This window comes from Triticum dicoccoides, chromosome 6B, assembly GCF_002162155.2.
Source record: "Triticum dicoccoides isolate Atlit2015 ecotype Zavitan chromosome 6B, WEW_v2.0, whole genome shotgun sequence".
NCBI lineage: Eukaryota > Viridiplantae > Streptophyta > Magnoliopsida > Poales > Poaceae > Triticum > Triticum dicoccoides.
This window is the reverse complement of record NC_041391.1, coordinates 241,512,531-241,584,619: the sequence shown is the minus strand read 5'-3', so window position 1 is coordinate 241,584,619 and position 72,089 is coordinate 241,512,531. Positions and strand designations below refer to the sequence as shown.

The window sequence follows — 72,089 nt, the reverse complement described above, 5'->3', positions numbered from 1 at the left end:
TGGTCAACCAAGAGTGGTAGGAGGGGTTTATATCCCTGAAAACTTTGTTGTTTCTTTCTTTCCAAATGCTCCAGGATGCTTGTAGGATGATCTCCATGAACAGAGGCCTGCCCCAATTAATTTTAGCTTGTTCTAGCCAGGACAGCCCAGTGGCTTGATCTCCAGGGTCTAACCCAAAGGTTGGCCAACAATTTCTACTAAAGGGGCATGCGAGGATCATGTGATCAATGTCTTCTTCTTTTTGGCCACACAGCAGGCAGTTGAGGTTAGTACCAATGTTATAGTGCCTTCTCTTCAACATGTTTCTAGTGTTCAATCTATGAGACAGCATGAGCCAACCAAAGACCTTGAGTTTGGCAGTGACCTTTGATTTCCATAGCCACTGGTAAGTTTTATGCGATTTCATATCCCTAAAGCAGAATTTGTAATATTTGCTGGCAGAAAATTCTCTTCCTCTCCAAGGGTAAGTCCAGACATCTTTTGTGTTTTGGCTGTTGTCCAATGTAATGTGTGTCACCAAATTTTGCATATCTTGCACTTCCTCCAGAGCTTGTGTAGAGAGTGGTAGAAAGAATGCTTCATCCAGTGAGTTGATGGTCAGGAAATCTTTGACTGAGCAGTCTTCATTTCTCACATAAGAAAATGCTCTAGGATGTGTGGCAGATAGAATTTCTTCCAACCATAGGTCTTTCCACATTAGTACATTGTCTCCACATCTCATTTCAACTTTTGAGATTCCTCTAAAAATGGGCGTTAGCTTGAGAATGTCCCTCCACCAGAATTGTCAGGACCCCGACTCAATGCCACATCGATCTAGCATGTAACACCTCATATCACTTTGCGGCCTCACGCACGGTATTCCCACGGGTGTCGCCTTACCTTTGCCCGGGACCGTTTGCGCCTTTTGGCACACGTATATGACAGTGTCGCTAGCATCCATATGATAAGGAGCCCGGGCTGACATGGCTAGTCGTAAACCCAAAGTGGCACAGACTTACAGGGACAGGCATCCATGACCCAGCATCGAACGTGTCGGTCATCAGCGAGTGAATCCAGGCTGTAGCACTGGGCTAGCAGGACTCCGGTGAACCAGGCTGTAGCGGGCTAACAGGACTCCGGTATTCATCGCGTGACATTTCCCCGAAGGGACAGACACAGGAACGAAGAAGGACACATGCCGGCCAGCCTAAGTGTTCCGGAGCAGTAGCAAGCTACCATGGCTCGGTGGAAACACTAGGAGACATTTCCCCGTAAGAGAGGCTACTAAAGATAAACAACTAGATGGTCAGATCCCACACATACCAAGCATTTCAATAACATACACACAATATGCTCGATATGTGCAAATACAACATGGCATCACAACATGACTCTACGACTCAAGTAATTTATTCAATAGGCTCCGAGGAGCGAGATATTACAAACAGGGGTCTCATGACCCAACATTCAGAGCATACAAATCAAAGCACAAGCGGAAGCTATCATGTCTGGGTACAGACATCTATAACTGAAAAAGGCTGAGAAGCCTGACTATCTACCAGATCCTGCCGGGGCACAAGATCGTAGCTGAGGTAACAAGCTAAACGTCGAAGTCCACGCAAAACTACTAGTGAGACCGAAGTCTCTCTGCAAAACATAAAATAGGCAAATGTGAGTACAAATGTACCCAGCAAGAGTTACATCAGAACTAACTACATATGCATCATTATCAACAAAGGGGATGGTGGGGTTTAACTGCAGCAAGCCAGCTTTGACTCGGTGGCTATCCTGAACTACGACTGCAAGTAACACTTTTGAGGTGGCGCACACGAGTCCACATATTCACCATATCAATACACCACTATGGATCCGCTCCCGTCTCCCTACGAGAACGCCATCCATAGCACTCACGCTTATCTTGCGTATTTTACAGTATCCACTTTCACTTGTCTATGAACTGACATAAGCAACCCAGAAGTCCTTTTCCACGGACACGGCTATTCGAATAGATGATGTTAACCCTGCAGGGGTGTACTTCTTCACACACGCTCTCACCGCTTACCGCCGTTTACACGACATGTACTCGGCAACCTTCAAGCGGAAGCCCAACGTGGGTGTCGGCCACGGCCTACCTAAACACTCGAGTCTCTAGTCCAGGTTTATCGCCTATTCGGGTTCCATCCATGAGGAGATCCGGCCGGAGTTTCGCTCACAGCCCCAAACGATGTGAACAGGGTTCCCGAGACACCAAACGGGCGCCCGGTACACCGTGCCACGTGCCTACCGCATCACAGCCCACCCCTCCGGTCAGCGCTGCCCACGGCCTCCAGCATACTACAAACACCAGAAACTACTTGCAACTCCTGGACAGAGGACAAGGGTGATCAAGAAGCCGAGAGGGTCCATTGGTTTCGGGCCCAATGCGTGGTAGTAGCTGAATCATGGATCACAAACACAGAACTCAGTTCCTGAGGATGGCTGCAATGAGACAACCCACCATGTACTCCTACATGGCCTCTCACCGCTACCTTTACCAAATCGTATTCACACACTTAGCTCACACACAGTAGGACAGGTTCACACGCCTCTAATTCATCCCCGATGAATCAGACCTGACTCAACTCTAAGCAGTAGCAGGCATGACAAACAAACATGAATGAGTAGGCACAACAGGGCTCAAACAACTCCTACTCATGCTAGTGGGTTTCATCTATTTACTGTGGCAATGACAGGTCATGCAGAGGATAAAGGGGTTCAGCTACCGCAGCAAGTAACAGATGAATCGGTGTTGTCCTAATGCATTAAAAGAGAGCAGGAGCGAGAGGGTAGGATTGTATCGGAATGAACAAGGGGGTTTTGCTTGCCTGGCACTTCTGAAGATAACATTGAGTCTTCATCAGTGTCAACGATCACATCATCGGTATCACGTCTATCGAGAGGGGACAAATACCGGCAACACAGAAAGGAACACAATCAATGCAATGCACAATATGATGCATGCTCATGACATGGCAATATGAATGTGTTTTGAGCTAATGCAACTAGCAACAGATTAAATGAAGTTGGTTTGAATATAAGATTCAAATTCAAACTCCATATGTGATTATTTAAATGCCCTTTATATGATTTGTGCTAAACAGCATCTATAAGTTGTTCTAACATGCATGAAAATGGTACAGATGGATTCCTTGAATTTTTCTGATAATTTTTCATATATAAATTATTTAATTTGGAGTTACGGTTGAATTTCTATGATTTTTAGAAGTTTTTACAATTTTCTGGAATTATAAATCATTTCCTAATTTATTTTAATTCCAGAAAGGAATTATTGCGTCAGCATGACCTCATGCTGACCTCAGCAGGTCAACGGGCGCCGTCCAGGTCAAACTGACCTGTGGGACCCATATGTCAGCGTCACAGTTAGTTAACAGGGGGTTATCTGCTTAATTAAAGGATTAGGGGGGTCGGGGCCCACTGGTCAGTGTTAGTGGCTAATTAGGTTTAGTTAATGGCCTGGGGCCCACACGTCAGTGAGAGAGAGGGGAGGGTCAAACCGGGCAGTGTGTCAACCCACGCCGGTCAAGGGTCAACGGTCGCCGGCGTTTAGCCGCCGGCGAGTCCCGACGCGGTGGTGCGCTGCGGAAATGGCCTACAGAGCGCCGTTTGGCGCGCGGAGCACGACTACGGGATGCGGACGCTCGTCCGCACCCAACCAGGGTGGAGGCGCGGCCGGGGAGTGGCCGGAGAGTGGTCGGCGACGAGCTTTAGCGGCGGCCGGAGTTCGGCGTCAGTGAGGACGGCGCTGCGGGGCACGGGGAAAGGAGCAGGTGTGTGTGTTCGGCTCCTGAGAGCACGGTTAGCAGGCGGGTGCTACTAGGGCGAGCGGAGGAGCTCGGGAGCACGGGGCTCACTGGCCATGGTGATGGGCGGAGCTCGGTTTCGTGGGGCGGCGGCTAACGGCCGAGAACAGAGGGGGTGAGCAAGGGGGAAGGCGCAGGAGCTCACAGCGAGTTCGAGGGGGCAGTCAGCAGGCTCGGGGACGTCCTGTGTGCGGCAAATCGACGACGGCGATCATCGGACAGAGACGAGGAAGATGGCAACGATGGCGGCTCCATAGGGCCTCTGCGTTGGCTTTCCTCAATGGAGAGGCGTGGTGCAAGGTGGCGGAGGTGCTGGACTGATCGGGGAGGCAAGGCATCGGCGGTGGGCACGGCAGCAACGAGCAGCGGCGACGGTGGCGCTCGTGTTCGGGCAAGATAGAGGGAGCAGAGGGGAGGAGGGCCTCGGGGAAGAGTGAGGGAGTGGCCCTGGGCGTCTTCGTGGCGCCGCGAGGAAGTCAGGGAGGCTGCCACGGCGAAGCAGGAGGTGGAGGCCTCCGCGTGCGCGCGTGCGTGCATGCTACTTCGCCTCTGCCTACTGGCAGAGGTTGAAGACAGTCGCTCTGCCCCGGTGGGCTGGACTGGTGCAGCTGGGCCGGCTACAGGTAAGTGGCCCAGGTAGGCTTCTGTTCTATTTATTTTTTTCTTCTGTTTTGTTTTATTTAATTTATTTTGCCACTGTTTTGAATTTAAAATAATTCAAACAATGCCAAAAACTCCTCTGAATATTTTATATTGCTAGATGGACTTTTCCAAAAGCTTATAAAATATATCAGGGGTATTTGAAATTATATTCTAATTATATGAATATAATTCAAATTCAAATAGCTAATGAATTAAATCCAAAGTCCCAAAAATAATTCCTTAAAAATGTTCAATATTTTGGTTGGGACCAGAACCCTTACCAAAAATTATCAAGCATTTAAGAAGAGCATTTTGGAGCAATGAATGAGATTTCTAGGGTTTTTGCCCTTCTTTTATTTAGGGTTTTGAGGCTTCCAATTTCCCTCAGTTCAAATTTCAGAATTTAAACATGATGCACACATGAAGCTAGCCTAGAGCATTACCAGAAGCTAGGGATGTGACAACTCACCCCAACTAAACAAGAATCTCGTCTCGAGATTCAAGCGTAGGGTAGGATGAAGGGGGAACGCAAACTAGCACAATCTTCACGATCCAGGTTGCACTTCATAGGAACGTTGATTCGATCACCATCATTGTCTTGAAGTCCTGCTCTGAGAAATCCTGTCAACATAACATGGAGGGAAGAAGGAGACTCTAGAAGGGTCGATCTTCTCGAAGATCGAACAACTCACGGAATGAGACATAGGGCCATTTCTCGGGTTGAGACACGAGATACACATCGAGAGGGGTGGAAGGAAACGGATGACGAAGGTTCACTAGGTGGACAACAATTCCACACTTAAGTAGGTGGTAAACGATTGCCCACGTAGCGAGGAGTTGAGTTGCCATGATACCGCGACGAAACATCCTGGAGGAGGGTGATTCGTAGATCATTTCCTTAAGTGGCAAAAAGAATTACTTTTGATTCAGAGATCATTGAAACTCTTCATACCAGCCTAAGGCAGTTCACAACGATCGTTTGGAGGGGGTCGGTAGAATGGCATACTCGGACTTGGATGATGTGGATTACCTTGTTGAAGACAATGCAATGTATGATTTTTGCTTATCACCGGAAATGGAAGAGACCCATGGTAGAATGGCACATTGGCGGTACAAGCTGGGAACAAAATGCAAATGCTGGGAATGATTTTGGTAACTGGGGAAGAACCCAACAATAGAGAGTTATTCCACTATTGGAATGGTTATAGCATTGCCGAGGAAACTGAGAGCACACCAGTTAGTGTCGATGATAACACGTAGCGCTTGTGCGTGCTCTCAAGAACTTGAGCATTTCCACAATCGTCAAGATTCTACCAATATCCGTGTCAAGGATCCTGGCGACACAACTTGCTACCATGATGAATGATGATGGATGATGCAGACGCAAAGGAAGATAACACCTTCTCAGATTACACCTTAGCGAAGCCAAGGAACAAAATCTGGATGATCGACCGAGAGACATTTAGCACTCCGCTTCTAATGTTCTCCTTGATGTGCTAGTGTAACCCATTCATAGAAATGGTCTGGTATCTAGAACATCAAGTAAAGGTCGGACTTCGGAAAGACAAAAAAATCATAAGGCACAACTAGGGAGTAAATCCTACGAAGTCCTTATGGGAAGGTGGCCAACTTCCTCAATTAAGATACTATAATAATAGGTCTACCGGATTGGTGTGTTGGCCACGACATCCACCTTACCGGTTATCGAGAGACCAATATATAGTTCTTGGGAAATGTTTCAACCATCACATCTGCTTGAGATTCAGATCTGGTTGGTGTCAGGATATTCCAGACTCATCGAGTCTAGGAAGAAAAACGAAAGTTTGCAACACAAATCGACGAGATGACGTTGCGAGATTCTCGGGAAATGAACTACGATAGTAAGCTCCAAACATGAGCTGGTTCTGCTACAAACATGTGAACACGTTGTCCCAGACAAGCATGACCACAAAGTAGTCTTATAATAAAACACTACCGAGTTTAGGAGGGGGAACCATCAACGAGGGTATCGAAGTCCTTACATAAGTCCGGATTAGCTCTTATGAAGAAACTCCTTCTCCTTGAACAAATCAATCAGTGGCTTGGTGTGCTAGGATACACATATGGAATGAAGGTTGCAAGTCTCCAGACCACAGAATACTTCGCACGTGTGCATGACTGACTTGCGATGATTCCATAGGAAGCAACATTGACTTTCTCGAGTCCACGGCGGCAACTTGCATCAAATGCACATGAACTAGAGGAAGTCACTTCTTACATCCGAACATATGCTTCATGAGCTAGCATGAGCAAATGCTTACACAAGTTTCCAACACTAGCTTGATGTTCAACATGACTCATGGGAGAGACAAAATGCTGTTGATGGGCTCAACAACAACTCATCGGAATTTCCATATCACTGGACTCCCACCATCATGTGAACACGGTGATAGTATTGGTCAGACCCAAAAGATGTAATGGTATATGCTCGAGGGATCAACCACGAGTAAGACAACATTACGAGCATCGTTGGTACTGATTTGATTTGACGATAGCCCACACTCAAATCAAAGGATTAATAAGACAATAGGTCCAGCAACTGATCACAGGGACCAATCGATGAAGATATCTTCTTTCTTCAACACACACTACACAAGAATATCCCTTTGAAACGAACTAAGTCAGGCAAGCTTTTATCTTCCAACTCTCCAAGTTGTTGTCTAGCTTAACCAACTAGCTCAGGGATATCTAACACCGATTCTTGGAGAGAAGGTGGTTCACAAGAAACCAACTTGATCACGAGCTCAACATAACGGTCAGGTGACGACCTGGTGATACTTCCGAGAAGATATTCAGAAAATCATGAACCACCGGTATGTTACTAAGCTCGAGAACAATCTTGCTTTTCAGGGCAAGACGATATGATCAATAGGGCAAGGATTTGAAATAATCCTAACTCATCGATCGAGGAGTGAACCAGGAGAATGGACTAGGTAGCACGATCAATCTTAGAATGATGATTCAATAACCAACACACTAAGAATGAAATTATTATCCTTTAACTACCAAGCAACAAGGTTGCTAGGAGTATTGATTTCACACGCCATGATTCATTTGTCGGCATTCCGGTTACAATAACACAGGAACCGAGGAATGAACAATGATGGCAAGAAGTATCACTGTACCAAGAGTTCATAGGATGGTGTGCAATTCCTATAACAATCTCGATATAAAATATGTAATACTCCAAGGTAGAGCAGAACAAAAGCTGGATTAGCAATTTGATCTGCGGAGCACAACTTCTTTGACCCAATCCTGGATAGGGAAGAGGTACTGGAGTTTGTTTCTCCTAGTCATTCCGCGATAGAATGGCTTGACGGACCACAAGAGTAATAGGCATCGATAAACGAACGCACGCATACTCTTGACTATCAATTGATAGACGAAGGTCAGTAGACAACTAAAGAGGGACAACTCAAAGGAACATATAACTTTCTGAGTTGTGGATACATGGGTTGGTATGCCGAACAAAGTTCAACATAATTCTTTCGGATAACCCATGCAGAAAGGTTGAGCTGGCAGAGTCACAATATAGCATGGAGAACTCATAGAGGGCCTGTTGTGATCTTTTGATCCAACAAACTTCTGCCATAATGGTTCATGGTATTTGGAAGAACGATATACCATGGACCTCGAGGACTATCGCAAAGGTTACTAATATACTAAAGGAACTAGCAACACTATCAACATGATGTAAGTAGGGTGAATATCGGGTTTAAGAACCCAGGAATAGAATACCTACTAACTAAATGGCATCACAGGATGCTTTCGAGAATGATGGCCAGAATCATCACACTGGGAACACAAATCATGGCTAAATTACTAGATGATCCCCTAAGACACCTAGGGTCATAATAATATCTCCAACATATATGTCAAGGTAACGGAGTACCTCAACTCACTGATTAGTGTGGTTAATCTGGCCCATGGGAACATTGAAACGGGAAGAAAGGATTTGCAATTGCATCAGACTACTTAGAAACCTGGGATGACTCGGACAGCATAACGGCTGTAAATGCTCAAAAAGATTTGAGACAAACACAAAATGGTGGCATAACCACTCAACATCACAGTATCAAGGTTCCGAGATCAACAGTAATCATACAGAAGTAGTAGGAACTGAACTGAGACTTAAATCCAACAATCTTATAAGTCCACTGATTAGTAACACGTGATCCTAATAGAAAGAAGGGATAGCCTAGTTCTTAATCCCCGTAGAGGAGAAGATGATGACTCAGATCAGAAGGCCATGAGGTATAAGGAGTAAAAAGAGCCTTACGTTCCATCCCACAATCAATTCCCCTACATATAACTAAAGAATTTCTAGACTCAACATCGACCAGTTTGGCTTGGTAATCCTACAGGCAGTCAAGCTCTGATACCAACGCTGTCAGGACCCCGACTCAATGCCACATCGATCTAGCATGTAACACCTCATATCACTTTGCGGCCTCACGCACGGTATTCCCACGGGTGTCGCCTTACCTTTGCCCGGGACCGTTTGCGCCTTTTGGCACATGTATATGACAGTGTCGCTAGCATCCATATGATAAGGAGCCCGGGCTGACATGGCTAGTCGTAAACCCAAAGTGGCACAGACTTACAGGGACAGGCATCCATGACCCAGCATCGAACGTGTCGGTCATCAGCGAGTGAATCCAGGCTGTAGCACTGGGCTAGCAGGACTCCGGTGAACCGGGCTGTAGCGGGCTAACAGGACTCCGGTATTCATCGTGTGACATTTCCCCGAAGGGACAGACACAGGAACGAAGAAGGACACATGCCGGCCAGCCTAAGTGTTCCGGAGCAGTAGCAAGCTACCATGGCTCGGTGGAAACACTAGGAGACATTTCCCCGTAAGAGAGGCTACTAAAGATAAACAACTAGATGGTCAGATCCCACACATACCAAGCATTTCAATAACATACACACAATATGCTCGATATGTGCAAATACAACATGGCATCACAACATGACTCTACGACTCAAGTAATTTATTCAATAGGCTCCGAGGAGCGAGATATTACAAACAGGGGTCTCATGACCCAACATTCAGAGCATACAAATCAAAGCACAAGCGGAAGCTATCATGTCTGGGTACAGACATCTATAACTGAAAAAGGCTGAGAAGCCTGACTATCTACCAGATCCTGCCGGGGCACAAGATCATAGCTGAGGTAACAAGCTAAACATCGAAGTCCACGCGAAACTACTAGTGAGACCGAAGTCTCTCTGCAAAACATAAAATAGGCAAACGTGAGTACAAATGTACCCAGCAAGACTTACATCAGAACTAACTACATATGCATCATTATCAACAAAGGGGATGGTGGGGTTTAACTGCAGCAAGCCAGCTTTGACTCGGTGGCTATCCTGAACTACAACTGCAAGTAACACTTTTGAGGTGGCGCACACGAGTCCACATATTCACCATATCAATACACCACTATGGATCCGCTCCCGTCTCCCTACGAGAACGCCATCCATAGCACCCACGCTTATCTTGCGTATTTTACAGTATCCACTTTCACTTGTCTATGAACTGACATAAGCAACCCAGAAGTCCTTTTCTGCGGACACGGCTATTCGAATAGATGATGTTAACCCTGCAGGGGTGTACTTCTTCACACACGCTCTCACCGCTTACCGCCGTTTACACGACATGTACTCGGCAACCTTCAAGCGGAAGCCCAACGTGGGTGTCGGCCACGGCCTACCTAAACACTCGAGTCTCTAGTCCAGGTTTATCGCCTATTCGGGTTCCATCCATGAGGAGATCCGGCCGGAGTTTCGCTCACAGCCCCAAACGATGTGAACAGGGTTCCCGAGACACCAAACGGGCGCCCGGTACACCGTGCCACGTGCCTACCGCATCACAGCCCACCCCTCCGGTCAGCGCTGCCCACGGCCTCCAGCATACTACAAACACCAGAAACTACTTGCAACTCCTGGACAGAGGACAAGGGTGATCAAGAAGCCGAGAGGGTCCATTGGTTTCGGGCCCAATGCGTGGTAGTAGCTGAATCATGGATCACAAACACAGAACTCAGTTCCTGAGGACGGCTGCAATGAGACAACCCACCATGTACTCCTACATGGCCTCTCACCGCTACCTTTACCAAATCGTATTCACACACTTAGCTCACACACAGTAGGACAAGTTCACACGCCTCTGATTCATCCCCGATGAATCAGACCTGACTCAACTCTAAGCAGTAGCAGGCATGACAAACAAACATGAATGAGTAGGCACAACAGGGCTCAAACAACTCCTACTCATGCTAGTGGGTTTCATCTATTTACTGTGGCAATGACAGGTCATGCAGAGGATAAAGGGGTTCAGCTACCGCAGCAAGTAACAGATGAATCGGTGTTGTCCTAATGCATTAAAAGAGAGCAGGAGCGAGAGGGTAGGATTGTATCGGAATGAACAAGGGGGTTTTGCTTGCCTGGCACTTCTGAAGATAACATTGAGTCTTCATCAGTGTCAACGATCACATCATCGGTATCACGTCTATCGAGAGGGGACAAATACCGGCAACACAGAAAGGAACACAATCAATGCAATGCACAATATGATGCATGCTCATGACATGGCAATATGAATGTGTTTTGAGCTAATGCAACTAGCAACAGATTAAATGAAGTTGGTTTGAATATAAGATTCAAATTCAAACTCCATATGTGATTATTTAAATGCCCTTTATATGATTTGTGCTAAACAGCATCTATAAGTTGTTCTAACATGCATGAAAATGGTACAGATGGATTCCTTGAATTTTTCTGATAATTTTTCATATATAAATTATTTAATTTGGAGTTACGGTTGAATTTCTATGATTTTTAGAAGTTTTTACAATTTTCTGGAATTATAAATCATTTCCTAATTTATTTTAATTCCAGAAAGGAATTATTGCGTCAGCATGACCTCATGCTGACCTCAGCAGGTCAACGGGCGCCGTCCAGGTCAAACTGACCTGTGGGACCCATATGTCAGCGTCACAGTTAGTTAACAGGGGGTTATCTGCTTAATTAAAGGATTAGGGGGGTCGGGGCCCACTGGTCAGTGTTAGTGGCTAATTAGGTTTAGTTAATGGCCTGGGGCCCACACGTCAGTGAGAGAGAGGGGAGGGTCAAACCGGGCAGTGTGTCAACCCACGCCGGTCAAGGGTCAACGGTCGCCGGCGTTTAGCCGCCGGCGAGTCCCGACGCGGTGGTGCGCTGCGGAAATGGCCTACAGAGCGCCGTTTGGCGCGCGGAGCACGACTACGGGATGCGGACGCTCGTCCGCACCCAACCAGGGTGGAGGCGCGGCCGGGGAGTGGCCGGAGAGTGGTCGGCGACGAGCTTTAGCGGCGGCCGGAGTTCGGCGTCAGTGAGGACGGCGCTGCGGGGCACGGGGAAAGGAGCAGGTGTGTGCGTTCGGCTCCTGAGAGCACGGTTAGCAGGCGGGTGCTACTAGGGCGAGCGGAGGAGCTCGGGAGCACGGGGCTCACTGGCCATGGCGATGGGCGGAGCTCGGTTTCGTGGGGCGGCGGCTAACGGCCGAGAACAGAGGGGGTGAGCAAGGGGGAAGGCGCAGGAGCTCACAGCGAGTTCGAGGGGGCAGTCAGCAGGCTCGGGGACGTCCTGTGTGCGGCAAATCGACGACGGCGATCATCGGACAGAGACGAGGAAGATGGCGACGATGGCGGCTCCATAGGGCCTCTGCGTTGGCTTTCATCAATGGAGAGGCGTGGTGCAAGGTGGCGGAGGTGCTGGACTGATCAGGGAGGCAAGGCATCGGCGGTGGGCACGGCAGCAACGAGCAGCGGCGACGGTGGCGCTCGGGTTCGGGCAAGATAGAGGGAGCAGAGGGGAGGAGGGCCTCGGGGAAGAGTGAGGGAGTGGCCCTGGGCGTCTTCGTGGCGCCACGAGGAAGTCGGGGAGGCTGCCACGGCGAAGCAGGAGGTGGAGGCCTCCGCGTGCGCGCGTGCGTGCGTGCTACTTCGCCTCTGCCTACTGGCAGAGGTTGAAGACAGCCGCTCTGCCCCGGTGGGCTGGACTGGTGCAGCTGGGCCGGCTACAGGTAAGTGGCCCAGGTAGGCTTCTGTTCTATTTATTTTTTTCTTCTGTTTTGTTTTATTTAATTTATTTTGCCACTGTTTTGAATTTAAAATAATTCAAACAATGCCAAAAACTCCTCTGAATATTTTATATTGCTAGATGGACTTTTCCAAAAGCTTATAAAATATATCAGGGGTATTTGAAATTATATTCTAATTATATGAATATAATTCAAATTCAAATAGCTAATGAATTAAATCCAAAGTCCCAAAAATAATTCCTTAAAAATGTTCAATATTTTGGTTGGGACCAGAACCCTTACCAAAAATTATCAAGCATTTAAGAAGAGCATTTTGGAGCAATGAATGAGATTTCTAGGGTTTTTGCCCTTCTTTTATTTAGGGTTTTGAGGCTTCCAATTTCCCTCAGTTCAAATTTCAGAATTTAAACATGATGCACACATGAAGCTAGCCTAGAGCATTACCAGAAGCTAGGGATGTGACAAGAATGATCCACATGGGTCAGAGGCATGTGAGATTTTACTGGTATAGTAGGTGGACCATAACAAGTCAACCCAAGGTAGATCATGACGGTTGTAAAACTTGTGTAAGTATTTTAGAAGGAGAGCATCACTTTGTAGCTTAAGATTTATGATTCCAAGCCCCGCACTCTGCTTTGGCCTACAAACTCTGTCCCAAGCATCTAGGCAGTTGCATTTTCACCTTGTTCTTTCTTCTTTGTCCAGAGGCACTTCCTTCTTAGTTTGTCCAGCAGCTCAAGGATTTTTGGTGGGAATCTCAGAGTGCAAAGTGCAAAAATTGTAAGTGGGGTGATGACCGTGTTTAGTAAGGAAAGTTTGGAGCCATAGGACATCAAGGATAAGGTAGATGTGAGCCTTCTTTCCATATTACATACTATAGGCATTAGGTCTTGGACCGATGGTTTGGATGTACCAAGTGGTAGTCCGAGGTATGTGAAGGGCATCTTTCGAATTGTACAACCAAAGATTTGTGCTATATCTGTACTTAATTCCTCTTCACAATTTATAGGTATCAATGTTGATTTATGAAAGTTGATCTTGAGGCCAATTGAAGTGGCATAATCAGTGAGAATGTTCTTCATTGTTTGTGCTTGGTCATGGCACGCAGGCATAATGATTATAGTGTCGTCAGTGTATTGACTGGCAGGGTAATCAATTTGGTTTTGTCTAGGGAAAGGTAGATGTATCAATCCATGTCTAAAGGCATCATTAATGGCCGCTCGTAAGAGATCAACAGCAAGAACAAAAAATGAGAGGAGAAAGTGGATCACCCTGTCGAACACCACTTTTGCAAATAAATGAGGAGGACAGATGATTTGCCAGTAGAGAATATTGATTTGATCCATAAAGCCATTTATCAATGAATCCCATGTGTTTCATTATTTCCAACATTGCATCATGTTCAATGGTGTTGAATTCTTTGGCAAAGTCCAACTTAAGGAGCACAATCTTATTTTTGGAGTTTTGGCATTGGTGTATATATTCAAAGGCCCAAGCAAGGAAGTCTTGGATTGCTCATCCCTTAATGAAACCATATTGATTCCTATGTATAATCTTTAGAATAAGCTTTTGAAGACGATTGGCTAGTAACTTTGTAATTACTTTGAGACAACAGCTAAGGCGTGTAATAGGTCTGAGATCATTTACTATAGCTGGGGAGGAAATTTTAGGGATCAAAGTGATATATCCTTCATTGATGCTTTCAAGGTTTAAGGTTCCAGCATGAAATTGATCACACAGCTTGTAGAAGTCCTCCTTAATGATGTGCCAGCAGGTCTTAAGAAATATTCCTGTGAAACCATCCGGGCCTGGTGCTTGGTCAGCAGGCATTTCTTTAATGACATTATCAATTTCCTCTCTGGAGAATGGATTTCTTAATTGGTCTAGGTCATTCCTTTTTTTGATTATATTTGCTAGGTTAAACTTGATTTGAAATTCTCTTGAGGTTCCCAATCTCTGCTTGAAACTTTGATAAATTAAAGCTTCTTTCCCAAGGTGATCTTCTATTGTGGTGCCATTGTTTAGCTGAAGAGAAGGAATATTGTTTCTTCGATATCTCTCAGATGCCATTGCCTTGAAATTTTTTGGGTCCTCATCACCAAACTTAGCCCATCTTATGGTGCATCTTTTCCTCCAGTATTGTTTTTGGTAATCTAACAGTCTGAGTAAATGATTTTTGAGAATTCTTTTGAAGTTACTCTCTGGTATTGTAAGAATTCTTTTATTTTCCAATGAGTCCAGGTCAGCAAGTGTGGAATTAGAGTTAGCTATGGCAGAAGCAAGTTTATAAATCTGTTTACTCCATTGTTTGAGCTCATATCTAAGTGTCTTGAATTTCCTGGAGCAAGATGAAGCAACCAAATCCATAAAACCAGGGTGTTGAATCCAGTATGACTCAAACCTAAAAATATTACTTCTAGGGATGTTTGTTTCTATGGATATCACACAAGGTATGTGGTCTGAAACTGGTTCAGAGAGTGGTTTTACAATGGTGTTGGGGTATGATGTAGTCCAGTTAGTTGATGTGAAGAACCAATCTAACTGTTCAAGTAAGGGATCTTCCTGCATGTTACTCCAAGTAAAGGATCTTCCCTTGAGAGGGAGTTCAATCAAACCCTGTGTACAAATGAAATCATTGAAAGTAATCATATCATTAAAGTTTCCACCAGGTTTATTTCTATTGGTAGGGCCGCGGATGTAGTTGAAATCCCCAACTAGAAGCCAGTCTTCATTGTTAGGTATATTAAGATTAAGTAACCAGTTTGTGTAATCAATTCTGGAGTCACCTTGATAGGGGCCATATATGTTAACCAGGGTCCACTCTTGGGCAGATTGAGTAGATTTAAAGTTGATAACTAGAGCAAATTCCTCCTCGATCAAAACTATGTCAGTAAAGATAGCACTATTCCATATGGTTACAATACCACCAGAGGCACCTCTCGAAGGAATGAAAGCAAATTTGTCAAAACGTTTTGGGCAGCAGGATTTTATCAAAAGCGGATTTCTTGGTTTCTTGTAAACAAACAATCAAACAGCCGCTAGTAGCAATAGCATTCGACAAAGCCAAAAGCTTGGGGTCTGAGTTCATGCCCCGGATATTCCAACACAAAACATTCCAGTTGATAGAAGGGCCATTAAAGCTAATAAAGAAAGCTTAAATTAAGATGATGAAGAAGAAGGACCATCCTCCTTGTCTGCCATGAGCATCTCTTCAGTGACTTCTTCTGGTGGGACAGCACATTTCTGCACAGCAATACTTTGGATTTGATCGACAGTCATGGGAGGGGGGATTTCACCATCTTCTATCTATTCCTCAGTGATCTCAGTAATGACAACTGCAGACACAACATTCGGGATGACTCTAGGCTTCACCTTGGAAGTTTTGGTCCTGCTATCAGTTAGAGCTGACACCCTGAAACCATCATACTTATTGGAGCGAGAGCTTCTATGCACACTAGAAACAGAGACAGGACCTTTATTCTTACTACGTTTGCTTTGGGCCCCCACCCTTGAAGAGCCAGCCTGGACTTTAGTTAGAGCCCCAGATACATTTTCCTGAGCTTCAGAAACTTTAGAGAAGTCCACAGCCTGTGCATCTGCAGAGAGCACCACTGCCTGGTTATGTTCAGAAAGAGCCTGCACATCCTCTCTATCAAGGGACCAGAAATGGATAGTAGAGGTAACTGATCCATCAGCCTCTCCCTGAGAAATGCATGAAGTAACATGTACTGAGCCATCAGAGTTAGAGAGTGACAGTTGGATATCCAGCTTAGTTGGCCTCATTCCATAGCCATGGGCCCAAGGGCCAATAGTGGCAATAGTTGGGAGGATGGAGCTTGAAAGAAAATTAGTGATGGACACATACGACAGAGGTTCAGCAATTAACATTCCATTCATGAACTCATTGTCGGCGGAGAAGTTAATGTTCATACCAGCATTAGTGACAGAGATGTTGATCTGAATCTGTGGGGTCTCGTCCTCACCTCTGGGGTGGATCATCATCTCATTGTGCTACACTGGTAGAGTCATAGTATTAGCAGCAAAGTTGAGAGAGCCATTCCTCTGTAGGTCCTGCAGAACATTGACTGGTACAAGCACCAGTGCTTCTGAGTCAGAATTTGTAGTGGAGCTGCTCTGAGAAATGGAGTCATTCCAAGCTGCATAAGGGCTATCTTGCAGATTGTTGCTTGGCAGAATTCCATCCTGCACTTGCAGTCCCTCATTGGCAAGCCATTCTTGAAAATTATAAAGGGCAGGTGGTGCAGGTGGAGGAGGAGCTGGCCATTCCCCCCACTGGGGATGAATTTCAATATCTTCCTGGCTTGCAACATTTTCACCCACATCCTCTGCAACATTGTTGCCAGCACCCTGTTGAGCCATCCAATTATTGAGCTGCATCTGGTAAATCTGTTCAGCATTGAGGCCTTCTCCATAGAGATGGCGATTTCCCCCCAGTTGGCGGATAACCAAGCTCTTTGGCACTAGTCTGAGATGTATGACTTTAACTCGGATGAGAACAAGCTTTCTATCTTCTCTTGGATTGTGCCAATGTGTCAGACTGCCAAAACCATCAACAGATCTATGCAGGTAAAGATATGTTTGGTAGTCTTGCGGAAAACCAATGTAGAGAATCCAAACATCAGGTCCATAAGTTGTGAGCCTCATATTGAGTGCCTCATCATGTGGAACAAAGGAAACTATGGTGCTCATATCACCTTCCTCCTCAGCATCAATCTCAAAGGTAGTACCCACCACATTGTCACACATCAGTGGGCTAGGAAAGCCATATATAGCAATGCCTAATGGGTGATCATCTATTTCAGTCGGAGCAAAGTTGGATTCATGCAGCAGACCAGTGATTACCTGCCTCAGAGCAGCCTTGTGGTGGAACGGAACATGGCAATTCACCTCAGCAATGGAAAGAAAGTCGTGGTTGAGAGGAGGGACCGGATGCACCGCCATGTCACTGCGGACAATCCAATCTGCCGGCCCGAGCTCGATGGTCATCCCCGTAGGGATGTAGGGGACGATGTTGACAGGGTAGTTTGCCATTGCTGCAGGAGGAGGAGCTCTCGAGGCAGGCAGAGAAGGGGAAGTGGAATGCGGAGCGGCAGCGGTGATTGTTTTAGGCTTCCATATTAGTCTTTGCGCCTCTCTCCCCTTCCAACAGGAATGTGCCGGGTGTCCATACCGGCCACAGATGCTGCATCAGGTGGCTGTAAATTCATTTACTTTTTTATTGCAGTCATGGAAGGTAATCAGTGAGCTATGGCAAGTGGATATCTGATTCTGATGTGACGGTGAGTTGATAACACATGGAGCGTCAGATTGTTTTGCTAGTGGTACACGCTTAGGAATACAATCCTGAACTTTATTTTTGCCGAAATAAACATCATCATGAAAGAAATTCTCCTTGAAATCACTTTGGGTTGCCACCACAGATAGGGACAATCAGTATTTCCACAGTCAACAGGCAAGTGACCTAAAAGGTGCCAATATTGGCAAAATAATTTGGAAGGGCAGAAATCCGAGAAGTGATCCATAGAGGAACAAATAATGCATGAAAAATCCTTGCTTTAAATTGCTTGATCTGTTCTCGGAAGGCAAACAGGCCGGATTGAGCTCTATGGGATTTACCTGGGCCGGATGGCTTTCTTTCGCCTAGATTGTACAATTTGGGCCAAGGTGGCCCAATTGCTTGCACCGCGAGCAAATGTTGGCTTTATTGAAAATGAAGTCCGCAGACGGGACCGAGTCCAAGGCCCAAATTTTGGCAATTTGCGAGTCATCATATCCCGCCTGTCGGAAATCCATAATGTGGAGGAGAATAAAGGTTGGAATGGAATCCCAATAAGAGGACCGATAATTATTGCCAATAAATGTAAATTGATGCTCTTGATTATCAGGTTTAATGACTGAATGGAAGTTGCCAAAACGGATAGAATTATTGCCTTTGTTATGCGTGGGTATGTCCGATTGGAAACTACCAAAAATAACCTTTTCGGTATGAACCAGAGCATGATCCTCTTGAATGTTTGAATTATGGCAAACAACATTACTTGACTGAGGAGGGGAAAAATCAAACTTTGCAAGTTCCTTGGCAGAATTAGTGTGTTGATGAACATCACTAGACAGAAAGTTAAACCTTGTCTTGATAGCCATAGGAGAACGTAAAACCACCTCAGTAAATTCTTGATCAGAATGCCAATTTTGATCAGAATGAGAGTTAAACCAAGCATTGTGTCTATAGAGATTAAAGTGGTAAACGAAATCTGGCCAGACCCGGTCCTTAAGACCATAGATAAAATGACCAACTTTGTTTGAGGCCACAGAGAAACGGAAATGCTGACTAGCAAGATGTTTGACCTTGAACCCAAAGAGGATCCACCAATGCAACATTGAAGAGCAAGACCCACTGATTCAACTGAGAGAGGGAAGGAGGTAGAACAGAAAGCCACCACTAGGAAGAACTCCTTTGCACCTCCAATGGGGGAGAAATGGACGGTAGAACCAAACCTTTTGCGCACCTGTGTCTCCACCGCTTGGCCAGGGGAGAAATCCCAATGTAGAAGACCCTCCATTGATCTAGGATAAAGGTCGCCATTGTTGGTGGGAGAGGGGAGAGGTGGGAGAGGTCGCCATATCATACACCCCTGAAATCTGAGAGTTGGCCACTAGGAGAACATCACTTGTTATGTATGCTGATTTGTGTTTGGTGATTGTATGCCGACTAAAACATGATGACATTGTTGTTTAGTTGTACTCATATTTGACTGTGAAACTTGAATTTGATGACATAATTTGCTGTTGGACTGCAATTTGCTCGACGTCTTCGAATGAGAACAAAGCTGACCCGACAGGGCCTATGCTAATTTATTTATTTATTACCAAAAGGGCCTCTGCTATTTATTTATTTATGAGCAAAAGGGGATACACCCTGATTTCCGTTAATAGAAATCATTAGATGTTCACAACACTACGCCCAGCCTGCTACACAGGTTTCATTCATTACTAGTTTCAGCAAAGTGCTCATGCCATAGCCATTGAATACATCACGAGTGCTACATACACTGCAAATAAAGAGACAATCATCCTACAGAGCACATCGATTTTGCCCATTATCTTCACAAGATCTTTCATCTCCTCATTGCTGTCAAGGCCGTTCAGCAGCTGTTGCTTGGCCATGATTAGAGGAACTGCATCTTTAACCTTCTGCTCCGCATCTTCCTCTTCTGCTGTTCCTTCAGTTACTTGTCCAACACCCCAACCTGCTGGTATTGGGATTCCTCGGCTAACCAAATAATCAGCGTAGTTGCATTCCCCCACATCAGCAACTTCCCAGAAATACAAATCACACGAATCTTCCCTTTTCTGCATGAATCAAATTGGAAGATCATCAACCAAACTATTAAAAAAAATCAGCAACTGAAAGCAGCAAAACAACACTTAAACATATTATTACCCCATGATTCGGGCATTTGTAGAAGACTTGGCCAGGGTTGAGGATTGTGGTTGAGACGCGACGGATGACTCTGCGTGATTTGCAGCAGTGGCACCACACCAATGGCAGCGGGTTGCGATGAGAAATCAGCTACGGTGCGCGTGCCGGCGGGGGTGTGATGAGACCCACATGCGATGGTACGGGTGGCGACTTGGCGCATATCTGGTTGTTGCCTGCTGAAGAGCAGGTGGACGAGCAGCCAACGGACATGGTTGTTGCGGCCAGAGCTTCTGATGCTAGGCAGAGTAAGTAGAGAAGAGGAGAAGCGAACATTGGATATGGCAGTTTCATTATTTGCAGAGTAGAATAGCACCATAAATAGTCATAGTCTAGGTTTGGATTCGAACCAGCTACAGGAGCACGTCTCTCTTTTTTCTAAAACTCAGCAATGTCTCTTTACTGGTACACTAGCTTGTTCTGTACGCCTTCTCAAGTCTTTGATTTTATTTCCTTTTTTGCGAGGAAGGAAGGAGGACAAAATTGAGACTTCCTGGGACTCAAACCCAAGACCTCTCGGTTGAAAACCAAGGGTGCTAGTCACTTATGTGGCGAACGTTCCCTGGGCGGAGGACGGCAGACGAATGCATTTTCCTCGCAGTTTTAGTTGCGACGCAAGATCGAGCGGTCGCAGTTTCGGGAATGTTATCAGGCGAACGAGCCCAGTTTTTCTTTTCTTCGTATATATAAAAAAGTATGCTACTTGGTGTCGGCTTAGTCAACAAACGATTGTGCCAACCTTGACCGTTGGATTAACATTCAACGTCTATCGTGTTTCTTCAGTCTTTTCTTCCTCGAGCCGAAAAGCCAAACCAGCGCCGGCGGGACCGCCTGCTCCCGCCTCACACAGCTGGCTGTGCTGCCGCGCACGCATCGTGGCCACATCGCACCCTAAAACTCCGCGCATCTTCCCCGGCTCTTGTTCGTTCCCGTCTGAGGCCTCACCATCGTCCTCCGCCTTGGTTCGCTCGCCGCGGCGCCGCCCTCCGGTGTTGTCAACATGGTCAACAACCGAGAGGAATAAGGAGATGACTGTACATGGTGAGGATGACAGTAGGGACCCATCAGCGCACGCAGCAATTTTGTTTTTTCGGGACGAAGAAGGGTATCAACTAGGTTGTGCGGGACCTGTGGCCCGTCTAGCCCAGGCTTTTATTTCATATGTTTAGCACACGACCAGCCCAGTTTGTTTTTTTCCTTTCTGAAAATGGCTAGCCAGCTATTTTGTTTTTTGCAGAATAACCAACGTAGGCCTACTTGCTTTTCTACGCCCTGCTGGGCCGGAAATCTTTCAAGACGAGGAGGGATGCATTTTGCCCAGAAAATGGGCTATAAGTAATAAGAAATGGGCTATAAGTAATAATAAATGGGTTGTAAAATGAAAAAATACAGCAAACAGGCAATTAGTTTCAAAATACTTTTTTCTTTCAAATTTTGATATTTTAAATTTCATTGTTTTTGTGCGGGTAAAATTTCATTGAATTTAAATTAAGGTATATTTAGTTTCAAATTAATTTGAATCTGGCTAGAAATTTTGGGCCGTATGCTATTTGGGACAGATTTGGAGGCTGACTTGTGGGTCTACTAGGTTGACATGTACGAAAGGGTTTGTCAACTTAGTTCACAAACGATTCTAGCAGCAGTGACCGTTGGATGTTAATCGAACGGCCGTGCTGCTTCTTCAATATCTGATCCTCTTGCTCCAACCGCCCAAACCAGCGCCAATGGGACTGCCTGCTCCCGCCTCTCGTGGCCAGCTGTACTGCCGCACAGGCCGCACCGCCCCACCCTACTCCATTGCTGGCCAGGCCATTCCTCTACTCACCCGCACCTCCTGTTATTTTCCGGCAATGGCAGCCGGACCAGTAAACCCTCATACTCCCCACCGCATGGACAACCATTGCCGAGTCTTCCCCGGCTCCGTGTCGTTCCCTTCCTAGGACTCGCCGTCGTCCACCGCCATGGTGCTCTCGGCGTGGCCTGGTCAACATGGTCAACGAACGACATCCATCGAATGTGGACTATACGTGGAGAGGCTGACAGCTGGGTCCATGGCTGCACACAAGGGAATGCCTCCTTATTACACGCAAAATAATGATTCCTCCACCTAATAGCTGGGACTCACCGGAAGGGCCTCTGTATTTCGCGAAAAAAAACATTCCCCCACTGACAAGTCGGACCCACTAGCTATATCTTCAAACGCAAGGAAGTGCCTCCTTATTACGCACAAAAAAATGAATAGCCCCTTGCTAGCTGGGACCCACCATAGTGGGAGGCTGACTTGTGGGCCAACTAAGTTGACGGGTACGGAGGGCTTTGTCAACTTAGTCAATATGAACGATTCTAGCTCCAGTGACCGTACGATGTCCATCCAACGGCCGTAGTGCTTCTTCAACCTCTGGTCTTCTTGCTCCAGCCGCCCAAACCAGCGCCGGTCATGCCGCATGCTCCTGCCTCCCATGGCCGGCTGTGATGCCGCGGAGGCCTCACCGCCCCCTACTACTCCCACCGCTGGCCAGGCCATCCCTCTACTCACCCACACCCCCTATTATTCTGCAGCGATGGCAGCCTCACACCGCAGCCGAACCAGTGAACCCTCGTACTCCTCTCCGCGCGGGCTTCCACTGCCGCGTCTTCCCCGGTTCCACGTCGTCCCCTTCCTAGGCCTCGCCGTCGTCCACCACCGTGATGCTCTCGGTGCGGCGTGGTCAATGTGGTCAATGACCGACTTCCATTGGAAGAGTACTGTACATGGAGAGGTTGATAGCTGGGTCCAGGGTAGCCGCAAGGAAGTGCCTCCTTATTACGCGGAAAATAATGATTCCTCGACCTGACAGCGGGGACCCATCGGACGGGCCACCATATTTCACGAAAAAATGTTTCCCCCCTGACTGTTGAGACCCACCAGCTACATCTTCACATGCAAGGAAGTGCGTCCGGGCAAAAAAAGGATTCGCCCCCCTGACTGCTGGGACCCACCAGCTACATCTTCGCACGCAAGGAAGGGCCTGACAGCCGAGACCCACCTGGTCGAAGCGTACGTAGCATTGTCATTCTGGTCGCGAACATGTACGTACATACTGGTCAATGTAGAGGTGCGCACGTGTCGTAGTAGAGGCGCGTACGTAGCATGTACACGTACGTACAATGGCCAAGGTGCAAGAAAGTAAATACGACCACGTATGTACATACGGGCGGGGTCTCGAATGCCTACTCGCGCATATGTACGGCCAGGGCTCGTGTACATGGCTAGGTTGGAATGGAGAAACAACGTCGTCGTCGTGTTCATGGGGAGCCAACCGGCTGGGTCAGAACGGAATGCATCGTCGTGTTCATCGGGAGGGCTTGGACGGAACAGCCGATGGAAACAAGGCCTGGCGTACCGCAGAATGGAGGAAACGGCCTTGTGTTCGACCGGCCACGTTCGAAACGGGATCCTGTTCATCGGGAGGCGTCTGGCATACTGCAAAACAGAGGAACAGACTTGTGTTGGACCTCCTACGGTCGAAACGGGGTCCTGTTGATCGGGAGGGGTGTGGCGTACCGCAAATCGGAAGAAACGTACTTGTATTGGAGTGCTACGGTCGAAACCGGGGTCCTGTTCATCGGGAGGGGTGTGGCGTACCGTAAAATAGGACTCCACGGGATACTGTTCATCTCCACTGTCGACCTCCTCCAGCCCCCACAGGCTACTGTTCATCCACCATCGACCTCCTCCAGCCTCCACCTGCGACTGTTCATCCACGGGCTCCTGTTCATCCAGCCTCCACCGCGCGCTACTCCTCCGGCTACTGTTCAACCATCCCTCTCCACGGGCTCCTGTTCATCCACCCCTCCGCCGTCTACTCTTCATCCAGCCCTCCACGGAGTCGTCCTGTTCATCCAGCCCTCCACGGGGTCCTGTTCATCCAGCCCCAACCGGCTCGATCGATCGGGGTCCTGTTCATCCACCCCCACCGGGAACTATTCATCCAAACCCCCCCAGCAACGCTCACTGTTCATCCAGAGGCAGCATCGATTGGCTTCAGCTAGCAGCAGTAGCGAAGGAATCGCTCGGTCGCTCGGGTTCAGTAACGCGTAGCCTGCAGTGCAATCGCTCGGGTTTGGTTGGGCGACGCCTTGCTCGGGTTTAGTTAGAGCCCAATGCCTCGCACACACGCGCGTACGTGTATGAGAGAAACGCGCATCGCTCGGCCCCCGACCTACCACCGTAACCGGGAACTCCCCGAAATTTTCCTCTCCCTCGCTTCTACCATGGGTTTTTCTGTCATGGACAACCCAAAGAATGTCATGCAGCTGCGTCTCCGGCCCGCCCAGAACGAAAAGCCCATTTTCTGTCATGATTTTTTTGTCATAGAAGTAGGAGCCCACCACATCTTTGATGATACCGGGTTTTGTCACAATTATCGTCATAGAAGTGTGATACGTCTCTGTCGTATCTATAATTTTTGATTGTTCCATGCCAATATTATTCACTTCCATATACTTTTTGGCAACTTTTTATATTATTTTTGGGACTAACTTATTGATCCAGTGCCCAGTGCCAGTTCTTGTCTGTTGCATGTTTTTTGTTTCGCAGAAACCCAATATCAAACGGAGTCCAAACGGGATAAAAACGGACGGAGATTTTTTTGGAATATTTATGATTTTCGGGAAGTAAAATCAACGCGAAACGGTGTCCGAGGTGGTCATGAGGTAGGGGGGCGCGCCCTACCCCCCCAGGCGCGCCCCTGACCCTTGTGGTCCACCCGTAAGGTGGTTGACGCTCTTCTTCTGGCGCAAGAAAGATAATTTTATGAGAAAGATCTGGGCGAAAGATTCACCCCAATCGGAGTTACGGATCTCCAGATATAAAGGAAACGGTGAAGGGGTAGAATCAGAGAATGCAGAAACAGAGAGATAGATCCAATCTCGGAGGGGCTCTCGCCCCTCCCATGCCATGGGAGCCAAGGACCAGAGGGGAAACCCTTCTCCCATCTAGGGAGAAGGTCAAGGAAGAAGAAGAAGAAGGGGGCTCTCTCCCCCTTGCTTCCGGTGGCGCCGGAACGCCGCCGGGGGCCATCATCATCACCGCGATCTTCACCAACACCTCCGCCATCTTCACCAACATCTCCATCACCTTCCCCCCTCTATCTACAGCAGTCCACTCTCCCGCAACCCGCTGTACCCTCTACTTGAACATGGTGCTTTATGCTTCATATTATTATCCAATGATGTGTTGCCATCCTATGATGTCTGAGTAGATTCCTATTGTCCTATCGGTGATTGATGAATTGCTATGATTGGTTTGAGTTGCATGTTTTATTATTGGTGCTGTCCTATTGTGCCCTCCGTGTCGCGCAAGCGTGAGGGATTCCCGCTGTAGGGTTTGCAATATGTTTATGATTTGCTTATGGTGGGTGGCGTGAGTGACAGAAGCACAGACCCGAGTAAGTAGGTTGTTTGCGTATGGGATAAAAGGGGACTTGATGCTTTAATGCTATGGTTGGGTTTTACCTTAATGAATCTTTAGTAGTTGCGGATGCTTGCTAGAGTTCCAATCATAAGTGCATAGAATTCCAAGTAAGGGATGATATGTTAGCTTATGCCTCTCCCTCAAATAGAATTGCAGTAGAGATTACTAGTCTAGTAACATAGTCAGTTGCCTAGGGACAATTCACAACTCATACCACCACTTTTCCACACTCGCTATATTTACTTTATTGCTTCTTTATCTAAACAGCCCCTAGTTTATATTTACGTGTTCTTTACTATCTTGCAAGCCTATCCTATCACACCTACAAAGTACTTCTAGTTTCATACTTGTTCTAGGTAAAGCGAACGTCAAGCGTGCGTAGAGTCGTATCAGTGGCCGATAGGACTTGAGAGAGTATTTGTTATACCTTTAGCTCCTCATTGGTTTGACACTCTTACTTATCAAAAGAGGCTACAACTATCCCGTATACTTGCGGATTATCAAGACTTTTTTCTGGCGCCGTTGCCAGGGAGTCATAGCGTGGGGTGAATATTCTCGTGTGTGCTTGTTTGCTTTATCACTAAGTAATTTTTAGAAAAAAAATCCATTTTACTACCCTGAACAAAATGGGTTGTTCGCATAACCCCCTGAACTGTTTTTTGGTTCACTTACCCCCCTAATCTAATCAATCCCATTCAAAATCGTCATTGGTGGGTTAGTAGGGTTGTTTTGCTCACATGGACAAAGTCAAAGCAGTATGTTGACTAGTGGGGCCATGTTGCAGCGCTGTTGGCTATCGTCTTCCTCAAGCACGCTGGTGACATGCTCATGGCCACCAACGCCATGCTCTCCCTTCCTCCTCTTCTGCCCTCCAACGCCATGCTCTCCCTTCTCCCTCCTCTGCCCTCCACTGCCACACTTTCCCTCTCCCTCATCCGCCCTCCCTCTCACATCCGCATCCACCCGAGAGCGCCGGAGCTTCAGCTAACGGCCACCATTGTTATGCACATAGCCGGAGGAAGCATAGAGCCACACCAAGATGTCCAGAACATTGGCCTCGTTGCCCTCTTCAACTCTGCCTAATTCATAGTGTCGAGCCACCCCCAATCGAGCCTGGCATTGTCATCTTCCTTGCCACAGCAGCCATCCATCGCGCCAAAATTCGTCATCACCAGCGCGCCCCCGACCTCCATGACCCCTTCCTTGCCCCGGGGCCACCTGACGCACCTTCTAGATAGCTCCCCGGCAAGGCCCGTGACCCTAAGCCCCTTCTCCACAAGTTTGCACTCTGGCTGGCGCCTTCGGAATCCATGGTGCCGTTGCAGCGCACCCCCTGTCTCCCTTCCTGCGCCAACACCCCCTAGGTGAGCCCCTGCTCCTCCGGAGCCTCTCCATTCCATCACTCATCTCTATAGACAACTTGCGTTGTGCACCCCGTAACCATTGCCTCCGCCGCTGGAGGTCCTTGCCGGACATGCTCTGGCCCCTCCCGAGCACGCCGAACACCTTGGTCGGACGCGGCGCTGCTCCATTAGCCAATAGGGCCAAGCCTCGGTCCAAATAGACGCCGGGACGACCATTCTGTGCGTCACCGTGGCAGTAACTGCGGCGGCGGAGGAGTAACGGCAGCGTTGGCCATCTGACAACATGGTCCCATTAGTCAACAAACTGCTTTGACTTTGTCCATGTCAGCAAAACCACCTTACAAACCAACCAATGATGATTTATGAACGGGATTGGTTAGATTAGGGCGTTAACTGAACCAAAAAAATATTCAGGGGGTTATGTGAACAACCCATTTTCTTCAGGGTAGTAAAATGGACTTTTTTCTAATTTTTATTTGCTGTTCTAAGTTGTTCTCTATCTTTAGTTATGGATATGGAACGCAAAATACCAAAAAAAATTAGTTGTACTTGCTACTCATGAGGATGGGGTAACTCCTAAAACCCTCGATTCTCATTATGCGAAAGATATTGTGTACTACTTTGATAATCCTGAGAAAACCCCATTCAATTTTATAATGGGAGTAACGTTGGATCAACGTGAATACTTTAGGGATTATCACTCGACACAAAAAGGGAAACTATTATGGGATCAAATTAATATGTTGAAGTGGTATGCTAGACAACTGTGCTCAGAATATGATTATACTTGTTGCTCTAGGATGAATGCTCCACACCTCCCCTTTTCATGCAAATTTAATGATAATGAAACCTTGGCTTCTTATGCTAGAGGTATATATGATTACTATGATGTGGAACAAATAGAAGAATTTGTTGCTTTTATGGGTGCTTATGAAATTGAATCTATGTTTAAAGAGTTTGAGGATTTTGATGATGCTTGTTATAGATAGCTATCCTTAAATATTGTTATGAAAATTATGAATATAATGCCTATATTAATGCACTTATTAAGAAAGTCTCCGCTGTCCAAGAAGAGACTAATATTTTGTAGGAAGCTATGGAAGAAGAAATTGATGAAACTGTGAGCTCATTGGTTGAAAAAGATGATGAGGAGAGCGAAGAACAAAGGAGGAAGAGCGGATTGATCACCCGTGCCCACCTTCTAATGAGAGTAACTCTTCAACTCATACATTGTTTAATTCCCCTTCGTGCTTACCAAAGGATGATTGCCATGATGATTGCTATGATCCCGTTGATTCTCTTGAAATATTCCTTTTTGATGATGCTTGCTATGCTTATGGCCAAGATGCCAATATGAATTATGCTTATGGAGATGAACTTGCTATTGTTCCTTATGTTAAACATGAAATTGTTGCTATTGCACCCATGCATGATAGTCCTATTATCTTTTTAAATTCTCCCAACTACACTATATCGGAGAAGCTTGCACTTATTAAGGATTATATTGATGGGTTGCCTTTTACCACTACACATGATGATTTTGATGAATATAATATGCATGTGCTTGCTGCTCCTACTTGCAATTATTATGAGAGAGGAACTATATCTCCACCTCTCTATGTTTCCCACACGATAAAATTGCAAGAAACTGTTTATACTATGCATTGGCCTTTACTATGTGTGCATGAATTGTTCTTTATGACATGCCAATGCATAGGAAGAGAGTTAGACTTCGTCATTGCTTGATATATGTTACTTTGTGCTCACTACTAAATTACAAATCATTGCTAATTAAAATTGGCTTTGATATACCTTCGGATCCGGGTGGATTCACTACTTGAGCACTATATGCCTAGCTTAATGGCTTTAAAGAAAGCGCTGCCAGGGAGACAACCCGGAAGTTTTAGAGAGTCATTTATTTCTGTTGAGTGCTTTCATATAGTTTAAAAACAACAAAAATAAAGAGGGGAACCCAAAACTTTTCAAAAAAAGAAGTGAAAGTGAGAGAGACGAGCATTGTGAAAGTGGGGGACGTCCTTAAACTTGTTTAGGCCCATGGGAACTTTGTGAATCTTAATTACAGAAACTTTTCAATAAAAATAATTATCCCCTTGTACAATTCCATTGTATTGTAAAAATAATGTGCCAAGGTTTGCCTTTAGGATGTTTACAATGCTTGTTGGTTTGTAAGGTGCAGGACAGAAACTTTGGCTATAGTGAGGGATTTTACATTTTTAACTGGAACGTCACTTGGTTCTGATACCTTTTGCACTGTCTTTCTGTACAACTTGTTTATTTTTCCTAATTTTGGCAGAATTTTTCAAGTATCAGAAGTATGGTGAATGTTCAGATTGCTACAGTCTGTTCTGTTTTTGACAGATTCTGTTTTTGATGCATAGTTTGCTTGTTTTGATGAATCTATCAATTTATATCAGTGCATTAAGCCATGAAAAAGTTACGTTACAGTAGACACAATGCAAAGCAAAATATGAATTGGTTTGAAACAGTACTTAGAGTGGTGATTTGCTTTATTATACTAACGGATCTTACCGAGTTTTCTGTTGAAGTTTTGTGTGGATGTAGTGTCTAGTCGAGGATGTTTCGATATGAGAAGAAGGAAGAGAGGCAAGAGCTCAAGCTTGGGGATGACCGAGGCACCCCAAGTAAATATTCAAGGAGACTCAAGCGTCTAAGCTTGGGGATGCTGGGGAGGCATCCCCTCTTTCTTCAACAAGTATCGGTATGTTTCGGATTCGTTTCGTTCATGCATTATGTGCAAGTCTTGGAGCGTCTTTTGCAATTAGGTTTTTATTTTTCTTTTATGCACCATGATGGTATGAGATAATCCTTGGTTGATTTATAGAATGCTAATTGCACTTCACTTAAATCTTTTGAGTATGGCTTTATAGAATGCTTCATGTGCTTCACTTATATCATTTGAAGTTTGGATTGCCTGTTTCCCTTTACATAGAAAACCGCCGTTTGTAGAATGCTCTTTTTCTTCACTTATACAATTATACTTGCTAGAGCATGGGCATAACTTTTGTAGAAAGAATTAAACTCTCTTGCTTCACTTATATCTATTTAGAGAGATGACAGGAATTGGTCATTCACATGGTTAGTCATAAAATCCTACATAAACTTGTAGATCGCTGAATATGATATGTTTGATTCCTTGCAATAGTTTTGCGATATAAAGGTGGTGATATTAGAGTTATGCTAGTGGGTGATTGTGGATTAGTAGAAATACTTGTGTCGAGGTTTGTGATTCCCGTAGCATGCACGTATGGTGAACCGCTTTGTGATGAAGCTGGAGCACAATTTTATTTATTGATTGTCTTCCTTATGAGCGGTGGTCGGGGACAAGCGATGGTCCTTTCCTTCCAATCTATCCCCCTAGGAGCATGCGTGTAGTACTTTGTTTTCAATGGCTTGTAGATTTTTGCAATAAGTATATGAGTTCTTTATGACTAATGTTGAGTCCATGGATTATACGCACTCTCACCCTTCCATCATTGCTAGCTTCTTCAGTACCGTGCATTGCCCTTTCTCACCTTGAGAGTCGGTGCAAACTTCGCCGGTGCATCCAAACCCTGTGATATGATACGCTTTTTCACACATAAGCCTCCTTATATCTTCCTCAAAACAGCCACCATACCTACCTATCATGGCATTTCCATAGCCATTCCGAGATATATTGCCATGAAACTTTCATCATCATCATCATATACATGACTTGAGCATTCATTGTCATATTGCTTTGCTTGATCGTAAGATAGCTAGCATGATGTTTTCATGGCTTGTCCGTTTTTTGATGTCATTGCTATGCTAGATCATTGCACATCCCGGTACACCGCCGGAGGCATTCATATAGAGTCATATCTTTGTTCTAGATATCGAGTTGTAATATTGAGTTGTAAGTAAATAGAAGTGTGATGATCATCATTATTAGAGCATTGCCCCAGTGAGGAAAGGATGATGGAGACAATGATTCCCCCACAAGTCGGGATGAGACTCCGGACTTTACAAAATAAAAGAGGCCAAAGAAACCCAAATAAAAAAAGAGAGGCCAAAGAAGCCCACCAAAAAAATGAGAGAAAAAGAGAGAAGGGGCAATGTTACTATCCTTTTACCACACTTGTGCTTCAGAGTAGCACCAAGTTCTTCATAGAGAGAGCCTCCTATGCTTTCACTTTCATATACTAGTGGGAATTTTCATTATAGAACTGGATTGTATATTCCGATGATGGGCTTCCTCAAATGCCCGAGGTCTTCATGAGCAAGCAAGTTGGATGCACACCCACTTAGTTTCAGTTTGAGCTTTCATACACTTATAGCTCTAGTGCATCCGTTGCATGGCAATCCCTACTCACTCACATTGATATCTATTGATGGGCATCTCCATAGCCCGTTGATACGCCTAGTCGATGTGAGACTTTCTCCCTTTTTGTCTTCTCCACATAACCCCCACCATCATATTCTATTCCACCTATAGTGCTATGTCCATGGCTCATGCTCATGTATTGCGTGAAAGTTGAAAAAGTTTGAGATTATTAAAGTATGAAACAATTGCTTGGCTTGTCATCGGGGTTGTACATGATTAAATACTTTGTGTGATGAAGATAGAGCAACAGCCAGACTATATGATTTTGTAGGGATAACTTTCTTTGGCCATGTTGTTTTGAAAAGATATGATTGCTTTATTGGTACGCTCGAAGTATTATTGTTTTTATGTCAAATGATAGACTATTGCTTTGAATCACTCGTGTCTTAATATTCATGCCATGATTAGACATATGATCAAGATTATGCTAGGTAGCATTCCACATCAAAAATTATTCTTTTTTATCATTTACCTACTCGAGGACGAGCAGGAATTAAGCTTGGGGATGCTGATATGCCTCTGCCGTATCTATAATTTTTGGTTGTTCCATGCCAATATTATTCACTTTCGTATACTTTTTGGCAACTTTTTATATTATTTTTGGGACTAACTTATTGATCTAGTGCCTAGTGCCAGTTCCTGTCTATTGCATGTTTTTTGTTTCGCAGAAACCCAATATCAAACGGAGTCCAAACGGGATAAAAACGGGCGGAGATTTTTTTTTGAATATTTATGATTTTCGGGAAGTAAAATCAATGCGAAACGGTGTCCGAGGTGGTCATGAGGTAGGGGGCGCGCCCTACCCCCCCAGGCGCACCCCTGACCCTCGTGGTCCACCCGTAAGGCGGTTGACGCTCTTCTTCTGGCGCGAGAAAGATAATTTTATGAGAAAGATCTGGGCGAAAAATTCACCCCAATCGGAGTTACGGATCTCCAGATATAAAGGAAACGGTGAAGGGGTAGAATCAGAGAACGCAGAAACAGAGAGATAGATCCAATCTCGGAGGGGCTCTCGCCCCTCCCACGCCATGGGAGCCAAGGACCAGAGGGGAAACCCTTCTCCCATCTAGGGAGAAGGTCAAGGAAGAAGAAGAAGAAGGGGCTCTCTCTCCTCCTTGCTTCCGGTGGCGCCGGAACGCCACCGAGGGCCATCATCATCACCGCGATCTTCACCAACACCTCCGCCATCTTCACCAACATCTACATCACCTTCCCCCCTCTATCTACAGCGGTCCACTCTCCCGCAACCCGTTTTACCCTCTACTTGAACATGGTGTTTTATGCTTCATAGTATTATCCAATGATGTGTTTCCATCCTATGATGTCTGAGTAGATTCCTATTGTCCTATCGGTGATTGATGAATTGCTATGATTGGTTTGAGTTGCATGTTTTATTATTGGTGTTGTCCTATTGTGCCCTCCGTGTCACGCAAGCGTGAGGGATTGCCGCTGTAGGGTTTGCAATATGTTTATGATTTGCTTATGGTTGGTGGCGTGAGTGACAGAAGCACAGACCCGAGTAAGTAGGTTGTTTGCGTATGGGATAAAAGGGGACTTGATGCTTTAATGCTATGGTTGGGTTTTACCTTAATGAATCTTTAGTAGTTGCGGATGCTTGCTAGAGTTCCAATCATAAGTGCATAGAATTCCAAGTAAGGGATGATATGTTAGCTTATGCCTCTCCCTCAAATAGAATTGCAGTAGAGATTACCGGTCTAGTAACGTAGTCAGTTACCTAGGGACAATTCCACAACTCCTACCACCACTTTTCCACACTCGCTATATTTACTTTATTGCTTCTTTATCTAAACAGACCCTAGTTTATATTTACGTGTTCTTTACTATCTTGCAAACCTATTCTATCACACCTACAAAGTACTTCTAGTTTCATACTTGTTCTAGGTAAAGCGAATGTCAAGCGTGCGTAGAGTCGTATCAGTGGCCGATAGGACTTAAGAGAGTATTTGTTCTACCTTTAGATCCTCGTTGGGTTCGACACTCTTACTTATCGAAAGAGGCTACAACTATCGCGTATACTTGCGGGTTATCAAAGTGTCATAAGTATGACATAATTTTTTTCGTTCGGCCCAAAATGTCATGGATGTGTCTTTTTTTTGTAGTGCTATAAAAGGCGATCCCTACTGCACTTTGTTAAATTTGCACATCTATTGAATTCAAAAACAGATTATAATACAACTCGAGTTCATCATTATAGGCCAGCATGAAACACACTCCTCTAAAAAAAAGCCTAAAAATCCACTATTATTGACAATCAAATTATGATCTGAATTGTAAGTACTAAATGAATACTCAATATTAATTAGGGGAGTATGATTAGTGTTAACTGAATTTTTTCAGTATTGATCATAACTTAAGTTATTCAGAGAATATAATACAAGTGTAGATAATTTGATATCTAATATAAAATATGCTTTAGTTATTCGGCGAATATAGTGCTGATCATAACACTATTTCGCCAAAAATCAAATGCTTAAGCTTGAGAAGGAATGCTTCCATCCACTATTTACAATTGATCCTACCAAGAAGAAACATTAAAACAAAGTACAACAAGCACTGACAAAAATATAGGAGCAGCTATTCCAAAAAAAGATCTGAATGCTAGAAAGCTCTATTAAAGAAGTGAAAATCTGGTTTGATACATTATATCTTAGTACAAGTGTAGATAATTTGATATCTGATATAAAAGATGCTTTAGTTAACTAAGCTCGAAGTAACATGAACAGTGAAACAAAGAATCCTTGTCACATAAACATGCAAATAGAACACACCAAACCATTTTTTAGAAGATGGATCAGCTTCATGCACAAAGTATTCACATTGCAGCATCAACACTGAACCACATTCTTTTATCCATCTGTTTGTTAAAGGAGAAAAAAACTCATTGCTATATAACATCTTCCATGATAGCAGGACTGGGAAAAGAGTTGGGAGATAAGAGCGGAGTTGGGGACAAATGTAGTTCATGGGTGGGGGTCAGGAGGCAAGGCAAGGAATCTGTAAACCTTTGGACAGGACAAAGACGGCAAGGTCGCCGGTGCCGACGGCCTCTTCTGGCTTCATGAGCCCCGCAGTTGTAAGCTTCGATGATCTGCTCCATCAATAGAATGATTATCAACTTTGATCAAATCATTAGTTTTCTATTTACTACTAGATATGTTTATTAAACAAATAGTGTAGTAAAACAGATGGCCAAGTCTGAAATGGTATGCCAATATATTAGCTCATATTCAGACCTTGGTAAAAACAGGAAAGGGGTTGTCACATACAGATTGCAATGTTTAGCACAGATAGAAAGACAAAAGTCAGTAAACTACGCTTCTAAATATTGCCTTGGCTAGGTTACCTCTCACAGCATTCACGCTTCTTAGAAACTTCTTTTACCGGCCTTTAAGGTAATGTGCTGTCATCAGTCGCATGAACATTTTAACTGGCCGTGTATCAAAGCGCCTATAGAAAATGGCACAAAAATGTGAAGATCTTAACTAAATGCCCTTAGAGAATAGGTCACATTTCACATTACTGAAATCAGTAATAGAAATCACCTCATACCAAATCAGACAAATAACTGAACAAACAACATTTGGCATCCTCTTTCTACCTCTATCATTACATACTAACCCATCATTTATCCATAGGTGATGCATCTTTACAAATAAATTGGATAAATAACCCTTTGACAATGTTAAGATAAATAACTCTTAATTGGCTTTGTTGCGGAAGTACAGCATGCCATTTTCAATCACCCCAATGTTTTTGAAGCTGAAACTGACTGATTGACACTATTAGTTTATCACACTTCTCGCAGATCTGAATCCTTCCCATGGCGCCTCATCATCTTCTCTTGCTTTCTTCATGTTGACTAGCTCGATCTTCTTCTCCTTAGTAGCAACATGACCAGTTCTTCCCCTAAACTTCTTTTCTTCCTCAATCATGTTAGTAGGAGAGCAAACTGATCCACGAAAATCAATGCCATGTCATGTCCTGCCTGCTTGCAAATTTGTCTATCAGCAAATTAAGCTACTTAAACATGTAAAGAGTATATAACAAAAATATCAACTGTGTGAATTTACAAGCAATGCAACTACATATGAACGTTATGAAATAAATCAATGGAGGATCATCAATGTAGCCAGATGAGCATTTTCTTAATTTTATTAGAAGCACAAATGAGGTCAGAACCTTTCACCCATGTAATGCAAGTATTAATTATGCATTTCAGAAATAATTGAGCTAACCTTTCAGCTACAACTACCACCATAACTCTGATTTGACCGAGCAAAAATGCTCTCTATGTGAATCAATTTCGAAAACACAAAGCAAATTGCATATTAATGAGTTAACCAAGCCATGGCACCCCATGCATCATTTATCTTATTGTGCAAGGTGTGCTTCCAGACTGGAACTAACAAAATTTAGAAATAATGGGCATTGCATACTCATGGTGCTAGTCAAATAGAACATTTCCTAGCTCTACATAGATCCTAACCAGCATCAAGTCAAGTAACTATTCATTTAACAGTAATGAGAGGTAAGAGAGTATTTTCGCCTGGGGCTTGGACCATCAATGTGGTTATGTGTGGCCCATAGTGCCGCCATAGCAGGATCACTGGTGTAGTTGCTGATCCACGGCCATTATATGACAACGCCCTGGGTGTCGTTGAAGACAAACCACGACGATGTTGATGTCATCATGGAAGTGGCGCCTTATCATCTTCAGGTCATGTACACTGACCTCTCTCTTCTTTGTGGCTTCCTTCAAGGCAGCTCACACTAATCAGTTTTCTATACCCCGCACCAATAATTCGCACAACCTTAGTGTCGTTTCATATGTCCAACAAATCATTCATACACGGAGGAAAGATCCAATGTTGCTGATGTTAATTATAACCTACCATTTCTTTGGTTTTTAAGGTGATTTGCACAACGACATCATCGCTTAGATGCTCCCAAAAGTTCATTTGAGGCAAATATCAGACACAAATCTCTTGGTTTCAGCTTGCGAACATGAACTTGTGGTTCAATGCTAAGAGATGGCCTCTTCAGTGTAATAATAGGACCAGGTCCCCGAAATAATGGGTCCATTGAATACTACAGTTTCTTCAAATAAACTTTACCAATGGATCTTCACACCTGAATAGTACATCAACCAAATATTAGCTCATGCCATCTATCATTTTCTCTGCTTTCTATTGAACTGACTATCATACGTACTCCTAACAAGACAAACTAACTGATGAGTGATGACAAAAAGGACAGGATAAACTAAACCACCAAGCAAACCCAAGTTCACTAAACGACATGCGCCGATAAATTTTTTGGCAAGAAAAAGTTTCAGGCCTAAATATGCTTCTCTAAATCTTTGATATCTCTGAAAATCTGCATTTTACACTGAATAAATGTTACAGTACATGGCAATAGTACGTCCAAAGGCAGGAAAACATGTACTTCCATCACAAAGTATATAACAAATATAGCATTCTAATAAGCAACAAAATCTTCCAACCTGTAAAATAAGAGGGAAGCGAGCTTGACATGAGAGAGATAGTGAGAGAGACCTGTAAGGTCATCAGTAGTACCTCATCAGGTAATCCATAACACTGTCTGCCTCGACCTGCGAGCCAAGATCATTGGTCGGAGAGAGAGAGAGAGAGAGAGAGAGAGAGAGAGAGAGAGAGAGAGAGAGAGAGAGATCTATAACAATTACACAAAAACTTGTAACCAAGCACAAATATAAAAGAAAACAAACTGCACAGGAAATGACCAGTGAAGAACAGATAGAAAACAAAAGCTATTACTAATAGTACCCTCATAGCATTTTTCGCATAATCACGTCTACAAAAAATCCATATCTGAAAAGCATAGTAAAAAATACCATATCTAGAGGACCAAAATCTATAAGTGTGCTCACATATAGCAATATGTCATTTTAGTCGCAAAGAATAACTACGGAACAAATCGACCTCGGACTTTCTCTCACCGTGAACACCAGATATAACATGGAGACCCTGGCCATTGGGAAGGCATCTAATGAAACATGGGGGAACCGCCAGATCAAATAGAGCAACACAAAAATAGAAACCAGCCATGAGGAAAGGGGAATAAGCTAACCTAAGTCACAGGATCAACAGGTCGAGGAGGGTGTCACCGTGCCAACGCCCTCTATGGGGATAATCTTGCACATGATGTCACCTCAAGCAATGGATTGCCACCAGCAAAACTGAAGCACTTGTTCATGGCTTCAGTTATGAGATAAGTCATTAGCTGAGATACAAATCACAAATAGGTCAGCTCACAATCTAAAGAATATAATCTTATCCAAGAAAATAGTCATCAACAACAAAGCTTTATTTAGTTCTTTACTAAGAAAGCAAACTTACAAATTACAGCCCAAACCGAGAAATGAATGGTTTAGAATAAGTAGAGCTTAAGGTACTTACAATGGCTAGAGCACGGTGAGCTAGGCGTCGTTTCGGCAAGATTGACTGGGTCGACAATTTTTATTTGCAATTGAGTCGGAGCTTTGATCGAGGGGCTTTATGACACAGAAGGGCGAGCACTACATGGCAGCAAGCTGCATCAGTTCTCTGACCTCGCAAATCACAGTTGCTGCTCCATTCTGCTGTTTGTGTTGGATGACGAAGGGGCGAAGGCATGAACGTGGTGGGCATGGAATGCAACACAAATTCGATAGCCAACAACGACATGACCACATCTCTGAAGTAAAACAAATTCACAAGGTCACGTTGTAACTCGAAAACAGTGAACATAGGAGCAAATAATCACATATTTGCACATCAAGCCTGCACCATCATAACCAGGATTAACTGAAAATCAAATGTCTCAAGCTTTTGGTACCTCAAAATCAACAACATTAAAGATAGAGATGTTTCCATTTGTATATGCAAAAACCAAAGAACTTTATAAACGACCTAGCTAGATCAAATGTTTCCCTGGAAATCAAGGTACCAACAAAACAAGGAAAATCCAAAAAATCACCTTTATCTCTCATCAGATCCACCTACTTATCCAATAACACCAATCAAAATGGGCACACCAAAGCACCAAAGCATCTCCATCAGTACTCCTAACTATCATATGACTACTCATCCAACAACATCAATCAAAAGGGGCACACCAAAGCACCAAAGCATCTCGAGGGGTGCTCCTAATTATCATATAACCTCAAGACTAAACCTCTCATTGACAACGAAGGCATGCTTCAGAAAAAATTGTTTCTAGATCTAATACTCCCACAGACACTTGGACAACAAACTAACCAAATAAGATAGCTCCAAAGAGCCCCTTCCTTGGAACCTAGCTAGAGTAGTAAACGAATAAGAAGCCCCAGCTCCTTTACAAAAACCTAACCTTCCTGCATGCAAAAAGGAACAAAACCACTAGAGTTCTATCCACAGAGGAATAGCAATCGCAGGGCATACCAACGTCCAACCAAGAAACAAAAGCCCACACCCCACTAAAAACAAGCACAAGTACTCTTACTAATTTTTTTCATCTGCTAAATCAACATAGAAGAGCAATATGAGCTTACACATCTTCTTTCTAGCAACTTTGGAGTACTGGATATCTGCACCTTGGGATCCAACCCCGCCTGCAAATGAACAGATCGACACATCAAATCTCGAGCAGATAGGACGGGGGAGTGGAGAGGGTGCTCACCGCTCACTTTGCACGGCGGATCGGAGGCTGCTCACCTCGGGTAGTTCTTCCCGGAGGTGCATGGACGCGAGGATGTCATCCCGCTGCTCCTCCAGCCGATGGCGACGCCTTCGGGCATAGCCGCTGCTCCTCCCGGTGATGACCACGCAATGGAGGAGTGGCAGGGAGCTCCTGCCAATATGTGATGTTGGAGGCGGCCAGAGCTGACCGGGGGCGGAGACCTCTCTCTTTCTCTCGTGAGGGCCGGCGACGAGCCAGGCTCCTCCTGCTGAGCACCGATGGGCGGGAAGGAGGAGACAAAGCGACGGGTGCGAGGCCGAGGATGGGGAGCAGGGCGAGCAATGGCGCGCCGTGGGGGAGGACAGGAGCGCGGCGGCGGCGCGACCAGGGAGGACATGAGCGAAGGAGAAGGGCGCAAGTGGGAGTGGAGGCTAGGGTTCTGAACCAATCGATACCACGCCACACACAATCACACACGTGAAAAGACGAAAATGCCCTCGGCGGGGCACGAGAATAACGGCGGTGGCACGAGATCTTTACATCGGGGGGTGAAACTGTTCATTCCTTTAGTGTCTCATCTTCGATCCGACGGCCCAGCTCCTTCCACCTCTAGATCCGACGCCCAGAATTCCATTAAGCAGTTCGATCTGACGGCCGAGAGTCGCTAATCTCTAAGAGCAGCTCTAGCCCCCCTCCGTTCTTGTTTCTGGATTCTCGTCGCCCTGGCTTCTCCCTTCCGAGTCAACCCCGTCGTGCCCTAGCTAACACCGGCCGCCGTGCCGCGCCTCAGCGCCGCCGCCGACGCCACGCTCCCGCCCCCGTTCCCACCGCCAACACCCCCGCCTTCCGCCCCCCACCGCCATCTCCGTTCTTCCTCGCCGCGACATCGCGTTCCTGCTGTCCCCACCCCGTCCCAGTCTTTGGTCATTGGGATTGACATCTGAGGTTGTCTCCATCCAGCCAGTAGTGAAATCCCACTGACCTTCACAATTTCGGCACGCCGTCTGGATCCGCCCCTGGCTGATGGAGTGCGTGGTGCAGGGCATCATCGAGACCCAGGTACTGTGCCTCTTTGTGTGTCTTTCTAGTCATTCATTCATGTGTGCAGTAGCTATCCATTGCTGTTAGGGTGGTGCAAGTGAACTCTACTTGCTGCAAAAACATACGCTGTTTGACTGTTTCGTACGGAATTAGCTTGTCAAGGATGCTGTAATGCATAACTGATTTGAACAATCATATGTCAAAACATAGGCAAAGTGATGATTTATGTATAGTATTCATGTATTATGCTTCGTCGTAGGATGGCACATCTTCTTTTTACCTTTATTCACATACGCCAACTCTGTTGGTCAGACGTGACCTTCTGTGCTCTCTTGTATGTGTATTTGATACGAATTTTGGCATACAGGCCCTTTGGCCTTTCAGGCGTCCATAATGACAAGTTTTGGATATTGATTTCCCTTTGTTGGAGTTGTCAGCACAACTATCTCCACACACTAATTTATCAATTATTTCCTCATGAAAAGGGGCCCCTTTAACTGTACTTGTCTTAGATTTAGGCCAGCTCAACCCTGGTTAACTCTCTCTAATCTTTTCGGAAGAAGATAGTTAACTTGTTATTTCTTCTATAAGCATGAAGTGCCATCAGAATTTAGAATAAATAATGCTGGAGTTTTTCATTGACTCATTATCTTCAACTCCCCATGAAAAGTTGGTTGGCACCATTTACTCTATCAGAATGAATCAACATGGCACTTTTAATAAAACTGTCACAAAATTGATATTTAGATCCTGCTGACGTGTTAACCATTGCTCCACTTTGAGGGCATTATTTCTGATATTATAATATAATAGATAGATTTGATGCACAGTTGGAGGAATCATGTAATTTGTGTGTTTTTTTTTACAGTGAAGGGAAATTCAGTCCCACATATTTGACTTTATTCATCTAGGGTATTGATTTCGTTGTTTTAGTTGTCAGTATACACTGGTTTATCTATTGTCTTCTCATGAAAAGAGTCTCTATGGCTGTAAGATTTATGCTATTCCTTTAGAAAAAAGGTAAGATCTGTACTATCCATGGGTCGGTCAGCCACCTTGTGTTGAACTAGAATTACATGTAAAATATATCACCTGCTGAGCTGATTTATCTCTCCTTAATGTTTACTTGAGAAGATAATAAAGTTGTCATTTCTTCCCTTAAGTGTGAAGTGATATCTGAGTCTTATCTTTATAGAGAATAATAATTAATGCTATTTTTTATTGATTCATTATCTCCATGACAAGTTGATGGACACTTACATGAATTTCGAACACAAAAGTATATCATAAAAATGATGGGTAGATCATGCTGACCACCATATATGGTATGTCAACTGTATTTCTCCACTTTGAGAGCACCACTTCTGATATAATATAAAATATTGCTGTACAGTTGGGGGAATCACATAATTATATGTTGTTTATTTACAAGTAAAGTGATTTCATTCATCTCCACATTCATTTAGACCGCATATAGTTTTTATATGTGAATGACATTACTAACATTTTTTTTTTCCTTTGGGTATGCACTATGCAGCATGTTGAAGCTCTGGAGGTTCTTCTCCAGGGCCTCTCTGGTGTCCCAAAGGAACGTGTGAGGGTGCATGAGCTCTGTCTTAAAAGTGTACCAATGCTAGGTTAGTTTTTTTATCTTTCTGTCGTCAGGATCAGAAGCAATTGTTTCTTTTTTAGCAAAAAAGCAATTGTTATATCTGCTGACCTCTTTCAGTCGTACAGGAGCTGTCCCATCAGAGGTTCGTTTGTTGTGTGATTTAGCGCAGCCTACACCATCCTGGTAACTGATTGTGTTAAGCTGCTGAAATTTACTCTTCCTCGTAATTTTACACTAATCTGCAGCTGGTAATATTTGTATGTAGGACCATAAGACATGTTGGTGGTGCCATGAGAGGTGCCGGTGCAGAGCAAATCTCAATTCTTGTGCGTACAATCGTAGAAAGCAAAGCCAGCAGCAATGTGTTGCGTTACTTCTACGGCATCGGCTACAAGTTAGATCATGAAATCTTGAAGGTTGGCTTTGCGTTTCGCTTCCAGCGAGGTGCCCAGTTCACCGTGACTGTGACTTCTGCCAACAAGATGCCAAAGCTCCATGCGACCGACGAAGCTGTGCAGGTCACTCCTGGAATACAGCTGGTGGAGATCACAGCTCCAGCCGCTGCTAACAATTACAATGATGTTGTTTCAGCTGTCACCTCGTTCTGTGAATATCTAGCACCGTAAGTACGCTCAACCTGAATTTTGATACCTCAGTTCGATAATCTCCACGCGTCTTCTTTTGAATAATCGTCACTCACGTGGGACCACGAACATTGTTGCAGGCTGCTGCATCTCTCCAAACCAGGCAATTCAACTGGAATCGTCCCGACCGCTGCTGCTGCCGCCGCCTCGCTCATGTCAAGTGGTGGTGCGAAAACATTGTAATGTTTGTCATATGTAATCATTCAGGCGGCATGCTGGTCTGTACTTCTAGTCAGTTGATTAGAATGCGTGAATAACACTATGATACCTTGAAATGGTATGATTAAACAAGTATTGTTGGCACTGAGTTGGAAAAATGTATCGTTGTCACTGGGTTTTTGTAATTGTATAAGAGGTGCGGGGCATCTCCCCGGCTTATCTATATAGTAGTAATTGCTCTTTTCATATATAGGTCTCTTTTCATATTTAGGCCCACATTGTTTGTTTACCATTTACTTTGTTTGAGAATTGAGATTAGCATAGGTGAGGAAGCCAAAGAACAGTTATTTCCTTGAGAGGAAAGAACAGGTTGTTTTGTATGCTTTACTGAAAAAAAGTTTGATTTGTTTTGGTTGGGGTGCGCCAGGCCAGGGCAGCAGTGCAACATCCAAGCGACACATATGAGCCCCAGCAGCAAGCTACTGTGATGGACCCACCCTCATAAAAAATAAATTTAATGTCATTATGGGCACATGGCCCACATATCAGATATTAAACTGATAAGAACAGATACTACACTTGATCTTAGCCAAAAGGCCGACAAAGGTATGACTTCTTTCGCTGCCCTGCCTCTCGTTTTATACACCTCTCCCGGCTCCCTCCGCTCAGCGCAGGCGAGGTGGGACTAAACTTGCATCACGCGCGAGCGTGTGGGATCGGCGTAGCTGGGCTATTTTGACGGCCTCGTTGCGAGTAACGGCCTCGTTGCGAGTAAAAAAGATAAGGCCCAAACTACACGCTTAGCAGCAGCGTCGGAGGAAACGGACCGAGAGAGAGCGCTCCACCGGCTGCCCCGTCTCCGATGGCCACACCGCCGGCTCCGGTGCCCCCGGCCACCGCCAACTCCGCGCCGACGCCTACGCAGTCACCGTTCAAGGCCCCACCCTTCTCCCAGCCCCCGTCCACTGCCGGTACCCTAAAGACGGAGATCCCTCCCGCCTCCACCTCCGCCGCCACCGCCGCCGGAGTCGCCGCCGTGGGAGCCTCAGCCGAGGACTCATCGCACGTCATCACCGTCCCTAGCTACTCAGGTGACCTCCTCTCCCCGCCCCCGCCCCCGCCCCCGCCCCCATCCGGCGCTCACCAGCAATTTCGCGTCTAGTGAACGCGAAGACCTAGAACCCTACCTGACCGAGGGCTCCGCTTGCAGGGTGGTTCTCCTACGACAGCATCAGCGACACGGAGCGCCGCCTGTTGCCGGAGTTCTTCGAAGGGGAGGTCGCGGCCGTGTCTGGGTCCCGGGGCCCGGAGGCCTACAAGTACTACCGCAACACCCTCGTCAAGAGGTTCCGGGCAAGGCCAGCGCGGCGGCTCACGCTCACCGAGGCCAGGCGAGGCCTTATCGGCGACGTTGGCTCTGTGCGCCGTGTGTTTGACTTCCTGGAGGAATGGGGGCTCATCAACCATGGTGCTCCTCCGCTGGGGGCGAAGCAGGGGAAAGACAAGAGGGAGGAGGCGACGACTTCTCAGTCTTCATTGCCTGCCGGACCAACCACACCCAAGAAGCTCTGTGTAGGGTGCCGGAGCGTCTGCGGCTCTGCATATTTCACCTGCGATAAGGTGAGTGATTTGCCATTGTTTTGATTTTCAAGTGCTGTGTAAACTTGCATTTCAGGTTATGTAATATGTGCATCGTATGCATCATTTGTAGTATCTGGTTAGAACTATCTTAGCTCATCCATATGAGTATTTCCAATTGGCTATAGCGACCTCTTTGGGTTTTGTGCCATTATAAAAAGCACTACATTAAGTCGCAAATTATGGATATTCATATTATTTATGCAATGTAATTGGGGAACGGTTTTCTTTTTAACAAGGGGAAAAACCCTGGTTTCATTACCAGAAATCAAAGCAGTTCAGTACAACGAAAGTAAACAGGAAAGTAACTGGTACACAGGCCAGAAGATAAGTAAGGAAAGAAAACAAAAGGCAATGTCTACCAGCAAACCAGCGACGGAAAACAGAATATCCTATAGCGCAACCTTACAAACTACCATACACAAGCTAGTGAAAAGCACAGCCACAAGCAAAACTGTCCGCACTGCCTCACAAACAATGTGCTGGATCTAGTGTCCGGTTAACTGAATCCGCCACATTAGTAAGTTCAATATGCTCACGCAAGTCCCTAACTTCTTCCCAAATCTCCAAAATCTCACCAGTTAAAGTTCTTCTAAACCTGACACCATCCCAACCTATCCTGGTATCTTTAACGTCCAGGCAGATCTTGTAAAGGGTTCTTAATCTGATAGAGAAAGCCACGGGGTAGCGTTTGTTCGCTACTTATGAGTTTGCCCATGTGTTGAGAAATTTGTGTGCTCGGATTGGAGATATTCCTGGTTGATCTTTGGTTTTGGCTTAGCTGGTTTGATATTGTGCCATAGAAAGGGCGCTGGGACAGATGAGCAAACTGATAACTTAATGGTGTATCTTTTGTTTTGGGAACTGGTAATTGCATATGTATGTATACAGTTGCTTATAAATTTAAGTCAAGTGTACTTGCTCTTCATATGAATATTGTATTGTCAAACTTTTGTTTTTATTTGTACTGTACTACTGTGTCTTTGCGCATTGCCACTCTTGGGTTGACGTTGTTAGATGGATTACTACAGCTCATTTTGAACTACTTCCAGTTCACTTAAACATGCCATGAACGGGAGGGTATTATCACAAATCATATACTTCCTCCATCCGGAATTAGTTGACGCTGAAACAGATGTATCTATTTCAGTGCTAAATAGATACATCTGTTTGAGCGTCAACTAATTCCGGACGGAGGGAGTATTAAATATTTGCAAACAGTGTAGTAATTTCATCCATTTTAACTTTTGAGTCTGTGAAGCTTGGAACACTTTATTTGGCCTGTGTTTGCCTCTTGATTTTGTTTTATGTCCATGACTGCTATATTTATCAGTTGAGCTACTGTCATCACATCATTCTTTATATTTTAGCTGGAACTGTTATCAATTTGTTGTCTATTTTAATTAGAAGAGTTGCTATTTTCTATCCTTAACTTTTGCTTATGATCAGGCGGATATAAGCATATGTTGTAGATGCTTTGTGCGTGGCAACTATCGGCCTGGTCTTACTCCAGCGGACTTCAAGAAAGTTGAAATTAGCGAAGACGCCAAATCAGATTGGACAGACAAGGAAACTCTTCACCTACTTGAGGCTGTCTTGCATTATGGAGAAGACTGGAAGAAGGTTTCGGAGCATGTTGGTAGTCGCTCAGAGAAAGACTGCATTGCTAGACTCATCCGATTATCTTTTGGAGAACAGTTCATGGGATCCAAGGAGCAGAAAATGGAGTTTGAGATTGATGATGATGTTACTAATGAATCTAGAGCAGAGATCCCAAAACGACTCCGTCTCACACCACTGGCAGATGCAAGCAATCCAATTATGGCTCAGGTCTGTATCTGTGACTTTGCCCAGTTTTTGTAGGTGCTAACTCCCTTGACTGGTACAAGCAGTTCAGTATTCAAAATTAATGATTCATAAGAGTAGGGCACTTCTCACTCATCCTATATATACCTATATAATTGATCCCCAATAACTTAGTTCCCTTAACATGCAACTATGCCAACTCAACATACCACCATGCATGGGAAAAGGCCCACCTTAATATGCACCATGCTGCATGCTACTTATATTCATTAAATATTCTACAACTATATAATCATCAAATACAATAAATTATGCTCCCTCCGTCCTAAAATAAGTGTCTCAACTATGTACTAGCTCTAGTACAAATTTGTACTAAGCTCAAGACACTTATTTTGGGACGGAGGGAGTATGTATTTTAGTTTCATTTCTCATATTATTAGTTCCTATAGTGATGTTTCATATAACTAAATATCACTGAAATAATTGCAACACATTCCTGCAGCAACGCGCGGGGTATCTTCTCTTGTTTTGTACTTGATGAAATGATAACATGTAACGATCAGTTTGTAGTACAATTCGGTTTTGGTACCACATGTGGATGTCACATGTTGCTAACTTACTATATCAAGTGTTGCAGCAGTAATCATAGAGCATGGTAATCTATAGCTTAGAGTTGTACTCCCTCCGTCCGAAAAAGCTTGTCCCAAGCTTGTCCCTCAAATGGGTGTATCTAGCACTAATTTGATGCTAGATACATCCATTTGAGGGACAAGCTTTTTCGGACGGAGGGAGTACTAAAGTTAAGACACTAATTTTGGGACAGAGGGAGTATAACTTAGTCTTTGTGTTAATTAGTAGTAACTTGTAGTATATCTTGAGCATTCCACTTATGCTGTGCTATTCATGTGAACAGATGGAAAACACGTACTGTACTTGAATACGTTCAGGTTCTGATGTATAAGTTATGTTCTTTTCTTCAGACACGAAACACTACGAGTTTTTTGACAAGGAAATTAAAAATAATTCCTGAATTTTCTATTCATAGAATTTTTGCACATGTGTACACAAAACAAGTGTACATGCTGGTCCCCATCATGCCTGAATAGCTGCCTTATATGGTCATCTAGTTTGAACGTGGAAATTTATTGATGGAGCAAATCATGGAACTGCATTGTTTTACCAGGTCGCGTTCTTGTCGGCAATTGTTGGCTCAGGTGTTGCGGCGGCAGCAGCGCAAGCAGCTATTTCTGCACAATCCCAGGTTGATATGAATGACAGCCAGACTGATTCTCCAATCAGCAGCACTAAAGAAGAAGGTAGCAACTTGTGCTCTCTAACCCATATATCTTATCGATGTTGCATTGTTGATGAACATACTGCTTTGCTTGTCACTGTTCAAACAATGATAATTTGACGGGTGTGGTAACAAGAGTGCTCAAGTAATGCGCTAGGCAGTGGCGGTGCCAGTCCCCTAACTCTGTAGGGTCAAATACATGGTTATCAATAAATTTCACATAATTGTTTTTACATGAATGCGTACATGTATTTGATAGTTTTGCTACATTTCACATAATTCACTACTGGTGCCGGGAGCAGCAAGATAAGTCATAATTGGTGCATGTGCAAAGAATAGGCTGTGGGCCTGTATCCAAGTTCCTTATGTGGCGCGATTCAAATTCACATTCTTGCTGCTACATGCTGAAATGCACACCGTGATTTAGTTTGCCATTCTTTCTTAGAAATACTTTGAATATTCAAAAGGCTCTTCTCTTGGCTCAATTAGTTTTCTCTGCAGAATCTTCTTACACTAATGGGCTTTCAGCCAACGATTTACTCAAAGAGGCATCCACAAATGCACAAGTGCAACTTCAAAAGGAGCAAAAAGATATAGAGCAATCTTTATCGGCCATAGTGGACGTCCAGGTATCAAGATAGGGGTTTCAAGATATTACTGCTTAAAAGTTGGTGTCTATATTGACTTGTTATCTATTGCTTTAAATCATCCTCAGATGAAGGAAATCCAGGATAAGATAAGCCGTTTTGAGCAGAAAGAGCTGCTTATGGAGAAAGAGAGGGAGCAGCTCCATCACTTACGGGAACTGCTTTTTGTGGATCAGCTCGCGGTTGTGCAGCATCAGCGCAGACCGCATGCTGTAGCGGCTGAGAACAAGGAGGAGGAGAAACCGAAACCTATTATCACCATGAGTTAAATCAAATGAACCTTCGTCGGTAGCATCAGAGGGCTGTGAGGATTGGAACTCTGTTCCTCCTATGTCAGCAAAAGGGAGATAAATATTGCTGGAATCCTGTGACGAACACTAAATTTACTCTTCTTTTGCTGGCTTTAGATTAGTGTATTTTTTCTATATGTGGCTGCATCGGATGTTGTATTAATGTTGTCTGATAACATTGTAGTCTAGCTAATGGAAATGGTGTTCTTAAAAACACCAAACTGATATGGAGTTGCCATGGAATGGGGCCGATGTTTTTGCTGAAGTGGGGAAGCTTGAAAACATGTTTGAAGTGTGTGGTACAGGATATCTAAACTTCCCGAGGTCACCTTTAGCATTTCCAGGGATAATTTGTTACTCCCTCTGTGTAGAAATATAAAAGAGCGTTTAGATCACTACTTTAGTCGTCTAAATGCTCTTATATTTCTTTACGAAGGGAGTACATGCTTGGTTAATTTGTTTTGTATATTTATTATTTGTCTCACTGAAAAAACTATAGAAAAGTTGTACAAATTGAGACACTTATTTTAGGGCGGAGGGATTAGTTTTTTCTATATAAAATCAGGCTAAGGCAAATAAAGAGGGACATGGGAGAGGTAATGGAGGGCCCTCCTTTTGTGCCCTCCACATCTTGAGAGTCTCCACGAAGCTTCTTAGCTCCTCTTCCCTCTTCCTTGTGGTGTTGTCAGCTAGCAGGGGAGTGGGAGAGGTGGCGGGGTTGTCACTGTACATCTAAACAATGTGCAGACCGACAACACCCATAATGAATCAATGAATGGTTGGATCGATCCTCAAATTCTAATCTAGTCTCTTTAGCTTGCTTCTGATGGAAACAATTGTAGGATTTCTAGTAATTAACTACCCCAAATGTCCTTGAAGCCTGATTATACTACTAGAATTCTTCTACAGTATTGCCTATTCTAGACAGTTGGTTGGGAAAAATGAACGGTCATAAGTAATTTGTTGTACTGTAAAAGGACTCAGAAAAATTCTCATGTGATCCCTCCCATAAACAAGTTCTGGCCCCCCTCAGTTAAATATCTTGGCCTTTGGTCTCATGTTGGTATGTTGTATTAGTGAAGTAAATGCGATAAATTTAGCAAGGCCGATAGGAGGACCATGGCCGCGACGATGGTGACGACGATGGTGACCAGGTGAGTAGGAGCCTGCTGATTTTCAGAACTAGCTAGCCTTGAAGAAATCTGCAAGTGTCATCAAAGATGGTGAAGATGGCAACATGGTCTGGAACAGTAGAGGGCAGAAGCCCTGGTATGTGGGAAAAATGAACGGCCCTAAATAATTTGATGTACTGTAAAAGAATAGCGGGGCCACCAACTTTAATTTGATGGATTATAAAAATGAACGACCCTAAGTAATTTGATGGAGTTGTAATTGAATGGTGCCAATGTTTTGGTTGAAGTGAGGAAGGTTGAAAACATGTTTGAAAGAAGTGTGTGTGTGGTACCGTATATCTAAAGTTGCCAAGGTCACCTTTAGCGTTTCGAGGGATAATTTGTTACATGATCGATTGATTTGTTTTGTGTATTTTATTATTTATCTAACTAAAAAAACTATAGAACAAGTTCAGTATAATGTAGTTTTTTCGTATAAAATGAGGTTAAGTACCCACTTCGCTTTTTCCTTATTTGATCAAACCCATATATAACCGCCACATGGAAAATAAAGAGGGACGTGGGAGAGGTAATGGAGGCCCCTCATTTTGTCCCCTCCACATCTTGAGAGTCGCCCTGAAGCTTCTTAGCTCCTCTTCCCTCTTCCTCGGGCGGCGTCATCAGCTAGCAGGGGGGTGGGAGAGGTGGCGGGGTTGTCATTGTAGATGTTAGGGCTAGGTTTATGAGTATTATAGGGTAGCCTTGGTGGCAACTAGCGTTGCGGTTTAGATGTATTCTAGTGCCTACGGGTGGCATCGGTTGCTAGTGGATTGTTCCTTCCTCTCCGCGGCCGTGGAGGCTAGAGAAGTAGGAAGGAAGTTTGTTTTTTGTTCTATCCCTTAGCAAGCTTCATGGAGTGGTGGATTCGATGCATCGGGCTTTCACTCTCCTCCTTCTCCATCGTCATATAGGCGGAAAGAAGGAGGGTGGATAGATGTTTCCCCATTCATATCTCGTATCCTTAGGGACTTCGAAGCTGCGTGGATGCTTATATGTCAATCTTCTTCCCCCACATCAAGATCAACCTTTGGAACAAGAGATCAAACAAGCAAGTTCCGGCATACCCTATCCAACCTCCATGGTGAGGCCCTTGTTCCTTCGCTGGGTGATGGCAAGGTTCAACCAGGGTTGGTGGCAAAATAGCTATGACGAAGTCTTGTTTGCAAAAAGAGAGGATGTGGTTGTAATTTCTGTTTCTTTTAGTGTCCTTATAGTTTTGTATCACTTTTATTTAATGTAATAACCAATAGCTTTGGCGACCTTTTGGTCCCCTTCCCGTATTAAAAAAAACTAGTCGGCCATGCTACTAGGGAGTGTAACAAGGTGGGTCATGAACTTGCTGCTGAGGCCAGACGATCGGGTGATGAAGAACTCATTGCTTCTGTCCCAGTGAGAGTGCAGGAACTCGTCCTCTATGAATGTATTACCACCCTAAGTCTTTAATATGGCCCTAAAAACTAGCGGACAATGAACAATGTCACCATCATCACCTATAACAACTTAAATAGTCTAGGAATGATGACAACTTTTGCCAAAATCAGAATTGTCATGCTGTTGTGGTGGTGCCCATCGGCGGTGGCTTGGATGGCATGATTTTGGTGCTACTCTGTGGCACCCCGGCTCAGAGCAACCGGTTTACGTTGCATTGCCAACCCATGGATCATGTCTTCTGGCAACACACAATAACTTGGTACAGAAAGACAACCACTTTATTGAAGCATAGGTTTGATAGTACATCAGATAGCGAGGCCAAGCGGCACACACGGTGCTGTTGCACATATGTACATTATTTAATGAACATGATAGGGGCCTCGAGCACGACAATAAAGCTACGCGGCAGCGGAACGACGACGTGGAGGAACTCCATCTCACAGGGACACCGATGTGGACACGGTCTAGACTGCGATGCAACGATGCAACTCCAACTACGGTATGACTTCTCCTGAAACTAGCATGACACGCCAGGTAAGTACTTTGAATGTACTCACAAGCTCACACAAATAAAGCAACAATGGCAAACAACAACATGATATTTAAGCAGGTTCAATGCAAGAACTAAGCATGCTACTCATGAAGTGACCGTGCCCGCAAACGGAGTCTCTCAGACCCGCTTACCATCTTGGTTACCTCGGAACCATGAACATCTTACCACGGTGATCACCTCCGGATCACAAAAGAAACCATCTTGACGGTCTCAACAACTCCACCAACATAACAAGTGCCACAAGTATAACTTTAGTGTGCAGGTTCAGTATTTCTGTTGATCCACGGTGTGACCTACTATGAACTGTGTCCATGACCGAGGATGCAGCTATCGATAGATTAAACACACTCTGCATAGGTTAGTACATTATACTTACACCACAGAACCCATTGCCTCGAACTCCCATTAGGGTGGACCAACGACGTTCCAACAGAACCAATCTATTGCCATGACACTCTCCCAGCCACTCCGACCAACTCCCCTTTGGGCTAAGTCCTGGGTGGCCCCGATGTCACCTCATGACACCCAACGACCACCGTCGTGGCAAAACAAACGATCCCAAACGGAGACAATGGTACCAAATCAACTACGAGCACACAAGGCTATGCCTGCCTACCAGGCCAGGGTAGCACAAGCGCATAACCTTCCCTAGTTGGAGGCACCGGCGAGAGGCATAACAACAGAACGAGAAAGGGCCTCCCCATAAAGGCACATGTGGTTGCACTGGGAAGCTCGATTCGGTGACACCATGACTCGATCAACAACATGTTCAAGTTGGATTATTATTAGGTTTCAACTTGCAAAGAATTATTTCTGAGTCATAGTATGCCATGAAAATGCAATGAGCTATATATATGCACCATTTCAACATAATACCGGTATGAACTTACTCGTGCTCATGATCATGTTACCCTACTGCATAACCTTAACCAAACAACTTAAATAACACTTAAAACATTACAAGCATAGCACGGAAATGAAACTAGCACAAGTTATATTATTTAATTTTCTATATGCATTATATGGGACCATATTCAAGTGAAAATCATACTTATTGAAATGACACTCTTGCAAATATTTGTGATGGCTTGCCTTAGTGCAGAGGAGGTTCACACTCCTCCTGGTTCTCCTCAAGGCAACAAGTTCCCTCTGAAAATAATGAAAATGGCAAAAAGAAAATGTCACATAACACTTTTAAATACACCAGAAAAGATTTACAGCAAGCAAAAATCTCATCTTTTTCTATATGCATTATATGGGACCATATTCAAGTGAAAATCATACTTATTGAAATGACACTCTTGCAAATATTTGTGATGGCTTGCCTTAGTGCAGAGGAGGTTCACACTCCTCCTGGTTCTCCTCAAGGCAGCAAGTTCCCTCTGAAAATAATGAAAATGGCAAAAAGAAAATGTCACATAACACTTTTAAATACACCAGAAAAGATTTACAACAAGCAAAAATCTCATCTTTTGCATGCTAAAAGAGGAGCTAAAAAAACAAACCAATGCAAGAAGAATCATCTCATTTGGACTTGTAGAATAGAATCTAGAGTTGGTCAAAGTTTGGTCAATTTTATAAATTAAACTGATTTTTGAAAATAACCAGAGGGGGTGACGTCGAAAGCGTATTTGTGGAATACACTTCCACTTATACCGCTTTGGCGGGCGAACAGTGAGGCTGACAGGCGGGCCCCACTAGCAGGGTTAGAGAGAGAGAGAGAGAGAGAGAGAGAGAGAGAGAGAGAGAGAGAGAGAGAGGCAGGGGACGGCGCTCGGTCGTCGGTGGTTCTCCGGTGAGGAGGCCACGGCTGCCGCCGGCGAGTGGATGGATGGACGTGGCACTTCACGGTGAACACACACGTACCAATAGCTCAGTCAGAGGTGGAGGACAACATCGTGGTGGTCGTCTCCAGAGGCGTCGGTGAAGGCGGTTCGTCGGAGTTGAGGATTCTGGCAAGGTAGGGGCATTCCGGCAGCTCCAGCAGCACCAGCACGACTAGGAGAACACCACGAACACGCCAGAGGAGGTGGAAGACATCGAGGAGCGTCGGAGGAAGTAGGGCACCGAGAGGGGATCGGCGGCGATCTCCGATGCGAAACGGCGGCCAGAGGCCCGCCTGGCCTGGCCGTGGCCTTCTACAAGAAGTGTGGAGATCAGAGAAGGTGGGTGGTGTGGCTGGACGAGCTCGGAGGGCTCCTATATATAGGCGCGGCCGAGACGGGGTTCGAGGTCGCCGGAGAAGTCTCTGGAGCGGCGACGAGTGGGGCTCAGAGCGGATGGGAGAGGTCGAGGGGCTCACGCGGTCACAGTGAGGGCAAGAGGCCAAGCACAGGGCACGGGAGGGCGATGGCACAAGCACACGGGTGCACTGTGCTCCCTGCTCCGCCATGGCCGGTTCTACAGTGGCTGTCGCCGGCGTTGAGAAGCTCCAGCGAGTGGTCATGGGCGACGAGTCCAGGCTCGTGAGGGTTAGAGACAAGCGGGGTTGGCCTGGGGCGGACGCATGGGTGAGGATGAGGCCAAACTGATGCGCTGAACACGCTGCATGCATGCCAGACGCCGTGTTCACATGCGGTCACCGCGTGCACTGGCACAACACGGCGCACCTGAGGGGTTAGATCATGTCTGGGAGCTTGTCCCTGCAGTGTTAGGTCTCTCTGAGCTGATGGATCGAAGCCAGGTCGACAAGGAATGACTTAAGCTTCATTGTAAGTTTCTGAACAGAAACTTGTGAGGTCATTTTGAGAAAGACCCATAGAGAGTTAGGAGCTGAAACTTGGTGGTTAAGAGTTACTTAGGAGAGTCATCATGCCATAAAAATTCCAGCTCAAAAGGATTTGTCAAAAATGTACTTGCTTCACAAAGTGACATTTCTGACCAGAATGAAAATGATTTTCTACAGCAAAAATATTCCACATGAACATAGGATATTTTTGCATGGTATGATGAGGCATAGGCCAAAGAATATTTCGGAGTTTTCTCAGATTTGTGAGAGCAAGAAAAATAGGTGTTGCTTTGGAGCAGAAGTGAAAATAGTTCATTTTTCAGAGAGAAAATGAATATTTTCCTTATATGAAAAATATTCTCATGGCAATATTATGAGAGACCAGAGGGCAAGAGATGTTTTTGAGAGTGAGTGGAGTCACTTGGGTGAAAATCAAAACAATGCCGAAGTGTGAAGTCCAAATGAGCTAATTCAAAGCTCAGTTTCAAACCAAATTGCAATGAAATTCCAGAAAAAGAAAAAGGGCAAAAACGAGGGTGTCACAAACCTCCCCCCTTAGGATGAATCTCTTCCTCGAGATTCGGTTGCTCAGGAAATAATTCTGGGTATGCTGTCCTCAAAAAGTCCTCTCTTTCCCAGGTAGCTTCGCTCTCAGTATGGTGTTCCCACTTCACCTTGTAAAACTTAACTGACTTGCTGCGGGTGACTCTTTCCATCTCATCCAGTATTCAGAAAGGTTTTTCTTCATAAGTCAGATCCTTAGCAAGCTCTATTTCTACCATATCAGTCCGTTTCTCGGGCGATGAGATACATATTTGCAGCTGTGATACATGGAAGACGTCATGTGTTTCTGATAGTTCGGGAGGAAGTTGCAGTTGATATGCCATTGTGCCAACCTTGGACATGACAGGAAATGGGCCAATGTATATTGGTGCAAGATTTCCCCAAGTCTGAAACCTCTTAACTCCTTTTATGGGTGTGACTCGGAGGTATACATATTCACCAAGTTCAAATTGATCTGTCGGTGCTTGGAACCATAGTAGCTCTTTTGTCGAGACTTGGCCACTTGCAGTCTGTCTCGGATTTCCCTGACTTGCTTCTCAGCTTCCATCATCAAGTCAGTCCCAAAAATGCGGCTATCTCTGGTCTGGGACCAGTTTAACAGAGTACGACACTTGCGACCATACAAGGCTTCATGCGGTGACATCTTGAGACTGGTCTGATAGCTGTTGTTATAGGAAAATTTTGCGTAAGGCAGACTGTCTTCCCATTTGGGTCCTTGAGCAAGGGCACATGCTCGGAGCATATCCTCGAGTATTTGGTTTAATCGCTCCGTCTGTCCGTCTGTCTAAGGGTGATAAGATGTGCTGTACTTCAGTGTTGTCCCCAGAGCTTGGTGTATACGTGAACAGAATGCCGAAGTGAAAAGAGACCCTCGGTCGGAAGTGATGGTTCTTGGCACTCCATGCAAGCTGACGACTCTGGATACATAGAGTTGGGCTAATTGGTCTGCCCAGTATGTGGTCTGGATTGGGATGAAGTGGGCCACCTTGGTCAGCATGTCCACCACAACCCATACGACATTGTTGCCACGAGGAGTTTTGGGAAGACCGGTGATGAAGTCCATGCAGCCGTTGTCCCATTTCCATTGCGGGACGGGTAAAGGTTGAAGTAGCCCGACGGGTTTCTGATGTTCCACCTTCACCTTGCATATATCATAGCAGGCGACAAAATATGCAATATCCTTCTTCATCTCATCCCACAAAAATATTTGCCTGAGGTCTTCGTACATTTTGGTACCGCCTGGATGGATCGAGTACTAGGATTTGTGTGCCTCCATTAATATCTTCTTCCTCAGATCTTCTACTTCGGGTACACAGATTTGCCCTTGAAACCGTAGAGTACCTTGCTCATCCATCAAGAAGCCTTGAGTCTTTCCATCTTTCATTCGTGTGACATGGTGTTGCAGGAATGGGTCTTCTGCCTGAGCTTGGCAAATTTCTTCCTCAAGAGTGGGAGTGACTTCCAGCATATTGGTGCAGTCGGCCTCAACAATGGTCAGGTTGAGCTGGGCCATCTCTTCTTGTAGTTTGGGAGGCAAATATTCCATTAATGCGTTTAATGCGGCCGGTTTGTGACTGAGGGCATCGACAACCACATTAGCTTTACCCGGATGGTAATTTATTCCGAGGTCATAATCCTTGACCAACTCAAGCCATCTTCTTTGTCGGAGGTTTAAATCAGGTTGAGTGAAAATGTACTTGAGACTTTTGTGGTCGGTGAATATTTGACACCGCTTGCCAATGAGATAATGCCTCAAATTTTTAAGGCATTCACAACTGCTGCTAGTTCCAAGTCATGATTAGGATAGTTTCCTTCATGGGGTCGTAGCTGTCTGGATGCATAAGCTACAACCTTGTCGTCTTGCATGAGTACACACCCAATGCATCTCATGGATGCGTTGCAATACATGTCGAAGCTTCGATAAATATCTAGAAGTGTCAACACGGGTGCTGAAGTTAAATGAGTCTTTAATTCACTAAAGCTCTTCACAGTCCTTAGACCATATGAACTTTTGATCCTTCTTGAGCAGCTCGGTCATTGGCTTAGCAATCTTGGAAAAGCCTTCAATGAATTGACGGTAATAACCAGCAAGCCCCAAAAAACTTCTGATCTTTGTCACAGTCGTGGGTGCTGGCCATTTTAGCACATCCTTGACCTTGCTGGGATCCACAACTATTCCTTCGGCAGAGAGAATATGCCTCAAGAATCCGACTTGTTTAAGCCAGAATTCACACTTGCTGAATTTTGCATATAACTGGTGATCACGGAGCCTTTGCAATACTGCTCGAAGGTGTTGTTTATGCTCTTCTTCTCCCTTGGAGTATATGAGGATATCATCGATGAAGACCACCACGAACTTGTCCAAGAATCATGAATACTTTGTTCATCATATACATGAAGAAGGCAGGGGCATTTGTCAAACCGAAAGACATAACTGTATATTCATATAGACCGTATCGAGTGGTGAATGCGGTCTTAGGAATATCTTCCTTCTTGATCATAAGTTGATGGTACCCGGTCCTTAAATCAATCTTGGAGAATATTTGGGCTCCATTTAGTTGGTCAAACAAATCATCAATTCTAGGGAGCAGGTACTTGTTCTTGATAGTGACATCATTGAGCTAGCGGCAGTCCACACACATTCGAAGACTACCATCCTTCTTGTCCACAAATATGGTGATCCCCATGGTGAAGAACTTGGGCGGATGTATCCTTTCTTGAGCATATGATTGAGTTGTTTCTTTAGTTCAACTAGCTCGGATGAAGGCATCTGGCAATACTTCTTGTATATGGTGTTGTCCCTGGCACGAGATCAATAGCAAACTCAAGCTTATGATCTGGTGGCATTCCTGGCAATTCTTCAGGGAATACGTTTGGGAACTCACTGACCACTGGTATTAATTCCATGCCTGAGGTTATAGCTATGAAAATCATCTCCTTTTTAGGCATGGTTCTGCGAGCCACAAACTGCGCTGCTTGTCCTGCCAAATTTATTAATATAACTTCTCTAGTTGCACAGTTGATGCAAACCTGGTGCTTTGTTAGCCAATCCATTCCTAGTATGACATCCAACCTTGCAGATTTAATTTCTACCAGGGTGGCAGGGAAAATAACTCCATGGACATTTATCTCCAAGCCACGACATAGCACATTTGTTTTGAGCATGGATCCCGGGGATTGCACCGTCATGCATTTCTCAAGAAGAGTGCAAGAAAACTTGTTTTAGGCAACAAAACTCTGCAAAATAAAAGAATGGGAAGCTCCAGAGTCAAATAAAATTGTTACAGGTATGTTATTAACAAGAAACATACCAATGACCACTTCGGGGTTTTCTTGCTTCTTCGGTGGAGAGATGATGTACTTGGACTTGGATAAGCTCTTGCACGGGGAAGGATTCCATGTGGTTGACTTGAGGCTTGAGGGGTGTATTTGGCTTGCCATCCTTGGGACATTGCCTCGCATTGTGCCCGGTCTGTACACAAGAGAAACATGCATTGCTACGCTGACAATCTTCCCGTACAAGGCTGGTCACAATATTCTTGACTTGATTGCTAGTCTTGTTAGTATTCTGCTGCCATGTTGGTTTGAACTCAAACCGAGGTTGCTACTAGGTACGAGCCTTCTGAACTAGCTATCCATCCTTCTTGGGCTCGAACTTGCATTTGTGGTCATCATAAGCTAGCTTGTTGTCATGAACAAGCTTGTGTTCCCTTTCTGCAATAAGGGCCTTGTTCACCAAAGTTTAGAAGTCGGGGAAGTTTAACATGCTGAGTGTGCATCGAAGGTGCTGATTAAGTCCTCCAAGGAATCGGTCGATCTTCTTTTCTTCGGTGGCCACATCATAGAGAGAATAACGAGCCAAGTGATTGAACTTGTTCAAATATTCACTTACCGACAGGTTTCCTTGGATGAGAGCTAGAAACTCACGCTGCTTGACCTTCATGATACCAGCGAGAATGTGGTACTTGCAGAACTTGTCCTTGAATTTATCCCAAGTGATCTCATCGTCCGCAGGCCACATGGTTTTAGTATTGTCCCACCATATAGCAATGGCTCCTTCAAGATAGTGAGTAGAAAATGGAACCTTGTCAATATCTTTGGTGCGAGCAATCACTAGCCTTTTCTCAATAGTCCGCAACCAATCGTCGGCTTCCAAAGGGTCGATAAATTGACTGAAACTGGGAGGCTTAGTCCTCTGAAAATCTAACAGCTTGGAGTGATTACCATTCTGATTACCATTCTGCCCAACCATAGCCTGCACGCTTCTGATACGCTCCGTCATATCTATAATTTTTTATTGTTTCATGCCAATATTATTCAACTTTTACATACTTTTGGCAACTTTGTATATGATTAATTTGGACTAACTTACTTACCCAGTGCCTAGTGTCAGTTCCTGTTTATTGCATGTTTTTGTATCGCAGAAAATCCATATCAAACAAAGTCCAAACGTGATGAAAATCTACGAAAAATTATTTTGGAATATTTGTGAATTTTAGGATGTGGAATTACCGCAAACGGAGGCCCACACAGCCCACGCCAGGGCGCGCCAGAGGCCCCTGACGCGTGGTGGTGGGTTGTGCTCACCTCATATGTCGGTTGGAGCTGTACTACGGGCGCAAGGAAGCTTATATCTGGTAAAAAACGTTTAAAAATATCAGCGCAATCGAAGTTACGTATCTCCTGGAATACAACAAACGGTTTTTGCAGATCTGGGGTGCGAAACAAAAGAGAACAGAGAGGGAGATCCAATCTCGGAGGGGCTCCTGCCCCTCCGCCACCATGGAGGCCATGGACCAGAGGGGGAACCCTCCTCCCATCTAGGGGGAGGCCATGGAAGAAGAAGAAGGAGGGGGGCTCTCTCCCCCTCTCTCCCGGTGGCGCCGGAGTGCCGCCGGGGCTAGGATCATGACGACGATCTACATCAACAATCTTGCTATTGTCAACACCAACTTTCTCCCCCTCTATGTAGCAGTGTAACACCCCTTTTCCCCGTTGTAATCTCTACTTAAACATGGTGCTCAACTCCATATATTATTTCCCAATGATCTATGGTTATCCTATGATGTTTGAGTAGATCCATTTTGTCCTATGGGTTAATCGTGATCTTGGTTGGTATGATTGTGTATTTTATTTATGGTATTGTCCTACGGTGCCCTCCGTTCTTGCGTAAACGTGAGGGGCCCCCGCTGTAGGGTGTTGCAATATGTTCATGATTCACTTATGGTGGGTTGCGAGAGTGATAGAAGCTTAAACCCGAGTAAGTGGGTTGTGGCGTATAGGAGTAAAGAGGACTTGATACTTAATGCTATGGTTGGGTTTCACGACCTTAATGATCTTTACTAGTTGCAGATGCTTGCTAGAGTTCCAATCATAAGTGCATATGATCCAAGTAGAGAAAGTATGTTAGCTCATGCCTCTCCCTCATATAAAATTACAAGAATGATTACCGGTACTTGTTATCGATTGCCTAGGGACAAATGACTTTCTTTGTTGACAAAAGCTATCTACTTTTACCACCTTGCATTTTATTCTTAGTTTTATTCTCGCAAAGTACTCGTAGTTTTATCCTTGCAAAATAGTTTCATACTTGTTCAAGGTAAAGCAAACGTCTAGTGTGCATAGAGTTGTATCGGTGGTCGAAGAACTTGAGGGAATATTTGTTCTGCATTTAGCTCCTCGTTGGGTTTGACACTCTTATTTGTCGAAGAAGGCTACAAACAATCCCCTACACTTGTGGATTATCAAGACCTTTTTCTGGCGCCGTTGCCGGGGAGCAATAGCGTGGGGTGAATATTCTCGTGTGTGCTTGTTTGCTTTATCACTAAGTAGTTTTTATTTCCTGTTCTAAGTTGTTCTCTATCTTTAGTTATGGATATGGAACACGAAACACCAAAAAAATTAGTTGTACTTGCTACTCATGGAGATGGGGAACCTCCTAAAACCCTCGATGCTCGTTATGTGAAAAATATTATGCACTACTTTGATAATCTTGAGAAAACCCCATTCCACTTGATAATGGGAGTAACATTGGATCAACATGAATACTTTAGGGATTATCACTTGACTCATAAAGGGAAATTGTTATGGGATCAAATTTATATGTTGCATTAGTATGCTCAGGAGCTATGCTTGAGATATGATTATACTTGTTGCTCTAGGATGAACGCTCCACATCTTCCCTTTTCATGCAAATTTAATGATAATGGAACCTTGGCTTCTTATGCCAATGGCAGATATGATTATTATGATGTGGAACGAATAGAAGAATTTGTTGCTTTTAAGGGTGCTTATGAAATTGAATCTTTGTTTGAGAAGTTTGAAGATTTTGATGATTCAGTTTATAGACCTGAAAACTTTGCTATCCTTAAATGTTGCTATGATAATTACAAATACAATTCCGATATTGATGCATTTATTGAGAGAGTCTCCACTGTACAAAAAGAGAATAATGTTTTGCAGGAGTCTATGGAAGAAGGAATTGATGAAACTGTGAGCTCATTGGATGAAAAATATGATGAGGAGAGCGAAGAACAAAAGGAGGAAGAGGGGATTAGCTACCCGTGCCCACCTTCTAACGAGAGTAACTGTTCAACTCATACATTGTTTAATGTTCCTTCGTTCTTAACGAAGGATGAATGCTATGATAATTGCTATGATCCTATTGATTCTTTTGAAATATCCATTTTTGATGAACTTGATGCTTGTGGCCAAGATGCCAATATGAATTATGCTATTGGAGATGAACTTGCTATTGTTCCTTATGTTAAACATGAAATTGGTGCTATTGCACCCACACATGATAGTCCTATTATCTTTTTGAATTCTCCAAACTACACTATATTGGAGAAGTTTGCACTTGTTAAGGATTATATTGATGGGCTGCCTTTTACCGTTGCACTTGATAATTTTGATGAATGTAATATGCATGTGCTTGCTGCTCCTACTTGCAATTATTATGAGAGAGGAACTACATCTCCACCTCTCTATGTTTCCAACACGAAAAAATTACAAGAAACTACTTATGCTATGTATTGGCCTTTACTTGATGTGCATGAATTGTTCTTGTATGACATGCCGATGCATAGGAAGAAATTTAGACTTCGTCATTGCTTTATATATGTTGCTTTGTGCTCACTACTAAATGCCAAATCATTGCTAATTCAAATTGGCTTTGATATACCTTGGGATCCGGGTGGATCCATTACTTGAGCACTTTATGCCTAGCTTAATGGCTTTAAAGAAAGCGCTGCCAGGGAGACAATCCGGAAGTTTTAGAGAGTCATTTATTTCTGTTGAGTGCTTTTGTAAAGTTTAAAAACAAAAAAAATATATAGAGGGTAACTTAAAACTTTTCACAAAAGAGAAGCGATTGAAAGGTGATGCATTGCGGAAGTGAGTGTCGACCTTGAACACTTGTGTTCATGCTCATGGAAACAATGTAGAATTTTTCATGAAGATTCTCACAAAAATAATTATCCCCTTGTACAATTCCATTGTATTATAAAAATAATGTGCCAAGATTTGCCTTTAGGATGGGTAGATTGCTTGTTTGTATGTGCGGTGCAGAAAAATAAACTTTGGCTGTAGCGTGCGATTTTACATTTTTTACTGGAACTTCAAACATTTCTGAAACTTTTTGCGCAGTCTTTCTATACAAATTTTTTATTTTTTCATATTTTTTTCAGAATTTTTGGAGTAACAGAAGTATGGTAGATATTCAGATTACTACAGACTGTCCTGTTTAAGACAGATTCTGTTTTTGATGCATTGTTTTGCTTGTTTTGATGAAACTATCGATTTTTATCGGTGGCATGAGCCATGGAGAAGTTATATTACAGTAGCTACAATGAAAAAACAAAATATGAATTGGTTTGCAACAGTACTTAGAGTAGTGATTTGCTTTATTATACTAACGGATCTTACCGAGCTTTCTGTTGAGTTTTGTGTGGATGAAGTGATCAAAGATCGAGGAGGTCTTGATATGAGGAGAATGAGGAGAGGCAAGAGATCAAGCTTGGGGATGCCCAAGGCACCCCAAGTAAATATTCAAGAAGACTCAAGCATCTAAGCTTGGGGATGCCCCATAAGGCATCCCATCTTTCTTCAATAAGTATTGGTATGTTTTTGTCTTCGCTTCGTTCATGTGATATGTGCAAATATTGGAGTGTCTTTTGCATTTAGTTTTCATTTTTCTTTTATGCACCATGCTGGTATGATATATTCTATGGTTGATTTATAGAATGCTCATTGCACTTCACTTGTATCTTTTGAGTATGGCTTTATAGAATGCGTCATGTGCTTCACTTATATCATTTGAAGTGTGGATTGCCTGTTTCTCTTCACATAGAAAACTGGTGTTTGTAGAATGCTCTTTTTCTTCACTTATATTTGTTAGAGCATGTTATTTTGTAGAAAGAATTAAACTCTCATGCTTCACTTATATCCAGGATCACTGAATATGATATGTTTGATTCCTTGCAATAGTTTTGCGATATAGAGATGGAATATGTGGGAGGTACTAGTAAATGGTTGTGGTTAGTAAGAATATTGGTGTTAAGGTTTGTGATTACCGAAGCATGCACGTATAGTCTCTCGTTATGCTATGAAAGTTGGAGCATGATTTATTATTGATTGTCTTCCTTATGAGTGGCGCTCGGGGATGAGCGATGGTCTTTTCCTACCAATCTACCCCCCTAGGGGCATGCGTAGTAGTACTTTGCTTCGAGGGCTAATAAACTTTTACAATAAGTATGTGAGTTCTTTATGACTAATGTGAGTCCATGGATTATACGCACTCTTACCTTTTCACAATTTGCTAGCCTCTAGGGTACCGTGAATTGCCCTTTCTCACCTCGAGAGTCGGTGCAAACTTTGCAGGTGCATCCAAACCCGTGATATGATATGCTCTATCACACATAAGCCTTATTATATCTTCGTCAAAACAGCCAACATACCTACCTATATGGCTTTTCCATGGCCATTCCGAGATATATTGTCATGCAACTTCCACTGCTTCCGTTTTGATGACTTGAGTCATTGTCATATTGCTTTGCATGATCATATAGCTGACATAGTAGTTGTGGCTCAGCCACCGTGCATCATTTTTTATACATGTTATGCCAGATCATTGCACATCCTGGTAAACTGCCAGAGGCATTCATATAGAGTCATATTTTGTTATAGGTATCGAGTTGTAATTTTTATTCCTTTTGAGTTATAAGTAAATAGAAGTGTGATGATCATCATTTTTAGAGCAGTGCCCCAGTGAGGAAAGGATGATGGAGACTATGATTCCCCTACAAGTCGGGATGAGACTTCGGACAATGAGAGAAAAAAAAGAAAACAAAATAAGAAGAAAAAAAAGAAAAAAAAAGAAAGAAATAAAAAATAAACAAAGAGAGAAGGGGCATTGTTAGTATCCTTTACCACAGTTGTGCTTCAAAGTAGCACCATGTTTTTCCTATGGAGAGTCTCATATGTTGTCACTTTCATATACTAGTGGGAATTTTTCATTATAGTATTAGATGCACACCCACTTAGTTTTCATATCGAGCTTTCATACACTTATAGCTCTTAGTGCATTCGTTGCATGGCAATCCCTACTCCTCACGTTGATATCAATTGATGGGCATCTCCATAGCCCGTTGGTTGGCCGCGTCGATGTGAGACTTTCTTACCTTTTTGTCTTCTTTATATTTACCCTATCATCATACTCTATTCCACCCGTAGTGCTATATCCATGGCTTGCGCTCATGTATTGCGTGAGGGTTGAAAAAGCTGATGCACATTAAAAAGTATGAACCAATTGCTCGGCTTGTCATTGGGGTTGTGCATGATAAATACTTTGTGTTAAGAAGACAAAGCATGACAAGACCATATGATTTTGTAGGGATAGCTTTCTTTAGCGTTGATATTCTGAAAGACATGATTGTTTGTTGGGATGCCTAAGTATTGATGTCTTTATGTCAAATTATAGACTATTGCTTTGAATCACTTATGTCTTAATATTCATGCCATGACTAGATATATGATCAAGTTTATGTTAGGTAGCATTCCACATCAAAAATTATCTTTTTTATCATTTACCTACTCGAGGACGAGCAGGAATTAAGTTTGGGGATGCTCACCTCGTATGTCGGTTGGAGCTGTACTTCGGGCGCAAGGAAGCTTATATCCGGAAAAAATCATGTAAAAAGATCAGCGCAATCGGAGTTACGGATCTCCTGGAATATAAGAAACGGTTTTCGGCCAGATCTGGGGAGCGCGAAACAGAAGAGAACAGAGAGGGAGATCCAATCTCGGAGGGGCTCCTGCCCCTCCGCCGCCATGGAGGCCATGGACCACAGGGGGAACCCTCCTCCCATCTAGGGGGAGGCCAAGGAAGAAGAAGGAGGGGGGCTCTCTCCCCCTCTCTCCCGGTGGCGCCGGAGTGCCGCTGGGGCTAGGATCGTGATGGCGATCAACAACAATCTTGCTACCGTCAACACCAACTTTCTCCTCCTCTATGCAGCGGTGTAACACCCCTTTTCCCTGCTGTAATCTCTACTTAAACATGGTGCTCAACTCCATATATTATTTCCCAATGATCTATGGTTATCCTATGATCACTACAAAAAAAATACACTTCCGTGATGATACATGTTTGTCACAGTAGGTCGCGTTTTTTGTCATGCATGTACATCCATGACAAATTTATGACAGAATCAAGATAGTCATACCTGTGCTGTCGTAGAAGTGTTCCATGACATTACCAAAATTATCATCACGGAAGTGTCCACTTCCATGACGATAAATCACGCGTCACAGAACTGCTTTCGTCAAGGGTGATCGACACGTGACATCCACCGTAACGGAACACCGTTAAGCTATCGGGTCGGGTTTTGGATTCGATAACCCGTTAACAGCCCCGACCAATGGGGATTTTCCATGTGTAAAATCATCATTGGCTGGAGCAAACACGTGTCGTCTCACCGTTGGGACAGATGTCATCCGCTCATTGGACCGAAGGCGCCTATGATACGACGACACGTGGCACGGCCCAACAGAGGCCCATTCCGGTGAAAAGGCCGGCCCGTTTGACTTGGTCAAAAGGTGGCGGGCCGGCCCACGGAAAGCCTGTTAATGGCCTGTTCGCTTATAGCCCATTTACAACCCGCTAACCGAGGGCCCGTTACGCTCTATCCGAATTAGGCCCAGTAGCGTCATCTGGGCCGTCCAATATGATTCAGCCCGTTTTAACTTCCGGCCCATGTGTGACCCATGACTTCTTTCGGCCCATATGAGGACCTTTGTAACTCTTGGCCCATTATAGGCCCGTGGTGAAACTGGCCCGTAACGAACAGTGTATCACTTTATACCCATTAACGGCCCGTTATTCCATTGGGCCGTTTCCAGCCCAAGTTATCTTTCAGCCTTCTTAGGGCCCATTGATTCTTGGGCTCATTTGCAGCATTCGGTTACATACGGCCTGTTAGTGTCATTTTCTGCTTGTGGGCCAAATTCAGCCCGTCGTTGCAGTCGGCCCGTTTGTGGACCGTTAATACGTTGGGCCATTTTCATGTCAAAAAAACCCGTTGGGCTATTTTCATAGAGTTATCAAATACGGCCTATTAACGGCCCGTTATGGTCCACGAATAGTACGGCCCATGATTGGTGAAATGATGATACGCCCCGTAGAAGGCCCATGGATCCTACAGCCCGTATGAGGCCCATGGATAGTACGGCCCGTAGAAGGCCCATGGACCCTATGGCCCGTAGAAGGCCCATTGATCCCTAAGGCCCGTATAGAAGGCCGATGGATCCTACGGCCCGTATAGAAGGCCAATGGTCCTACGGCCGAACGAAGACCCATGGATCATACGACCTGCAGGAGGCCCATGGTTACAACAGTCCGTGTGTTGCCATGATTATTTTGGCCTAGTTACCAAAAATAGGCTATTGTGGCCACTAGAAAAACACAGAAAAAGAACTGCAGTGACTACAAGCAAACAACTAAACAAGACAATAAGGAAATAAATAAGCAAGCAATTAAGGCTAGCCTATTACCGCTATTACACATATTACATCCACTGGGCATCAAAGTTCGCCACCAATGCAAATATAGGGAACAAAGCAGCATATTACATACACTTGGCCGTCAAAATTGGCCACCAGTGCAAATAAACGCGGCAGCAAAACAAGAGCATAACTGAAACAACTTCAGAAGAGCTCAAGAAACATTATCCTGGGTATCCACCATGCTGGCAATAAGCTTAGCAAGATGATTAGCTTTGTCCTGTTTGGCGCTAAAATCCTCCAACGCTTGCTGTTGCACCAGAAAGTATGCATCTGAATGCTCCAGGGACTTCCGCAGTCCTTCCGCTTCTTGTCGCAGCACAGCTGATCGATGTCTTTCAGCTTGTAGTTGAGACTCAAGAAACCGAACTGATTCAGACAGTGAGTTTGAATAGCTTGTGCATGCGGTAGTGGCCAGTAACTCGAACACTAAACCAAGACAGGACTTTGGGGTTGTCTCGCTGTCTTCAAGATAGTCTTCCTTAGCTGTTTTATCAGCTTTGTTGGAGACCAACAAGGATGTGTCACTATCCTGAACCTTATCTGCATTACTTCCTTTACCATTTCTTAATAAGGCACTCTTCCCCAATATTCTGTCAGCATTCTAAAAGAAGAAACAAGTAGACACATAACAAGTTTAGCATGTACTAGTATATGAAACTCATTTCGGTGAACCAATTCATTAGTAAGGTGGACAGGATTAAACTACCAAGTCTTCTATTGACAAGTACTAGTACATAATAAAAGCATCAAACAAACATATACCTATGTCCTATGGTCACTGCATTGTCTTGCCAAATCAAAATAGAGACACGGTTCAAATCATATCAGTTCAAGACAAAGCAGCAGTGAAAGAATACAAAGCGTGGGAAACTACACGGCACAACAAGATTTCAGATGGGTACCATGGGTCTACATGTACAACAACACTATTGGCTCTGTTGTGATGCTAGTAATGTGCATGATATAAAAGTCAACTGTATACACAATTGAAATTGAAATCAACAGAGCTATTGATAAGAGCAAACCTGTTAAAGAAACATGCGTGAACATACCTGCTGTGCCATTGGAGTTTTGATTGGATCCTTCAATTTAAAAATGAGTTCGTATCAGTAAATACAGTGATACAAGAGCAAAGCAATCATAGTTAAAAAAGGCGTGCCTAAGCGAGCGCTTAAGCGCGCCTAGGCTCTAGGCGTTGGCAAAATGCATTGCGCATAACTATGCATAATCTATGCATAACTGCGCATAAGCATGCGCTTTGGTCAGTAAAGCGCAAGGCGGTGGCAAAGCGCACAATTAACGCCTAGCGCTTTTTTTGAACTATGATAGCAATGGAATCTTAAATTAGAACATTTGTTCTTCAGGTTTAGGCACTTGTTCTACATGAACAGAGTACAGTAAGACGCAAGAATAAAATACTTAAAAATAGAAAATGAGCTCATAGACCTTACCACATTCTTGGTTCGGGACCAATACAGAACAAGGCGTTCCTAGTCATCGTCCAGTAAATGTGTCTCAGGAGAACGTAAGGGAATTTGATGAGTTTCTTTGCCGGTGAAGTACGTTTTCTTCAGGTAATTCCGATACTGCCACCAAGCATTCTTGAATATAGCAGAGGTATTAGCACAGGTTACCTCATCCTGAGTTTCCAAATCGGTCCTTCTCTATAGAGAAAAATGGGAAAATTTCCTGTATTATAACCATCATGGAGGTAGGATGTATGGGAAGCAAAGTAATTTCCATGAATAACATTACTTACAGATAACTCCTGGACAAACACCTGCAACTGGCATTTTCCTTCATCTTCAGTATAATATTTCCAAGATGGAAAGATACGCACATACGATTTAACAACATCAAACGTGATAGATGCGAAACTACGACTGGCTGGTTGTGCTTCCTCCACAGGAATAGGCGTACTAACTGGTGGAGCTGGGGTTCACCATGATAGTACTGGCCCTTTGGGCACTGGAGCTGCCTTACTAAGTGCTGTTGTTTGGGAGCTCTGTGGTGGAGATGGTGCTGTGTCAACAGGAACTGGGTTACTATCGGCTGGGGTTGGGGTTAGATTGGGTGAAGCTGGTTCTCTGTCCATCGCAGTAGGGGTACAATCTGCGAGAGTTTGGGTTATGTGTGGTAGGGCTGGTTCTTGTGCATGTACAACCGGGGTGCTATCTCCACCAAGAGGTAGCACTGTTTTATTTGAATACCGTGTTTTTATTCCACTAGATACTGGCATCACCCGCCCCAACTCAAATGGCTGATAAACAGGAAACATAGTTGAATGTACAACATTGTATGAGAGACAAATACAATAGATAGTGTGGAAAAAAGAGGGCATGAAATAGTTGACATGTATATTGTTTAACTAAAACGGATAGCATGACATAATTTCACATATATGATGTCTATCTAAACTGGATAGCATAGCATAACATAATTCAAAGATATGATGAATAACTAAACATGATTGCATGACATAATTCACCTACATGTTATCTAAGTAATCAGGATCGCATCATTTAATTCACATATGTGATTTATATGCTAAACAGAGGGCATTTGATATGATGTCTGAACTAAGAACATGGTGTTGAATATTATGTATATGATGTCTAAACTATGCAATGCAAGACATCGTATGCATGATATGAGCAGTATAACCATGCCAAGTTAGAGCATACACCTCAGTGGGGGAATAGGACTGGTCATCTGTCTCTGAATCCATCTCTGAGGAGCTATCGGGACCCAACAAGAGATCTGCTTTGACAGGTAGCACAGTCTGCTCTGAAGGCCTTGTTTTCACTCCAGATTTTTCCATCTCCCACCCAAATGGCTGATTCACAGGAAGAGTAGTTTAATGTACAAACATTGTCGACAAAGGGAAATGTAATGAAGAAAAGGATGGGCAAGATATCATTCAAATATATGATGCCTGGTTAAACAGGATGGTATTGCACATTTCACATATATTATGGCTGGCTAAAAGACATGAGACTGCATAATTCCCATATATGATATAGAAACTAAACAGGTGGCATTACAGAACATGTCTAAACTAAGAAGATGACATATATGATGTCAAAAGTAGGCACTGCAAGGCAACATATGCATGATATGACTAACATCATCATGCCAAGGTAGAGCAAACACCTTGGGGGGTAAATAGGAGTGGTCAGCGGCGTCTGAATACGCCTCAGAACAGATATCTTCCTCTGGATTACAATTTGGAGAGGGGTGGGGAGGGTTTGCCATTGAACCCACCATGGAGCGATGTCCGCATGACATTGTATTGCCGCGCAAAACTCTTCTCTTTTTCTCTACATGTTCAGCATGACTGTGTACAATATCTGACATGCATACGAAAAAAATAGGGTGAGATTATGTAAGGAGAGCATGCAGAAATTTAGAGTGATGGTAACAACCAGTGGATCCACGTTTTTCCGTTGAACCAAAATAGCCCTAACGAATTGATGTGAATGTATAGTAATAAGTGACGCAACAAGTGTACAACCTCTTTGACGTAGCCGTGTCGACCTCAACATCATTGGGTTGGTCGCTGAAGCAGTTGAGGCAGAGGTGGCCGTCGGAGGTGTGGAGGAAGATCTGAGGAATCTGTAGACGGCGTCCAGGGCACTGCTCTGTTGTGATGGATCGTTCTGTCGTTGGAGCAGCTCCGGTGAGCCGTAAGACGTCAAGGCTAAAGCAGCACAAGACATACATCGTCAATCTCAAGTGGGATTCTAATAGCATCTCCAATAGATGATGAAAAATGGATGTATAATTAACATCACCAAAAACCACCTGACTACAACAGATGAGGTAAAAACTATTGACTCTGAACTTAACTGTCGAAACTTAAATTAACTGTGGAATCTGAATGCTACTGTCGAAACTGAACACAATGGTAGCAGAGAGACACTTGACATGTAGTTTAGGGAGGGCCTGCAGTTCATCTTCAACCTGCACACCCCTGAGCCGCCTGCCACCACCGGCCGAACCGCCGGCCCCAGCGCCGCCTCGCCGCCCCGAAACAACTCGCCACCGCCACCCCGGCCAGCCCTCTAGGCCCCCCGCCCCCACCCTGAACCCTAAGATAGATAGTGGGGTACCTCTCCGGCGAGCCCCCGTCCCCACTGCGGGTGGTTATTCCTTAACTCCGGCGAGCCCCCCCAACCCCTGAAAATTGACTGACCCAAAAGTCGATTCAGTCGACTGAAGTGTGGCTTAATCGGAGCAGAGCAGCAGCACGAGCGAGGGGGAGAGCAGCAGTAGCAGCTGGGCAAGCGAGCGATCGAGCGAGAGCCGGAGCAGCAGCAGCAGCGCGAGCGAGTGAGCGAGAGCCGGAGCAGCAGCAGCAGTGCGAGCGAGCAAGTGAGAGCCGAAGCAGCAGCAGCAGATCCGGCTGGTATGGACGCCGCCGCCGAAGGGGCCTCGCATTGGGGGAGAGCCGCCATGGAGATGTCGCCCGCGGCACGGGCTTCAAGGTAGCCGCGCCATGGGGGTGCGGGATGGAGCACCGTCGGTGCCGGGAGGTCGAGTTAAGGAGAAGGTGCGATGCGATGAGTGTACAACCTCTTTGGTGGCGCCGAGTAGGCCTCGGCTTCGCCCGAGGAGTCGGTGAGGATGCTGCGGTTCCGGTGGAGCAGGTTAAGGTGGCGCTGTGGGGATGGAGCAGCCGCGATAGACGAGGTGATCATCGGAGCAGCTCCTTGGAGGTGGAGGACGGGGCGGCTGAATTGGCGGGACGGCGAGATGGACGATGGATACTCATCCGAGGAGGTGGACGAGGGACCTCGAGCTGTTGTGGTGGACGACGTCGTCGGGGAAGAGGCTCCGGCTAGACAGCGGTGACGTGGCGGACGGAGGAGGGTGGGGTTTCGCGGCTGGAGCAGAGAGGTTATGGCGGCCTGGGATTTCGAATGGCGAAAAGGGGGCGATGGGAGGGGGTGAAGCATGACTTAGGGACGCGCTTGTCCAAAATGTAGGGTGTGTTACAAAAGTACCCCCACCAATTTGAACTAGCGGCCCTTTCGGCTCAGGGTTAGAAGGGGGATTTCGCGTGTCGAGATTTGGCAGCTGGAGGGAGTTTTCGCGCGCGTTGTAATTTCGGTATAGCAAGGCGCGGGTTGTGAAGGCGCCAGTTTTGGGAGCACGATATCTGAATTTTCGGGATATAACAAGACACGGGTTGAATTTTAGGGACAAGCCTAATGTGTAGTAATATTGTACTTTTTTGACTACATAGTGATATTGTACTTGTACGTACCAAATCAATTCGCACTTCCCTCAACCAAAAAGAAAACAAAAAAATAAAACTATTCACACCACACAAAGAGAGAGTCTTGCCCCATTTTACTATACAAATGCTATTCAAAGCTACTCCCTCCTTCCATCTATATAGGGCCTAATGCATTTTTCGATGCTAACTTTGACCAAATATTA

At 44.5% G+C, this 72,089-nt stretch overlaps 3 protein-coding genes and 1 non-coding gene across 5 annotated transcripts; 2 read left to right on the top strand and 2 right to left on the bottom strand.

Moving 5' to 3' along the window:
• Positions 1–39,703: 39,703 nt before the first annotated feature.
• Positions 39,704–42,709, top strand: LOC119322033 (mediator of RNA polymerase II transcription subunit 18-like). The gene is made up of 5 exons (XM_037595540.1): positions 39,704–40,064; positions 41,584–41,683; positions 41,784–41,841; positions 41,924–42,280; positions 42,383–42,709. Exons 1-5 carry the CDS (start codon positions 40,029–40,031, stop codon positions 42,483–42,485), a joined length of 654 nt encoding a protein of 217 aa, XP_037451437.1. The 5' UTR covers positions 39,704–40,028; the 3' UTR covers positions 42,486–42,709.
• Positions 42,710–42,874: 165 nt separating this feature from the next.
• On the bottom strand, positions 42,875–43,071 carry LOC119326880. The gene has a single exon (XR_005158242.1). It is a non-coding gene; the product is annotated as a U2 spliceosomal RNA (small nuclear RNA).
• Positions 43,072–43,148: 77 nt separating this feature from the next.
• LOC119322032 (SWI/SNF complex subunit SWI3B-like) lies at positions 43,149–48,428 on the top strand. The gene is made up of 6 exons (XM_037595539.1): positions 43,149–43,552; positions 43,672–44,081; positions 45,549–45,929; positions 47,089–47,221; positions 47,701–47,828; positions 47,915–48,428. The coding sequence occupies exons 1-6, from the start codon at positions 43,324–43,326 to the stop codon at positions 48,113–48,115; spliced, it is 1,482 nt and encodes a 493-aa protein (XP_037451436.1). The 5' UTR covers positions 43,149–43,323; the 3' UTR covers positions 48,116–48,428.
• A 2,336-nt stretch (positions 48,429–50,764) lies between these two features.
• LOC119325022 lies at positions 50,765–53,752 on the bottom strand. Of its 2 annotated transcripts, none has more exons than XR_005157275.1 (4): positions 53,159–53,588; positions 52,577–52,674; positions 52,344–52,441; positions 50,765–51,256 (listed from the first exon to the last, which is right to left on the bottom strand). XR_005157275.1 is itself a non-coding variant. In XM_037598779.1 (4 exons), exons 1-4 carry the CDS (start codon positions 53,736–53,738, stop codon positions 50,944–50,946), a joined length of 612 nt encoding a protein of 203 aa, XP_037454676.1. In that variant the 5' UTR covers positions 53,739–53,752; the 3' UTR covers positions 50,765–50,943. The 2 variants fall into 2 exon arrangements, 1 of the variants encoding a protein (XP_037454676.1); XM_037598779.1 differs by lacking the exon at positions 53,159–53,588 and adding an exon at positions 53,595–53,752 and having other exon boundaries at positions 52,618–52,674.
• Positions 53,753–72,089: the final 18,337 nt, after the last annotated feature.

Excerpts from the sequence above, each read along its gene's own strand:
- LOC119322033 (XM_037595540.1), top strand. The coding sequence starts at position 40,029 with ATGGAGTGCGTGGTGCAGGGCATCATCGAGACCCAG. Across the intron at positions 40,065-41,583 it reads AGGGCATCATCGAGACCCAG|CATGTTGAAGCTCTGGAGGT; the intron begins GTACTGTGCCTC and ends TGCACTATGCAG. Across the intron at positions 42,281-42,382 it reads TTCTGTGAATATCTAGCACC|GCTGCTGCATCTCTCCAAAC; the intron begins GTAAGTACGCTC and ends ACATTGTTGCAG.
- LOC119322032 (XM_037595539.1), top strand. The coding sequence starts at position 43,324 with ATGGCCACACCGCCGGCTCCGGTGCCCCCGGCCACCGCCAACTCCGCG. Across the intron at positions 43,553-43,671 it reads CACCGTCCCTAGCTACTCAG|GGTGGTTCTCCTACGACAGC; the intron begins GTGACCTCCTCT and ends CTCCGCTTGCAG. Across the intron at positions 45,930-47,088 it reads GCAATCCAATTATGGCTCAG|GTCGCGTTCTTGTCGGCAAT; the intron begins GTCTGTATCTGT and ends TTGTTTTACCAG.
- LOC119325022 (XM_037598779.1), bottom strand. The coding sequence starts at position 53,738 with ATGACCACTCGCTGGAGCTTCTCAACGCCGGCGACAGCCACTGTAGAA. Across the intron at positions 52,675-53,594 it reads CTTGCCCTCACTGTGACCGC|AGGGAACTTGCTGCCTTGAG; the intron begins GTGAGCCCCTCG and ends CATTATTTTCAG. Across the intron at positions 51,257-52,343 it reads CAAGAGTGTCATTTCAATAA|TTTCAGGAGAAGTCATACCG; the intron begins GTATGATTTTCA and ends GTGTCATGCTAG.